This window comes from Dipodomys merriami, unplaced genomic scaffold (genome assembly GCF_024711535.1).
Source record: "Dipodomys merriami isolate MVZ:Mamm:240054 unplaced genomic scaffold, mDipMer1.0.p SCAF_7, whole genome shotgun sequence".
NCBI classification, from domain to species: Eukaryota; Metazoa; Chordata; class Mammalia; order Rodentia; family Heteromyidae; genus Dipodomys; species Dipodomys merriami.
In genome coordinates, this window is record NW_027206290.1 from 37768259 (window position 1) to 37840347 (window position 72089).

A 72089-nucleotide genomic window follows, 5' to 3' on the forward strand; every position below is an offset into this window, starting at 1 on the left:
TATAGCAGGCCTCAGTTTCCATAAGCTATCCTGCTTCATTTCCCCCAAAATGACTTTTGTTCCCTTAATCTTAAGGGAAGTACATGAAGGAATATCTCCTGTACTTGCTGTTAGCTGACCATATCTCCTCTTTCCTCGTCTACCCGGCTTCAATAGTACTTCTCAAAGTAAGTTTTAAGTTCTGAAATTCACTTACACTGAGTTTCTGCCTATTGACCATTTACAGTTTTAAATATTCATACTGGTATTGGTCTCACTAGTAGGCTTCTGCTCCTGGTGAGCTACAGTTCTTTCTAGTTTTTTGGCAGCAGGTTGTAATGTTGATTTTTAATTCAGCTTTTGTTGTTGTTGTGAGAATGAGAGTAAAGATATCTAAGCTTCATGCATGTTGTACTAGTAATACTCATAAATTGAACTTGTGCCTGGAGGCTTTCCTGAATTCACTATTAGTTTTTTTATTCTATTAGATTTTTAAATGTTATCTGTAAATAATTACAACTTTATAACTTTCCTTTCTTTCTTTCTCATTCCCTGATGTGTTCAGACTCAGTGTAGGTGTTTTCATTCTATCTTTTATTTTTTTATTTTTTTATTTTTTGGGTACGGTCATGGGACCTGAACTCTGGGCCTGGGCGCTGTCCCTCAGCTCTTCAGCTCAAGGCTAGCGCTCTACCACTTGAGCACAGCGCCACTTCTGGCTTTTTTCTTTTTGATTATGTGATGCTGAGGAATCGAACCCAGGGCCTCATGCATGCAAGGCAAGCACTCTACCACTGAGCCACCTTCCCAGCCCCCTCTCTATCTTTCTTTCCTTATTTTCTTCCCTTCTTTCTTTCTATTTTCTTTCTTTCTTCCTTTCTTTCTATCCTTCCTTCCTTCCTTCTTTCCTTCTTTCTTTTTTTTGTTGGTTATGGGGTGTGAACTAGAGGCCTGGTCACTGTCACTGAACTCTTTAGCTCTACCACTTTAAGCCACAGCTGCACTTTGGTTTTCTGGTTGTTAATTGGAGATAAGAGTCTGATGGACTTTTGTGCCTGGGCTGGCTTTGAGCCATGATCCTCAGATCTCAGGCCTCCTGAGTAGTTAGGATTACAGGCATGAGCCACCAGTGCCGAGTTATATCTCTTCTAATTATTGTATCTTCTATTCCTTTTTTTTTTCATCTCATAACATTTCATTCTTCAGTGATTGCTTAAGCTCTATTCAGTATGGGCCATGTATAGGATAATAAAGTATATGCTGACCCTCTTCTCATAACTAATCATAATTTTTATGATTAATAGAATCTTAAATAATTTACTTTCCTAAGAATTTAGAGTTCTCTCTGGTATCTGTTTGTATCTCTACTTGAAAACTATATACCTTTTATTTATGTTAAAATTATTCAAGTTTGAACTTTAAGTTTAAATGCTAGGTTAATAGTTGTTGAAGGTTTTATTTTGAATGAAGAATTGTAGGTTACAATGTGTTTTTAAGTATGATAGTTTTTTCTAACATTAAATCCTTTTTGGATTCCTGGATTGAATTTAACTTGGCTGATATAGTCTTACTTTTTATATATTTATTTGGATTTGGTTCGCTAACGTCTTATGGTTTCATATAGTTTCTTCCTTTCACCTATTCAAAAAGTTTTGAAATCTTGCCTTATTAGATGGATTTTCAAACCGGGTGCTGGTGACATATCTATAATAGTAGGTGAGATCTGAGGAGCTCAAATCAAAACCAACCTGGGTAGAAAAATCTGGGAGTCTCTATTTCCAATTAACCAGCAAAAAGCTGGACTCTCAAGTGGGAGAGTTCCAGCTTTGAGTAGAAAAATTAAGTGAGAGTACAAGGCTCTGAGTTCAAGCTTCACAACCAGCACACACACACACACACACACACACACACACACACACACACACACACACGCATGAACACCCATGTGTCTGCACACACAATGTGATTTTATTCTAGTATAAATCATACCATTGTAATAGTAATAACTTAGTTTATATTTTATTAGATAGTTTAGAAAGATGATACATAAATTTTTGAAACCTGTTTCTTTAGTGTATTGAATTTTGAACTCAGGGTCTCGTGCTTGTTAGGCAAGCTCTACCACTTTTCTGCTTCAGTTATTTTCAGACAGGGTCTCACTATTTTGACTTGGTTTGCCTTGGACCACAATCTTCCTGCCTATTTCTACTGTGTAGCTGGAACAATAGTCATAAATCACCATGCCTAGCTTAATGATTGAGAAGGGCATGTCACTAACATTTTTACTAGGTTGGCCTTGAACCTTGATTTTCCTGATCTCTGCCTCCCAAAAACTATCACAGGCATGAGCCACTACACAAGACCTCAAAAATTTTTGGTTTAAACCAGCGATAATAAGAGGTGGGGTTTATGATATAATGTCCTATCATGTGCATGATGTAGTATGGGTATTTTTTATATAATTGCATCATACCTGCCTTTTTCTTGAGTAAATAAAAGTACTTGTTGGTTTCTTTTTTATAATTTTTATTGAGATCAAATGATTACATAAATGTCACAAATTTCACAGTATTGTGAGAGAGTGAGACTTAAAGTCATAAGCATATTTTAAGCTTCACAAGGCAAATTGTCATTATCATGGTCTATAAAGTTTATGAATTTTATGAGCTTTGACAATACAACTCTTTCTTCCATGTCAGGTGATATGTACATTTCTTTCCTCTCTCATTTCCTCTCATTCCCTCCCTCCCATTGCTACCCTGAGTTTCTTAGTTCGTTTTCATCAATGTCCAGTGCAGCTGATGGGTCCTTCTGTTGTATGTTTTCCCCTGTTTCCCTCTGATGCTGTGTCTTCCTCCTAGTTTCTCTCAGATGTGCATTTGGTGGTTTAACAAATATTCATTAAATATATACTACATATTAAGGATCATTTTGCATACAAAGATCCCAGCAATGAAATCAATTCTTGCCCAAATAGAGATTCTTAGTAGTACTTGTAAGAGTTGTGGAAAAGAGACCACCACATGGTTCAGGCAGGAGAGAGTTTATTAGGGGAACGGCCTGCTCCAGGTGTAGCAGCCTGGCTGATGGTGGAGACATATAATATAGGGAAAGGTGAGGAAGAGGTGTGGCCACAGCAGATACAGAAGTGACATCAGAGCCTAGGGTGGTTTTGCTGACTCACAGCCAGATAATTGGTAGTCAGGTGATTAACAGTTACAGATGATTATCAGTTTCCGGCAGGTGATTTCCGGTAAGGCTTTATGCTGTCCTTTAAGAAGAGAATATGGTGGGAAGGGAGCTGTTCTCCTGGCAGACCTAACAATAATCTTGATCTAAGGATGGTCCATGCGTAGGTATAGAACTTTATTGTGATAGTCTACAGTTTCTACAAAAGAGGATTCTTTCCATTGTAAAAACAAATTTGATTTTCTTACCGTGTTAGGTCATTTTTTTAATTGAAAATTTACCTTTATATTCCTTTTTATTATAAATGTAAACATGAAGTATTCATTCATAATCTCTTGTGGGATATTACAATATTATTGTATAAACATAAATATTTTCAAATTAATTGTATATATTTTGGTTTGGTTAACATATCATATGAGTTTGTGGCATCCTCTGAAATGTTTCTTAAGAAGCCCATAAAACAAATATTCTCATTTTTCATATTGAAAATTAAAGAGTAGTAGACCTCTTGCCTACCATGGGTTAAATACCCAGAATTGTAAAAAGAAAAGAGCAAAATGAATAACAACAACAAACAACAAAATCAACAAAGTTAATAAATAGACTATCCAGAAAATATTTTGATTTACATTGAATAAGCTAATTGATATTAATTAGGAAATTTATAAATTTTGTCTAAAATAAGTATTTACTAAATACATATGGTATTGAATTTCATTTGTAATACATTCTTTCATTTAAATTACAGACAAAATCATAACCAACCCCCAAATAGCCAAACTGATTGCAGAAATACCCAGAGCAGGGATGCTGGAATCTTGTGGAACAAAGAATCTAATTGCTGGTGGAATGTTAGAAACTTCTGAGGTGAGATTAGCTTCATTGTTGGCTTGGATTGCAATGTAGAACTTGGTGTCATTTTCTACTTTAAAAAGTTCTGGGTTAAATACAAATGTTTCTTTAGAGCCAGCCTCCTTAGGTGTCAGACCAGAAGTATTTACTACTGCAGCATTGTCAAAATCATGCTGGAGATCCTGGAAAGATTTACTTATTCTTATAATGTAGTTGGCAGCTGGAAAACAGACAGACAGTTGTTGTGTTGTGAATGAAACCACAAGAACACCTCACCTGGGGGGCACCTATCAGAATGCTCACTATAGTTTAGTTAGAGAATACCAGAGGCAACTTTTGTCTGGTTACATCATTGCTCTTAGTTTAACAAGTACATGACGTTTTAAGATGCATTATGTGATCACAGAAAATTTTCATTCACTATCATTAAGCACTGAGCCTCCCTCCCTGCCAGAATTTAGTTGATACAGAGAAATATACAAAGCTGAATGAGTTTTTTAATTTAGAAAGGGAACACAGGAATGCTCAAGTATGCTTTCTTAAGTTGAAAAAAGTAATATGAGACAGGAGTAAGAGAGAAGATAAAGAAACAGAAGAGTAGGAGCAAAACACAAAAGCTGGAGAATATACTAAGCACAGGACCTAGGGTAGACCTTGACTGGTGATCTCATTCTGTTGGTTTTCTAAGTAATAGAACTTTTTATTTAAACTTTCTCATCTCCAGCTTTTCAAACCTGTAAAACATAGATTTAGTCATTCAGCTCTATCAAATATTTATTGAGTATCTACTACTCCTGTGGCAAGAATTATAAACATGAAGTGGTTAGCACAATTAAATAAGTGATGAATGAATACTTGAAATGTTAACTACAGCTATGACTTTGTTAAGAATGGAAAGAAAGATGCCTACATAAATGCTTTATCCCACGTTGCTTTTAGAATTCTACCAGAGTCACAGATATAAAAATAATCTTCTAAGCTGGGCGCCGGAGGCTCACGCATGTTATCCTAGCTACTCAGGAGGCTGAATTCTGAGGATTTCAGGGCAGGAAAGTCCATGAGCCTCTTATCTCCAATAAACCACTAGAAAACTGGAAGTGGCGCTGTGGCTCAAGCGGTAGAGCACTTGCCCTGAGCTGAAGAGCACAAGGATAGGGCCTAGGACCAGAGTTCAAGCCCCACGACCGACAAAAAAAAACTCCAAAAACTTCTAGCTGGGCTCCAGTGGCTCATGCCTGTAATCCTAGCTACCCAAGAGGCTGAGATCTGAATATCTTGGTTTGAAGCCAGTACAGGCAGGAAACTCTGTGAGGCTGTTACCTCCAATTAACCAGCAAAAAGCCAAAAGTCGAGCTGTGGCTCTAGTGGTAGTGTGCCAGCCTTGAACAAAAAGCTCAGTCACAGTACCCAGGCCCTAGATTCAAGCTCTAGTGCCAGCATACACACATAAAAATTTATCTTCTCATTAAGTATGGTGTCTTACAGGAACTTGGGAAATAAAGATCAGAATAATTTTTTGTTAAAGACTAGCCTACGCATAAACATTTCAACAAACATGGTAGAACGTGTCTGTAATCCAGACTGGAAGAATCGCAGTCCTCTGCCAGTCCAAGTAAGTGGTGCAAGATACTCAAGTGGTAGAATGCCTGCCAAGCATGCTTAAATAAATCCCTAATACAACAACAACAGCAATAGAAAAAAAAAATTTTCATGTATGAAAATTTGATGATAGATCTGATGCCACTTTTTTAAGATGAAGAATTTATTTTTATGTTTTGGGAAGTGATAAGAATATTTCAAGTATGTGGTAAGTTATTTTGGCATTTTTTTCTAAGACAAACTTAACATGTAGTTTCTCTATACATAGCCTTGTTGGTATATTTTACCATTCTGCACATAAACCTTGTGTTCCACTGAGGTAAGTCTCCTTGCCTCTCCCTCCCTCTCCCTCTTCTTTCTCACTAAGTTTAATTCAAATATTGTGAAGATTTGCCTTTTTAATTTTAATATTTGGCAGTACTTGGGTTTGAGTTCAGGGTCTTGTACTGTCGAGGCAAATGCTCTACCACTTGAGACATACCACCAGCCTTTGTTTGCTTGTAAGATATTTTTCAGATATTTTAAAAATCTTATTCTTTAAAGTCTAACCAAGACCCATTTCTCATGAAATCTTAGTCAAGCATTTCATCTGCCTTGATATTTTCTCCTATGAACGTTCACTGCATGGAATGGCTTTTCCCAAATTTTCTGGCTTAACTTTTCATTCTGATGAGATTGTATTATTCTTGAGAGTAAACTTTTTTATATTGCCATTGAGGGTAAACAGTATTGTACTGGTATGTGTTTGATACAAGTAGAGAACTATAAAATATTGGAATTTTATCTACTTATTTGGGGAATTCTAAATCTCATTTTTTTTTCTTGCCAAATATGCGTGCTTTTTTTTCTTGTTAATTGGAGATGGAGTCTTAACAGACTTCTGCCAAGCTGGCTTCAAACTGTGATCTTCCAGATTTCAGCTCCTGAGTTGCTCAGATTACAAGTATGAACCACTGGCAACTATCTAAATCTGTATATTTAACAGGTATGGAAACTATGACTGGAGAATCTAAGTGATTGACTCGAGATTATGGAGCTGCTCATCCTCATTTCCTCGTTAAGGTGATGGTCTTGGGGGCTTAAACTCATGGCCTGGACACTGTCCCAGAGCTTTTTTTGCTCAAGGCTAGCACTCTACTATGTGAGTCACAGCTCCACTCTGGCTTTGTTTTTTTTTTTTTTTTCCTCAGTCAATTGGAGATAAGAATCTCATGGAAGCCAGCGCTGGTGGCTCACGCCTGTAATCCTAGCTACTCAGGAGGCTGAGATCTGAGGATTGCGGTTCAAAGCCAGCCTGGGCAGGAGAGACCGTGAGACTCCTATCTCCAATAAACCACCAGAAAACCGGAAGTGGTGCTGTAGCTCAAGTGGTAGAGCACTAGCCTTGAGCTGAAATGCTGAGGGACAGCGCCCAGGCCCAGAGTTCAAGCCCCACGATGGACAAAAAAAAAAAAAAAGAAAAGAAAAGAAAGAATCTCATGGACATTCCCCTCCTGGGCATGCTTTGAATGGTGATTCTCAGATCTCAGTCTCCTGAGTAGCTAGGATTACAAGAGTGAACCACCAGTACCCAGTTTTAAGATATCTTTATGATGTTTAAGGGTAATGTTTGCCAACCACAATTACTCTTCCTGCCCTTCACAAGAAAGAGGAAGGAAGGTTTAAGCACTTATGGTTGTACATGGTGCTATTCTTCCTTCCTCTGTGCCCTCAAGTAACACAGCACTCCTTTTAGTTTCTGTAATCAACACAAAGGACATTTCATAAAAGCCAGTCTTCCACTGAAGACTCCATCTTTACTGATTTGAACTTAGAACTAAATATTTGATTAGATGATTTCCTTCCTGGCTTTTTTTCTGTGGCAATACTATTTTTTTTTGCTAGTCCTGGGACTTGAACTCAGGGCCTGGGCACTGTCCCTGAGCCTCTCTCTGCTCAAGGCTAGTGCTTTACCACTTGAGCCACAATGTCACTTCTGGCTTTTTCTGTTTATGTGGTACTGAGGACTTGAACCCAGGGATTCATGCATGCTAGGCAAGTACTCTTATCACTAAGCCACATCCCCAGCCCCAAATACTAATATTTTATTTGATTCTGCCTAGTATGGGTCATGAGAAAGTGAGTCATGATCATGAGAAAATGATGTATTTCAGAAGTGGTTATAGTGAGAGTTTTCAATATTGAAGCACAAATAATCTATATGTGGATGTTCTGTGTTTCTTTTGGCTTATGAAAGGTCTTTTGATTTTTTTAAAATAGTGCCAAAACAAATATGGCTTTGAAAATTCTATCTAGTAAGTGAGATGCCATTATCATTCCAGGTCTTAGCAGTATGACATGACTTGTCTAGTCATGTGTCTTTTATGCCCAATTGACTTAATAGGGATAATTTCTAGGAACCTCATACTGTTTGAAACTCAATGACAAATGAATAAAATTATATAAGTACAGAAATGCTTAGAAAAATAATTTCCCATGCCAGAGATAGAAAACTGTTATTCAGGCCTCCCCAATTAAGTTTAGGATGGTTTAAACTCAGAAAAGCAGTTTGTACCATGGAATATGACAAGAATGGGTTAGAATTCTGGGTTATAGATATAACTTGGCCCAATTTCTATCTCTTGGTCTTTCATTTATCACATCTGAAAACAAATGAATAATGGCCCAGGTAGACACTCCACAAATGTTATTTATAAATGAGACATTAGAAAATTCTTAGTAAATTTCTTTTACAAAATGTAAAATATCAAGCTTACCTTTGCCTTTATCAAGGGTACTGCCAGGGGCAGTCCATGAAAGGTGAACATGATCTCCTTTAACCTCAGCCTCCAAGTCTGTGATTTTACTGGGCGGGAACAAGGGAGCATTGTTACCAGCAGGAGGAGCTCCTGATACAGTGAATGACCCTCCTGAAGTTACTCGGCTGAAATCTTCCAGTTGAGCTTCTGCCAATTCTTCTTTAACTTCAGGTCTGGGTGGGTTCAGTACAATTGCACCTACCCCAAAAGAGTAATTATGTAACTTTTCATATTGTCATGTGGATACTTCATCTTGTAGAGGGGTAAGTTAAAACTTAATGGCAGACACAGAAAAGTGACAATTTGTAGTGAAACAACCCTCTTGTTTTAGCATAACTTTGAAATGAATGAGGAGATATTATGCTATGTTAAACCATCTTTGATCTTTATTAACTGCTTGACTAGAAATTCTTTGAGGGCCAAGATCCTTTTGAACTCAGGGTCCCATTCTTACTGACTAGGCACTGTATCACTTAAGCTATGCTTCAGAGCTTCGTTATGTTCTTTTCTGGATATGGTATCAAGGTTTCTACCCAGGCAAGCCTGGGCCTGCAAGCTTCCTATTGAGGCTCCCACAGATGTCCATCATGCCCTTCGTTTTGTTGTGATGGAGGTCTCAGGAATTTTTTGCCCCAGCTTGCCCAGAATTGGAATCCTGCCAATCTCCTCTTCCAGAGTAGCTGTATGACTATGTGAGACATGAGCCTGGTACAAGGATTATCTTTCATTCATCTTTGTAGCAAGCGTCTTCTATAGTGCTGGCCTCATACCAGATGCTCAGTCCAAAATTTTTCATTGTAATTGAAATGAATCAGCGTAGATGTTAACAAAACATGTGACAACCTATTTTATACTCAACCCAATGAATATAATTTGGAAACAGAGAAGTTGAATACATAATTATATACTTGACTCTTCCATAGTACATAAAATTTTCCATGTTTGCCACATGCAATGTACAAAAACATGTGACTCATTTCAATTTTAGTGCTACTTACCATTTACAACATAGCCCGGTATGTACAGAGACTTGTTCTGTCGTCTTAAACTCCGTCTAGCTGTGTAATTTCTTGCCTGAACATGAACTTTTAGACTGTATCTACCATTTCCATTGTATTCCATAAAGTATCTGGAGTAGATGCCATCATTTTTTATAGTATCAGCACCTTGACATTCAAATGTAATAATTAGTTATCCAGTAAATAAAAATGGTTGTTGTATCTATCCCTGAGCAGCAGTGATATCAACAGTTTGCGGGATAGCATAGCATAAGGTATGTGAACCCTAAAATCAAATTGTTGGCATTCAAACCTTGGCTTAGCCACAAGCTAATCCTTTCATACTGGAAACAGTCTAATTGATGATCAATTTATGTTAATTGTTATTATTTTATAAAAGAAACTTATCAAAAAGAAAACATAACTAGCTTGGGAAGTTATAGGTGAAACACTAAGAAAACTGGAGGAGGATTGTATTCATACATTCCATGGGAAAAGTAAAATTGTTTTTGAGATTAAAATGAAATAAATGTGTTTGATTTTGCTTTGTCAGACTGAGTAAAAGTTTAGAAACATTATAACTTTAAAATATGACTTATATGCATATATATGTTATGACTTCATGGAATCCTCTTGGAAGTGTTTTAAGTTCAATATAAGTTGAAGCAGATGCTAGTTACCTGCACCATTGTCCCAGAGTTCCAATGTTTTTTGATATCCATCTTGAGTCTCTATCATGGCTGTTACATTAACTCCCAGCACAGGCATAAACCCTTGACTGACCCGTGCATAAACAATTATTGGGCTAGGGTATTGTGCTGTATTTCGACTCATGTGAGCAACTGCAATTATTGGAAGTACAGAAGGATTTCTTGCTCTAGTGGTCATTGTCACCGATAGCAATTGAGGTTGGGCTTGCTTATTTAAAAGGCTGTAAGTCCAAGTACCTGTCTGAAAAAAAAAAAAAAAAAAACTTTTTAAGAGCCTGGATAATATTACTCTTTCCAGCTAGTGCCAGTGGCTCACACCTGTAATCCTCGCTACTCAGGAGGCTGAGATCTGAGGATCATGGTTTGAAGCCAGCCTGGGTAGGAAAGTCTGTAAGGTTTTTATCTCCAATTAAATCACAGAAAAATCCAGAAGTCATACAGTGGCTCATGTGATAGAACGATAGCCCTGAGCAAAAAGGGAGTCAAGGACAGTGCCCAGGCCCGTATTTCAAACTTTAGGACCAGCAAAAACAAAATAAAACAAAAACAAAAAAAAACCCTGTTTTCTTGGGATATAAACTTATTTAGAAATATAAAGAGTTCATATATGTATATATTTATACATAGGTACATATGTGTGTATGCCTAGCTGTGCTTATATATACATATACATATATATACACCTATGTGTGTGTTGAGATTTCATCTATATAAGTGTTTATTCTCAAGCTACACCCCCCCGTCCCAATATTGATTTTTAAAACTGATTTTTACAAACTAATAAATATGGATGTAAATTACTACATATTCAAATTATTTTTATTTTGACAGATTACCGTTTTTAATATTGACAATGTAGAAGACATTGTATTTTTAAGGTAGTAATTAATAAAAACATGGTGATAATAAAAAATAGTTACCTCTGCAATGCCTGGTATGTGAAGACGAGAAGATCGAATATTTAGCTTATATTCTTTGAATTCTGGGGTATTATATTGTTTTCCTTTTGGATCTTGGAGAATAATTTGTGGTTTCTGTATTGTCCAGGTAACAACAAAGAATGTGTCTCTTCCAATGGTGCTGTCTACAGACACTGTGCCATTGGCCCATGTCTTCCCTTTGACATTTAGAGTTTTGCTCTCCAACTGGTACATAAGTAAGAGGAAACATATAAAACCACTTGTTACTCATTTTGGCAACACTTGGGCTTGAACTCAGGGCTTTATACTTGTTAGGTAGGTACTCTACCACTACACCAAATTTCCATTACTACTGTCTGGCATTGGTTATTTTGAGATTGGCTTTTTACCTATGCCTGTGCCTGAACCATGATTCTCCTATATTATGCTTTTTGTTATAGTTGGGATGACAGTCATCTATCTCCAACATCCAGTTTATTCAATTGAGATTGAATCGTGGGAACTTTTTTTGCCCAGATTGCTCAGATTACAAATCTTCCTAGGGCTGGGAAGTTGGCTCAGTGGTAGAGCGCTTGCCTTGCATGCCTGAGACCCTGGGTTCGATTCCTCAGCACCGCATAAGCAAAAAGAAAAAATCCGGAAGTGGCGCTGTGGCTCAAGTGGTAGAGCACTAGCCTTGAGCTGAAGAGCTGAGGGACAGTGTTCAGGCCCAGAGTTCAGGCCCCACAACCGGACCAAAAAAAAAAAAATGAAAAAAAAAAACAAATCTTCCTAATCTCAGCCTGTCTAGTAGTTAGCATCACAGGTATGAACCACTACACTCAAACCTATTTGTTTTCTCATAGATAATATAACCTTAAAGCTTATTAGATATGTTATAAAAATGAAATTCAAAACAGTTCCTAATGAACCACCTGCTTATTTTCTAAATGGGTTAAAAACATACCAAGAACTAAGGAAAAAGCTAAGAAAAAAATACAAATTGATCTATTGCAGAAAATAGTGTAGAAGTTAAAGAAGAGAGAGATAGCTTGGCACTGGTGGCTCATGCCTCCTAGCAACTCAGGAGCCTGAGATCTGAGGATCATAGTTCAAAGCCAGCCTAGGCAGGAACGTCAGTGAGACTCTTATCTCCAATAAAACAGCAGAAAAATAGAAGTGGCTCTGTTGCTTGAGTGGTAGAGCGCTAGCTTAGAGCTGAAAAACTGAGGGTCAGCACCCAGGCCATAGTTCAAGCCCCACGACCAACAAAAAACAAAAAAAGAGAGAGATTAGAATAGAATTTAAAATTTATTTTAAAGATTTCAACCTAAAATAACAAAGAATTAAAGAAGTTTTTCAAGAGTATATATAAAGACTAGAAGCAAGATAAAAGTGGTTGTGTCATGGAAAAGCAATTTCAGAAAGGATGTTTTTCTGTACAACTGAAATACTTTTTAGCACAGAATTATTTATTAGACAAAAAGTTAATAACTAGCATAATAGGAAGTAATTGCAATTGTGAGAAAGTAAAGAGTTTTCTTAATATACTAACCTGAATAGCCTGCTCAGAAATGTTACCACTTCTTGATGAAATTCTGCTGAATGCATCAATAAGCCCATTTATGTCTTTATTGGCATAAAAACGAAGCCCTCCTAAAATGAAGTTTTCAGTGGGGAAATATATTTGTTTGCTGTTGTCAATGTCAATAAGCTTTAAAGTCTAACATTTCTCTTTAAACTGTACAAAAGATAGATTTGTAAGAACCTCATGGACTTTCTGGAATCTGTCTCTTAAATAAAATCCTATAATATCTAAACTTTGCTCAAAAATAAATAATGCAAATAAGAATAATGACAAAATTTACAGAATAAGTCATTTCATTTTTTAAAATTCATCCATTGTTAAATGTAAGTACATGTCACATTTTTAAAGCTGGTCTAATTACTAAATATCTTATAAAAATAAATTTAAAACAGTTCTTAATGAACTAGCTGCTTATTTTCTAGATGGGTCAAAAACATAACAAGAACTTAGAGAATGAATGCTAAGAAAAAATACAAATTGATTCAGTATAGAAAGTAAACAATATAGGAGTCAAGGAAGAGAGAGATTACTTACTTAGGTGTGAGAAGTTAGACTAGATTAGAGAGGGCAGGAATTAACACAAATGAGTTCCAGAAATATGACAATCAGTATCAGAAAGGCCAGCTGAAAGGGTGTTGAAGATGTCGAGGCAGAAGTTTGTAAGGGCTGGATAAGGATGCATAGAACTGGATACAAAGGGGAAAATGCATAAATATTCTCCACTCATATTTAGTGAGATTTGGAGGGAACAGTGAAGGCCGAATTAGCAATCAAGACTCCAATGACAGCCTTAAGCAAATCATTTGTAGTCAGGTCTACCATTTCCTTATCTAAAAAACAAGAATGTCTAAACCCTTACTCTGAGATTGAATAGTATTTTGGAATTGTGTAATAACTTTAGACTTGCAATTGAGTAACAATAAAAGAACTTTGTTTAGTGTATATTGACAGTGTTGTAAGGAATGAATGAAAACAGTAAGAAGCTTTATATGAAAAAGTGAAAGAAAGGGAAAATAATTTAATTTGAAGGAGAAAAGACAAAATTCATTTTATGATAGGCAATTTTTGAACAACTTTACAGCTCTGGGGAAAGCTTTCTAAGAATGTGTTGTTGTTTAATATAAAATGATGCTCCAAAGCTTTACCTGTTATATTTGACAGGGTTTCCAGTTCTTTGGCAGCGTCAGGCCCCAGAGCAATGGTGTGGATAATTGCACCACTTTGTTTGACCTCCTCAAAGCATTGGCTTATGCCATTATCTTCTCCATCTGTCAGTAATATAATTTCAGAACCAGAAGTAGTCTGGTTACTGGAGGTAATTACCTGATAGTTAAAAATTAGATTATTAGTTACACAATATCATTTCAGTTGTAACTAAGAACCAACTTGTTATTTTAGTCAGAATTTTTAGTATAATGCATTTAGAGTAAACAAAAGGAAACTTTTCATATTACCATATTGAATTTGCCAATTCAGGCTTGAATTGGCAAATGGAAATGAGTGTAGTAAAAATTTCAGAGAGCTGCTTACCACTTCTAACAATTTCAAGTATACATATTCCCTCTACTGAAGAAATAAAGAATAAAGCACAAAGAATAATTCCTGTCACATAGTAAGTATTTAGTGAGTATTAACTGTCATCCTAGGAGATACTTAGGAATATCTTTTTAATACATTTAACTTAGTCACAACTAAAGAATCTTAGGATTTACCAGGAAAAAATCCCTGACTTGACATTAGGAAGGAAGTTCATAATTTTATCATTATTATAAACATTTATTCTCATTTTTCCTGAGATCTTGTACCAAGAGTATTAGTTAAGTGCTTTGGTGTTAGATAACTAGAGAATAAATTACATTTCTGCCATTTACTAAATAGAATAGTCTTCAGTCTTTGTGAAGAGTTAAAATTAACATATACACACACCACCCCCACACACAGTTTCTCCATCTGTTAGTAATACGATGCTGGAGCTGGGAGTAGTTTGGTTACTGGAGATAGTTGCTTGGTAGTAAAAAGCTGAGTTTTTAATTACATAATGTCATTGTGATCATAGGGATTGAACTCAGGGCCTGGGTGCTGTCCCTAAAAGCTTTTTTTTTCCTTAAAAAAACTATTTTTTTTCTTTTCTTGGTACTGGGGATTGAACCTAGGACACTGCAGTTGCTAGGCAAATGCTTTGTCACTTAGCTACAACTCAGCCCCATAATCATTATATACAAACACATACACACAAATTATATATAGTTACTCTAAACCTCACTTTCCTTGCATGCAGAGTGGGCATAATAATATTACCCAATTTACAAAATAGTAGTAAGGATATAAAGCATTTAGCGTAGACAATAATGTGTATAGTCAAAACATGTTAGTTATTGTTATGCTTTTGTAAGTAAAATGCTTATACATTGAGGTGGTTTTAGTATGTAAATATTTAACATCTATTTATGACTTTGACTGTGGATTGAAATAATCTATTATTAATGACTTGTCTTGATCAGATCAGAATATTACTAAAGAGAAACTTATGAATTCATGACTTTTTTCAAAAGTACAATGAGAAAATGAAAAACAATAGTAAATGGCAAATATTTAATTTTTTTTTAACCTGGAATCCTGCTTTGAGTCCATTGCAAATTGAAGTTCCACCATCAGCATCTTGTGGCAGGTTTCCAGTGATGTTTTGGTAAGCGTTGCCATCACCTATTCTTGTTAGATTATTTTTAATTTCAGCAGTATGGTCAAAGACAACCATCCCAACCAGAGATCCTCTTTCAATGACTTGAATTAAGTATAGTTCTGCTGCTTGATTCAACCGAATAAGACGGTCTTCCTGTAAAAAAAAAAAAAAAAGGTGTAAATAATTCCCAAGTCACTTCAGATCTTGACAGATTAATGAAAGATAGTCATTGGCGATACATCACAACAATAATAAGTTGATATATTTTAAAATGTAGCTCCATTTTATTAAAAAATTAAAAATTCTAATCAGCCACTGGTGGCTCCTGAACACTAACTATTCAGGAAACTGAGATCTAGAAGACTGCAGTTCAAGTCCAGCATGGCAGAAAGCCCAAGACACTCCATCTTCAAAATAAAGCAAAAGCCAGGCAGAAGACAAGCCTCAAGCAAAAGAGTGCTAGCCAAAATAAAAATAAGCTAAGAGACCACGAGATCCTGATTTCAAACCTAATACTAACAAAATAAACAAATGAGAATGTTTTAAAAGCCATCATATTTGAAAGTCTTAAAAATCGATATGCTTGGTACATGACAGCTGTATATTCAAAAATATTACCTAAGGAAATAATTTTAGATGTAGATTTTAATTGTAGTTAAGTTGAAAACTTTTAAAAGGTCCAATGAGATCATTTGACTAAATTGTAGTATGCATCTATAAAAAGCCTTTAAATACTATGTCATAGAATGATTTTTACATATATAAAAGATAATCACATTGATTTACTTATTTTATTATTATTTGGGGGATTGGTCCTGGGACTTGAACTCAGGGCCTGGGCACTGTCCCTGAGAATTTTTTCATTTCCCTCCAGCCTAGCATTCTACCACTTGGACCATAGTTCCATTTCTGGGCTTTTTTTGGTGGTTAATTGGAGACAAGAGTCTCAGGGACTGTCATACCTAGGCTGGCTTCACACCACTGTCCTCAAATTTCATCCTCCTGAGTAGCTAGGATTAAAGCTGTGAGCCACCAGAGCCCAACTATAATCACACTTTGGAAAAAGAAAAATAAATACATTGGCAAAAATAAACTAGAATATCAGGTTGGATAGTGAAATTCGTTTTTATTTTTTCTCTTTGTTCTAATTCTTCTAGTTAGTAAAAGATTAAAAAGTAAAAATCATCCATAATTGTATAGCCTTAATATAACAGTCACTTTATATTATGTATTTAATGTTATATATATTTAGCAGGTTATCTTCTAGCACTTTTTTTTTTTTCTGGTCGTGGAGCTTGAACTCTGGGCCTGGGTGCTGTCCCTGTGCTCTTTAGCTCAAGGCGAGCACTCTACTGCTTGAGCCACAGGGCCACTTTCGGTTTTCTAGTGGCTTACTGGAGATAAGAGTCTCTTGGACTTTCCTGCCCGGGCTGGCTTTGAACCGTGATCCTCAGATCTCAGCCTCCTGAGTAGCTCGGATTACAGGCACGAGCCATGGACGCCTGGCTCTTCTACATAAAATTACTGTGCTAAAATTTATTAGAGCATAAATTATGTGTTAGTTAGCCTCTTAGGACTAGCCTTAATAATTTAAGAATGTTAGCAAAAGACTGACTTACTGCACTCATGCTTCCAGATTTATCCAGTACCAAGCAGACCACTCGTTGTTTGGACTTGAGCAATGAAAATGCAGGGTGAGGTGGCATTTTCATTCCTGTGATGGGAGATGCATTCTGAAAATCCTCAGACTCTTGGACTACATCCCAAATGCTTCTGTGATTGCACATTTTGTTATGTAGGTTTGGAGCTTCTGCATTGTGTGTTTTTTTGGTACAAAATTCAGTCACCTGCAAAATAATCAGAACATTAGACATTTCAATAATTTGGAAGCATTATCTTTTCCAACCAAATGTGTGCTGAGCTGCTATGTAAAGCAAGAACAATGTGAAATAGATATTTTAATTCTGATAAAGAATTAAATCAGATGTAATTGTTATCCCACAGTGATGCAACCTAAAAATGACAAGTTATGTTTCACTACCAACTATATATCTCTTAACACACCTGTTGTTATATTTTGAACTTTGTATATTTAAATAGAATGCTTCAGGTCAAACATTAGGTTTTTTTGTTTTTTGGTTTTTGGTTTTTTTTTTTTTGTCGGTCATGGGGCCCAAATTCTGGGCCTGGGCACTGTCCCTCAGCTATTCAGCTCAAGGCTAGCTCTCTACCACTACTACTCTCAGCACTACTTCCGGCTTTTTCTGCTTATGTGGTGCTGTGGAATCAAACCCAGGGCCTCATGCATACAAGGCAAGCACTCTACCACTGAGCCACCTTCCCAGTCCTCAAACATGTGGACAAGCATATGTATTTTTTATATCATTTTATAGTAGCTTGATGCACTGTAATGAGAATACATAGAAATAATAGAAAATCTAGAATGCCAGCTTTCTAAAGCTCCATTATAGATTGCTCTAGAAAAACAGTGTCTAAAACCTGGAAGAAGGCATGGAGGTAGTTAGACTAGACACCAAATCCAATAGGAGTCAATGGAGAAGGATTTTCTAAGAATTCATTATGTCACTTCACTGAGAAGGATACACTGTCACCATTGAAGAAAAGTAAGAAAGGATGACACAATTCCCAGGCATATCCTGACAGGGGCTGGAGAGAATGGGATCTAGTTAATGGTATGAGTAAATTTCCTTCTTCTCTACTGGTACACATATCATAATAGAAAATCTATTTTCTAATTCATTTTTTCCTAAACTTTTCTTTGTAAGACAGGAAAGAGAAGGTACTTACAGAATCAAGATTTTGCATGAACATTATGGAGTCCTTTGTAGTCTGGGATTTGTCTGGAATAAATGTACATTTTGCCTCATACAACCCTGTCTGTGAGTCACGCCGACAAGGCCTTGTTACACAGCTTCCTCCCTGGCAATCATTGAAAACCACATTCCTGCCAGTAATAGCAGTGGAACATCTGTGATGAAAGAGTTAGATTGCATTTAGAAATGAAGACTAAGTGAATGAAGAATAAAGACCAGCATCCTAAAATCTTTATTTCAGTGGCAACTGCTATAGCTCATATATCATAATGTTTACACCTATTTGGTTTTTATTTCAATAAGAGCAGTCTTTTTGATTCCTATCCACTAATATTCATTGCTTATCACTGTGATCAATAAATGCACTCTTTTTTTTGGGGGGGGAGGGTCCGGTTGTAGGGCCTGAACTCTGGGCCTGGGCGCTGTCCCTCAGCTCTTCAGCTCAAGGCTAGTGCTCTACCACTTGAGCCACAGCGCCACTTCCAGCTTTTTTCTTTTTGCTTATGTGGTGCTGAGGAATTGAACTCAGGGCCTCAGGCATGCAAGGCAAGCGCTCTACCACTGAGCCATCTTCCCAGCCCCAATAAATGCACTCTTTGTGACATATTTTAAAGAGAGTTACAGAAAAATTGTTTCTTAGTGGGCAGGAGAGAATCAATATTTTAAAAATATAATTGTATTGTCCTTATTAAGGTGTCATACAGAGGGGATATGGTTTCATAAGGTAAGGCAATGAGTTCATTTCTTTTGGGACAATGTCACTCTTTCCTTTGCTTTTCCCTAGTTTCCATTTCCATTCCCTGCCCACAAGTTGCATGATTCATTTTCCATATAGTGTCTACTAAATGAGAGTCAGTATTATGATTAAAGTGTTCTTAAATTTCCATTTTTGGTATATAAAATTATATGTACCGCTAAGCTAGACTGAAGGAAGAAATATAACTAAGGTATGCATGCTTGTCCATTCTAGTCATGTGGTCTTCATGATAAAGGTAACTGTCAAACCTTTGGAAAGGAAAGGAGGGGAGGTATAGTATGAGTTAAAGAATTCTAAAAAGTTTCTGTTTATAAGCAGAATTTCCTCCTTCCCATTCTGTTAAACTTCATGACACTAGTCTATTTTAACAAATTTGCTTGTATTTTATGGATTAAAAAAGATGGTGAGTAATATTGGCCAAGAGAGTTCTGGAGTTAGACTTAAAGTTGAACTTACACATGAAGATACTTAACTGATTTAAAGTTCCTAATGCAGCCAGAGGCTGGGCTCATGCCACTAATCCTAGCTACTCAGGAGGCTGAGATCTGAGGATCGGGGTTTGAAAGCAGGAAAGTCCATGAGACTCTTATCTCCAATAAACTACTCAGGAAAAACCCTGGAGTGGCACTGTGGCTTTGGTGGTAGAGTGCTAGCCTTGAGCACAGAGAGGCTCAGAGACAATGCCCAGGCCTTCAGTTCAAGCCCAGGACTGGCAAAAAAAAAAAAAAAAGAAAATGAAAAGTGCCTGACACACAAACAATAGGAGCTCCATGAATGTTGTTCTAGATACTTACTTTCACTAATTTACCTATTTTTATGACTAATTATGAGGAAAATAATTGTTAAATATTTATTGTTTGAAAGCTGGTTTAGATTTGCTTTTATGACAGGCCTAATGATTTATAAAAGCACAGTCCTGGTTTTAGTTCTTGTGATAGTGTTGTTATCCAATAATACCAAGTCTTACGCCTTCCTCTGACATATTTTAATCAAGGTCTTTCAAATAATATGTAATTAATAATAAAAACATTGCTACAAAAAAGCACAGTCTAAATTACATGGACAATTACTGCTCAGTGATGTAAGCATGAGGGAACCCTCACACGTTACCGTGGGAGCTGTTTCAAGAGCATCTAACCTTAAGTGGAAGGAGAGGAAAGACATTTAGAGACAAAAAATTAAAGGCTAACCAGGCATTATATAGGCAAGGGAGGAATTTCATGGGATGAGTGGGAAATTGAGTGTCTCATGCTAAGAGCTCAGTCTGTATGAAAGTCTTGCAGTTCTAGAGACCAGGCAGACAGTACGAAGAGCCTTCTTCCATCTAATACATTTTTCTCTTATTTCCTTGCTGTATTGATTTCTGTTCTTCAGTACATTTTAATGTTCTATGTGGTTGATATTGTTTTTATGTAGTGGCTTAAACATCTCTGTTTAATGTTTATGAACAGATGGTCTGTATCCACTCCCCAAACTGGAATCGTATTTCTTAAAACTTCAACTTACCTGAATGAGAAATGCTTTTTTTTCTTTCACTGAAAGGTAAAATATATTTACCAAAAACTCGAACAGTTTCAATGATTTAAGGGAAGCAAGTTCAGTGAAAATGTAATGGATTGCATTGAACAAAAGAGTGGGTAGTTTTGACTCTATCTGATATCTTAGGGCTTAGTTTTTTTTTCCTTTCTCTTCTTCTAATAATATGTTAGTAGAATTTATATGTGTGAATATTGAAATGATTCCCAGTTCCTGATTGGTCTTCATTCCAAGGTGGAACCCTGGAATTAATTGGTAAACACCAATGGCACAGATTGCATATGTCAATTAACTGTAAGAAGATCCAACCACTTTAAATAGTCTTTGTTTGCATATATAGAAATTTGAAGAACAGTAAGTGAAAAGATTTGTTTTGAATACAGTAATACCTTGTTGCTTCAATAGTATTCTTTCTGGAAATGTAGAATGGCCGGTTCACATTATACTCATCAAATACTCCCCACCGGAGATGGGCCCACTCATGTACAAATACTCTGCCTACAAGAGAATAAGTCATTTATAAACTTGTAACTATAATTTTTTTTTTTTTTTGTCGGTCGTGGACCTTGAACTCTGGGCCTTAGCGCTGTCCCTCAGCTCTTCAGCTCCAGGCTAGCTCCCTACCACTTGAGCTACAGCGCCACTTCTGGTTTTCTGGTGGTTTATTGGAGATAAGAGTTTCACGGAGTTTCCTGCCCGGGCTGGCTTTGAACCGCAATCCTCAGATCTCAGCATCCTGAGTAGCTAGGATTACAGGCGTGAGCCACTGGTGCCTGCTTAATATTTTAATGCAATTTCTTTTGGTTTTAAAATCTTCTACCCATCTCCCAGTCTTACTGAGTCAAGAAATTCTAGAAATTGACATTTTTCACTAGGTCAAAAGAGTTGAAATTATTTAGTTGCCTATGACTCACATTATTAATTGACTCACATTATTAAACCCATGCACACAAGTAAATAGGTGAACGTAACTAGCATACTTTTTTGTTTTTAATGTAAATATTCTTTTTTTATTGTAAGAATACTGTACAGAGGAGTTACAATTACATGGGCAAGATAACGAGTACATTTCTTATCAAGCATTGTTGCCTCCTCGTTGTTTCCCCAACTAGCATACTTTTAAAGGCATTACATAATATTTGTTTTTAATTAAAATCCTTAAAAATACAGTTAATCACAGTGTTTTATATTTTATATATTTACATATTATATATTTAATGTGCTATTGGAAATAGGAATATAAAATAGCTATTCCTACCTCGGGGCCCATAGACAGCTAAGTTGTCAGTCAACAGGAAATTTGGAGTAAAATGTATATATTGTCCTTTCTCTCCACATTGTCCATATTGTAGTGTATAGGGATCATCTCCATATTTCAGATAAGGATCAGCAACTATAACATCTGCCTAAATTAAGGCAAGAGAACAACAACAACAAAAACAACCCTCAAAAACCAAACCAAAACAAAACAAAACAAAAGCAAAAGAACCAAGAAGCAAAAACAAATTCTAAAACAGAAACAAAGGATTGTAAAAGCAAGAACTTTTTCATCTACATTTAGAAAAGATAGATTACTAATTTAATTCCTAAATGAGTGAGTAGCAATTAGCAAAAATAATATCTATTAATTTAAGGAAAGCTTAGGGAATACTTAGATAACATACCTACCTGCTCATATGATTCTTGTTTGGGCAGTAAATACTCAGATTTTGACTTCCAGGTCATTGGAATTAAAATGCTTACTTTCCTGAAATAAACTCTTTGCTTGGTGGCATGAAACAGGTAGGTTGAAGCTTCCGTTACCATTTTCTGATAAAATTAAAAATACTTTGTGGTAACAACTTTACAATGAATATAGAATGAAAGTATACAAACTAGAAAAGGCAAATTGAAGCTTATTTTCTCCAAATATTTTTCAAAGATTCACTGCAAAATAGTTTGAATACTGCTGCATCTCTCCAATCTGTAAGCTTATTTTCATATGTCCGAAAGCCAAATCCTTTTTACTTACACAAATTTGCACTCAGAATTATTGGTTGGAGATGGAAATAAAGATGTTGGGGAAGATCGAAATGTGGGTAAGATCCAAATATGAGTAAGATTGGGAGCTTGTGGGAAAATTGCTTACTTATCCAAATTAAAGTTCTTATTGGGCTACTTAAATAAATTGGGAGTTAACTGAACTCAGAGCCTCACACTCACTTGCCTTTTTTGGCTATTACTCTACCACATAAGCCATGTTTCTAGCCTGTCTTTTTGTTGGTTATTTTGGAGTTGGAGTGTTGAAGACTTTTCTGCTCAGGCTAGATCTCAGCTTCTTGCGTAGCTAAGGACAACAGCTGTGAGCCACTGGCTCCTGGTTCAGGTTTAGTTATGTTTTGTGTTTATTAAAAAAAACATTTGGTAGGTTTCCAGACATCTCATTATACAGGATGTGTTTATGGAAATACATAATTTTATCAAGTAGTCATAAAATATATGTATATGTATGTATGTATGTATGTATGTATGTATGTATGTATGTATGTATGTATGTCTAATTGGCTTCAGGCCCCAGTTTGCCACTTACTCTATGACTGCACAATTTAACTTCTTTCATTTCTATGATGAGGATAAAATTCATTGCTGAGAGGATAAAATTCACCACTGAGAAGATCAAAAATAGTATTAAATATTATAAATTTTTTATTGTACTGACTAATATAAATGACATTAGGAAGAGAAATGAACTTTAAAATATGTAAGGTTTTCTTTCAGATGAAATAGATAAAAAAATTTAAGTTTTCTGTAGAAAAATATGAAGTCTGGGGTGTAAATGTGGATTATTATTTAAACTTTCTGAGAGTAGCTTTCTTTCTATTAGCTTAACTAGTTGGAAAAAGTGTTACAAATTTGGCCTTTTAATTATTCAATAAAGGAATGATTAATGCATAATTAAATCATAAAACTAAGCAGATTGAATCCTAGCAGTTTAGACCAGTTTTACATAAATGATGACTTTGGGAAGTTATAACAGTTTGAGTATTTGTATGTGCTGAGATGGAAATAGTTATCAAAATAAAAATATAGGAGTAATAAAAATTTTCTCTTACCTGGATGTTCTGAATTAGTTTTTCATCTTCTGTTACATTGGGGTTAATTGCAATGACAATGCCTTCATATCCCTTGTCATGTAACTTTACCATTGAGCTTTTCACCTCTGGCAAGAGATGCAGAGCTAGACATAGAATGCCACTCAGACTGAACATCATTTCTGCCCAGGCTACAATTATACAGAAATGCAAGGAGGGTATTTATATGTCTGCCTATTAGTTTAGGAATTTGAATCAAGACCAAAATATTTGCATAAATTTGATATAGTAAAATACACTAAGCTTTCTTAGTGAACTCCCTTATCTTATTCATTCTAATGATGTAGCTGTGAAATAGCAGTGGGGATTATGCTAAACATCCTTAGCATTCTTTGTGTGGATAGTCAAGCTCAAAGTAGCGTGGCTGTCATTGTCCCCACCAAAGTTAACCTCAGGATCTCCTTACTGAAAAGCAATTCAGTAAGAGGTGAGAATGAAGAAAAAAAGCACCAGGAAAGGGAAGAAGAAAACGTCTTGGAAAAATAAAAACCTGAAAGGGACTGTAGAGGGAGTGGTAATGATTAAGGGTTTATATTCTTTCTTTAGATGGGAGTGCTATAAAGACAATGGTTCAAAACATCTGTGGGTCAGTGGGAAAATTTTTACCTTCTGTGATAAGTGCTTGTTTATTTCAGTTCTCAAATACCATTGAATGTTTTAAATCCTTGCATTGAATGTTTTAAGTTCTTGCATAACTTGGGAACTTAATATGTTTCAGTTAAGATTTCTTTCTTCCTTTTACTTTTGTATTTTTTGGATTGAACACAAATGGACCTTAGCTTGAACTTGTTGTACAACGGTATTGTGAGCTGGCTCTAAAGTTAGAAAAATATAAATTCTATTCTTTCTTGCTTTGGTCATTTAATGCTCAGTAATTCTTTTTTGGTAAGAGTTGTGTGGCTCATTCTTTAGGCCTGTCTTTCTGAGCTATTAGAATAATTTGTACTAATAGAAGCTCTAAATGAGATACTCTATGAATAGGATCTACAAAATTTTCATACAAGACTACTGACACCAGATAAGCTCTTAATATGTTATTACTGAGCATTATATATTATTGATACAAACTTATTATAGATTTTGATAGCTAAAATTTCAGTTTTCATTGTTTTATTTTTTCAACATTTCTTTGTTTTTTGTTGTTTTTTGCTTATGTGGTGCTGAGCAATCAAACCCAGGGCCTCATGCATGCAAGGTAAGTGCTCTACCACTGAGCCACCTTCCCAGCCCTCATTGTTTTATTTTTTAAATATGATGTGTCAGTGTTTTACTGCAAGTCCCTGAGCATGCCAAAAACTAGAGGTAGAACTGTCTGCCAGAATGAAACTATAGGCTTTTTGGAATGCTCTTTCATTATCTCTTGTAAAAATCTAAGTCATCCACATTAAAAGTAATGTCTTTTTTTCCTTTGAACTTATTTGTGCCACCATGTTTACCTAACATCCGCATTGCTCTTATAATTTACTATTTTTGTTAACCAGTACTGGGGGTTTTGAACTCAGAGAATTGTGCTGCTAGGTAAACTACTGCTTGAGCTACACCCCCAGTCCTTTTTACTTAGCTATTTTTCAGAGAGGGTCTTACAATTTCATCCCAGCTAAGCTTGGACGGCAGCCTCCTGTTTGTAGCTATGTGTATGGGTGTGAGCTACTGCATCCAGTCTTGCTTTTGTTATTATTGATATGCATAGTAGATCTTCTTACAAGTTTGTGACCTTCCTTGGAGGGAAGGTATATTTTTCTTAATTCACTTGTTCTCAGCCTTAGTTTCTTTAACCTTAAAATGAGGAAATAATAACGAAGGAATTTTGGGCAGATTAAATACATTAACATGGTGAAAGTACATACAAGTGCTGGTACATATTGGACTCACAATAAATATTTATTTAGTATGGGGAGAACAAAAACTGTGTATTTCCTTAGAAATCTAATTCACAGTTCAACCAGGAAACCTGTATTTGAAAGGGGTGAGATGGGATCAATGGGATGGGAGTAGATGAATGAAGAGAGGATGGGGGGGAGAATGCAGTCATAAATATATCCTCCCAACCTGTGAAAAGTGAGGGAAGATGGTGTGTTGAGAGGGATAGGAGAGAACATTGAAAGGGGTGACACTGATAAACATGCATTGTATTTATAAACTGCTTTTTTGGATGGCAACTCCTTTGTACAATATATCAGAATTATTGTTTAGTGCTTTTCCTTGTTTCTTTTAATTTATATGAAAAAATATGAATTTTCTAGGTGCTAGGTCCAGTGCTCTACTCGAGCAAGTACAGAAATGAGTAAATATAACATTACTAACAAAGAACTTAAAGATTATTTGTGTAGATTAGAAATGTAAAAAAAAAAAACAACAAGATAGAGCAAGAGCAGTTCTGTAGGAGAATTATATGCTCAGTACTAAAATCGGGGAATAATTTCTGGTGAAATGATTCAGAAAGACTTTGGGAGAAGGCCATTCTTTAGGAGATTGAGGAATGGAGAACTTATCCTTTCAGAAAAGGAAAACTTTGGTATGGAAACTGAGGACATTCAGCTTCAGAGCTTATATATTTTTTAAGCTTTTTTTTCCCTCCCCCAAACCATTTTTTTTCAGCAATGCTGAAGATCAAACCCAGAGCCTTATGCATGCTAGACAAATGTTCTCCACTGAGCCATACCCCAGTCCTCCATCTGTCTTCAAACATATGCCACATATAGTACTTTTGAAAAAGATGATCAAGAGTATTCAGCTTGAAAAGTATTTTGAAAGTAGATTCTTTTATAAACAATAGTCATCAGTAGAAGAGTCAAGAGAATGTGAATCATTGGAATAGGATTTGAATTCATGGCTTTGCACTTGCCTAGCAAGGGGTTTACCACTTGAACCATATTTCTAGCCTATTATCATTGATTTTTTATTAGTTAAAAGAATTTCTATTTTGTTTCAAGATAGAAACAAGGCTGAATAATGGCATTTTCTTTGGCTGATGTGCTTCAAAATCTTAGAGTTACATATAAGTCTTTCCAAATTTAGTTACACATATTTGATTATTTTGTGGACAGAAACTCTTTACTGTAAGTCATTTTAAATTGAATCAAATTGAAATGGACAACTGTAAAAATCATATTGTCAAAACATTCTAGAGTTCAAAGTCAGCCCTGGCAGGAAAGTCCGTGAGACTCTTATCTCCAATAAACTACTCACAAAACGGGAAGTGTGGCTCAAGAGGTAGAGTGCTTGCCTTGAGTTGAAGAGCTGAGGGACAGCACCCAGGCCTAGAGTTAGTTCAAGCCCCATAACCCACCAAAAAAAAAAAAAAGCCATTCTAGAAATGTAGTCTCCAACTAAGTTCCCTTAAATGTATGTATGTTCTTTTCTTTTCGTTTCATCTTTTCTTTTCTTTTCTTTTCTTTTTGTTTCCCTTCCTTCTGAAGGACTAAGCTAACTCCATTCTAAAAACAATCCATCATCTCCTGTAAAACTGACCTCAGGTTAAACTTAAGGGACAAAACAATTATTGGAAAAATCAGTTCTTGGAAGGTTCTCAGAAAGCCCCCAATTGAACCTGCAATTATACTCATTATACCCCTAGCAACCGCCAGTTAGATAAGGGTTGAGAAACACAACCCCAATTACTGGAAAATGGACGGAATGGTCAGCTGGTAGAAGCATCTGCAGGGTCAGGGGACCCGAAATTTGCCTGCGAAATGCTGACCAATTATGTAGATGCTCTAGAACCTTAACCCCCTCCTATTTGCTGCAAACCCTATAAGAACCCTGCTGAACATGTGGTCGGGGCTCACAAATCTGACTCGCTGTGCTGGTGATGATTGAGAGTCCAGGCTCGAGCTTGCAAATAAACAACTCTTTTGCTGTTTGCATTGGTCGTGGTCTCTGGGGGTCGCTCGGGATTCTTGAGTTTGAGTCTAACATCTGGGGGCTCATCCGGGATCCCCTCCATAAGCCCACCCAGACACCAGATCACGGAGTCGTGAAAAACCCGGCTGGTAAGTTGAGGCATTGCCATTCTGTATTTTTGGTTGCCTGCAGGTTCTGTATCTGTAATTTCGGTCTCCCGCGGGGTCTGTATTCTGGTTGGCAATTAGTCTTGGTGGACGTGCTATAAGGCTGCCAATGGGGTCTGTGGGAGATGTCCCCAGTCCCCATCTGGGTAAATTGCTGTTTAGTGCAGCTGGCACTTTCTGGTTGGCAATTTACAATGCGCAGCCTTTATCTTTGTCTTAAGTTGTGTCTTTGTATTGAGTGTTCTGTTTGTCATTTGGGGTTTATCTTAGCCTTAAGCCTTGGCTCAGGGGTGTCTGAGTATGGGGGAGAATCAGCCAGTCTGAGGGGATGGCTGCTAGGGACTTATTTCCCTTGCCCCAAATGACTGGGACTTCTCTTCCACCTTGGAGGCCCCTGGGTCAACAAATGTTGGTGAGATGTTACCCCATTCACTGAGACCTGATTGTTCTCTGTTTTATGTTTTCTGATGTAGGGAAGTTCTGGGTGAGAGTGGCAGGCTCACTCAACAGACTCTGGATTCAGCTTACTGAGTGAGAATGGCACAGAGTTCTGATAGGGATAAACTGGGGGCCCATTAGTATCCAACTCAGCCTTTGGTTGTTGTCTTGTCTAGTTCTGTTTTAGATTTGGTACCAGTTTTAAGTGTGGATCCTTGGTTTTTGTGTTTATTTTTCTTTTTGTTATTTATTTGAACATCTCTGGGGGAATAAAAGTTCCACCCTCCCTCTGGGCTCGGTCACAGACCTGCTATGCCCCCATCCCTGTGAGTTGTGGAAGGTTGCTAGACTACTTTGGTTCCCTTCAAGCCTCAGGCTGCATTTTCTACTTGTGGAGGCTGCCAGAGGGGAGGGTGTAGAAGGCTGTGTGCCTGTTTTTGACTTTTCAGCTAGTCCTGACAATGTAACAATTTGTAAAGTACTCTTATCTAAAATTGGATAAAAAATCAGGTCAGTTTAGTTTCAGGTGCCCCCCCCTCCCCCCAGCCTTCCTCCAACAGAAGGGATTCAAAAGACCGATTGGTGAAATGCCTTGCTAAACAAGCAAGCCCTGGGAAAAATTGTCTTAAATTTTTGTTTGAAAACTTTAAAAAATGTACATACAACTGATTTTGATTTTTGTGTGCTTTAAGAAACTGTGTGAGTGTGTTTTGTATGTGTTTGTGAACATGTTCAGTGTAAAAATTGTCAGCATGCTGTAACAATTGGATGAGTTTAAGTTTAAAATTCAAAAGGTTATGAGATTTGGACATTACCAATTTTTAAAAAAATTTTTACATTGCTTTAAATGTTTTTTTTTTTTTAAGGATTCTTTAACTTAAAAATTAGAAAATCTGGTATTATAAAATGCATAAGGCCGTTTACACTGTAAGAAAGTTATCTGGCTGAACAAAAATGCATTGGCTGTTTGGGATTTAGTTCCCTTGCCTAAAATTTGGGGATAAATATTAGAAATTTAAATGTAAAGGTTAGTTAACACTGTCAAAGATGTTACCTGTTCTATATGTCTAAAACTATTTCATTCAATCACCAAGAGGGAAAAAAGGGGAAAAACTTAGAAGCCAACAGAAGACCTATCTTTAGGGGTGAGGGGTGAACTGGCAGAAGTGCAGTTCATCTGGTCATGCATGGTGGGACAGGCCCTGGGGTAAGTCCACAGATGATGGAACAGGCCCTGGGAGGAGTCCACGCATGGTGAAAGAGGGCAAGCTGGCACAAATGCAGTTCATCTAACCCTAAAGAGTCAGACTGGGTGCATGCCCATTCAACAGGAGGGGCCGAGTGGCCCATCTTTATTCTGTCCCTTTTCCCTGCAGTTAGACACTGGAAACATGATGGTAACCATAAGTGATGTGATGATCTGATTAGCATTGCTAAAACTGCCTTTTGGATGTGTTAAAATTAAAATTAAGAAGGCCTTAAAAAGAGGGTTAAAAAATTTTTTTCTGCATAATGTGTTTTGCTCTCAATGATATTTTGCAATTTTATATGTTTTTTAAGGCATAAAGGTGTTAAGTCTAGCCTTTTGGTACAGTGATGGTGATTGCAATTCTTGCATTAAGGAAAAGTTTTAATGTGTATCTGTTTTAAAACAAGCAGCCGAAAGGAAATGAGTGACACCTAGCCTTGCGAGTTCAAGGGATTTTTCAAAATGCAACTAAAAACTAAAGTATAGAATATTAAAACAGAGATTAATAGGAAGCTTAAACATTAGGAATGGATTTCTGTGTATAACATTTAAAAGTAAAATTGTTCTAAACATTTGCCTCAAAGTGTAAAAAGGAAAAATTAAGATTAACAAAATAATTGCTTAATTCCTATTTCAGTTTGCTCTAATAGTTTTTTTTTTTTTGTAACAGTTCCTAGCAAGCCCACAAAAAGGGTTGAGGATTCTTATAAGTTTGTCAGATGTAACTTTCACTCTTAATAAGTTCCAGGTAAGAGCATGCTTAAAAGCTACTTCTATGTTGACCACCCTGTTGCTTTTAAATGGAGTAAAGTGTCCTTTTATGAGACTCATTGGTCTGAAAACTGGTTAAAAGCCATCCCGGGCAGAAAAAGGTCTCTGTGAGACTGTCACTTCTACTCAGCCAGTGGAAGGCTGAAAGAACAAACAGAGCTGCTTTAGGACTCACGGTGGCAGAGTGTTAGCCTTGCTCTATAGAACTGAGGGACAGCATTCAGACCCCGAGTTCAAGTCCAGCAACCAACTAAGGGAAATGCCAATGAGGCATTTATACCAGTGTGGAGAAGACACTCGTGGCACGAAAGCAAATGGAGGTGCATCCAGAGGCAGTAAGCCCCTGCTTGGATGGCAGAAATAATGTCAGATCCTAGAGTTCTTTGTGTGTGGGCCTTCAAATATTGGTCAGAGCCAGAGGTCAGGAGAAGATAGTTTGTAAGCATGCCTAATGTTCATGACTATCTACCTTGTAAGGGACAGGAACCTGCCAGTCCTCTGTGATAGTAGTAAAAAGCTAAAGTTATAAAATGTGGGGGATAGTTTAAATCTCAACCCCTGTCTGTGTCAAAAGTCCTAACTGACAGTAACTGAGCTGACACTAGCTACATGAAATTCATCTGCTCAGGAAAAAAGGGTTTATAAACCCGAGAGTGTGTTTCTATTGACATGTCTGAAGGCCTGCACAGGTAACTTAGGCATTGTTAGAGTCACTAGAGATCACATTCCTAAGCCATCCAGAAAGATGCTTTTGCAAACCAGAGTGCTAAACAAGCTACACTGCTGTAGATGGAGAAAAATTCTGTGCATTTGTCAAAAGTTAAAATATTGTTCTTAATGACATCTAACCCAGGTAACCTCTTTGTAAAATAGGCTAAGGTTATAGGTTCCTGGCTAGGTAGGATCAACACCCCTGAGTCAGCTTGAAGAAGTTATAGAAGATAAAACTTCACCCATCATCCCCTTTTAAGAACAAGGGACCAGAGTCACTTGTTTTTTAAAAATGTGGCAAAATAGACAGAAGGAAAAGGCATGGGAAATAGTAGCACAGGTCTGAGCCCTCTATATCTGCCTAAAAAATCAGCCTTCTTAAAAGAACTATCTAGTTTAAAAAGTTGTCATTTTGGTAAATTGTCCTGTGCTAGTGTCTAAATAGTCTTAAAAACTAGTGGGGACACAGCCTGCCAAGCCTATGCAATGTGTCCTTAATCAGTCTGTGTAGGAATTTGCAGCACAGCATGAGGTGTGACAGTCCCTTGGAGCCACTGAGAAACCCTGCTGCTGCTGCATACCCTAATGGGCAAAGTTCAACAATAGCCTGACAGTCACCTGGAGGAAATCTACATCCTCACCAAGACCACCTTAACTGTGGTAAAAGTAGACTGAACTCCTGCCTGGTTCCATCACCTGAGACTGCATCCCAGTTGAAAGCTGCTAAAACTAAGATCTTGTGGGACTTTCTATTGGTGATATCCAGTAACCCTCTCTACTCCCACAGTGGATATTGGGGGCAAGGATATCACTGGCTTGCCTTAGGCACTTCAGGGCATAGTGACTGGAAATCCACTCTATAGTCACAGCCTAGTTTGGCTCTGGTATACTAATAACCTGCTTCCAACTGAGTATGTATTGTTAATTCAGGTAGTAAAAGGAATAGGACCCAGCCTTGCTCTTAGCCTTAAAATCTAGCAAGCTTCTCCACCCGAGTGGTGCCTTGAGGCCGTTGGGAGATAACTTGGTTCCGCAAGCCAAAGGAAAAATGGACAGTTTTACATGAGACTCTTTTTTTTTTTTTTTTTTTTTTTTGTCGGTTGTGGGACTTGAACTCTGAAAATGGGCAGTTTTAAACTGTAGCCACAAAGAAGCTCAAAGATTTCTAAAGAAGAGGAAAGTAGTAAAGAAAGCCTTGGGAAAGGAATTGGGAAAAATTGGTATCCCCTGGATAAGAAAGGATTTAAAAAGTAAGGATTGTCTTAAACTGTTTGTAAAGAAGACAAACCTCAGAAAGTTTAAGTATGTAGCAAGTGGTATGGGAATGGCTTAAAATTGGAGCTTACAAGTACAGCTGGAATAAAATTAAGTTAGCTGTGATATATGGAGTCAGGACTGGTGGAAGAAAACGTAAGGGCTTTTGGTACTGTTAATTTGGTTACTCACAATCTAACCTTGTATACTTAACAGACTGGTGTCCTTTGTAAAAGAGAGGATCAGCACAGTCCATCTATTAGTTCTGAGATCCCAATACCATACTGTAAATATAGAAGACTGTGCCAATTAGGGAACATGAATGGGCCCCAATGCTCTAGAAGAGGAGGGAATGAAAGACTACGCTAGCTAACTCCATTCTAAAAGCAATCCATCATCTCCTGTAAAACTGACCTCAGGTTAAACTTAAGGGACAAAACAGTTATTGGAAAAATCAGTTCTTGGAAGGTTCTTGGAAAACCCGCAATTGAAACTGCAATTATACCCATTACACACCTAGCAACCGCCAGTTAGATAAGGGTTGAGAAACACAATCCCAGTTACTGGAAAATGGATGGGATGGTCAGCTGATAGAAGCAGCTGCAGGATCAGGGGACCCGAAATTTGCTCGCGAAATGCTGACCAATTATGTAGACGCTCTAGAACCTTAAACCCCCTCCTATTTGCTAGAAACCCTATAAGAACCCTGATAAACATGTGGTTGGGGCTCACAACTCTGACTCGCTGTGTTGATGATGATTGTGAGTCCAGGCTCTAGCTTGCAAATAAATGACTCTTTTGCTGTTTGCATTGGTTGTGGTCTCTGGGAGTCACTCGGGGTCTTGAGTTTGAGTCTAACACTTCCTTCCTTCTTTCCTTCCACTTGTGGAGCTTTAACTCAGGGTGCTATACTTGAACTCTTTTGTTCAAGGCTAGAGCTCCACCACTTTGAGCCACAGCTCCACTTGCATTTTTTGAGTGGTTAATTGGAGTTTTCTGCTCAGGCTGCCTTCCAATAGCCACCCAAAGATCTCAGCCTCCCAAGTAGCAAGGATTACAGGCACAAGCCACTAGTACTGGGATCTAAGTGGTTCTTATTGAAATCATTACTTCATTTCTCCCTGGATCATCTTCCTGAAAGATGTTACTAGATGAAAAGATATAATATTAGAAGCGTGCAAGTATTGTAGCAACAGCCCATTGGTTTGTATAGTTAAATTGTCTACTGAAAAGCAAAATAAAACCATGTGATCTAAACAAGGAAATGTTCAGAGCTTACTTGTGGATATGGTTCATTAATTCAGAGATTTATGAGCTAACACACCCACTGATACAATCATCCTTAAATGTCATCGTTAATTCCTGTAGAGATTATGCTGGAACTATTTATTACATAAACTTGCAACTAACAAAAATAGTGAAATGTCATGGCATCTTCATTTCCTTGTTGGCCCTCTCTTAGAATTCTCTTTATTACTTCTCCCTTTTCTTTCTTTTGTTTCTTTGTCTTTTCTATTTTGCTACTGGGGATCCAACCTAGGACACTGTACTTGCTAGGCAAGCCATTGCCACTGAGATATATCACAGCCATGGTTTGTCTTCTGGTATTTCTTCATACCATATAAATCTTTCACCTATGATTTCTTTCTTACTGCTGCTTTTTATCTCATAACCTTTGGAAGGTCACACTATTTGCTGTCAATAAACAATATTTGAAAATATTGTCTTCAATTTCTTATCTATTTACTTCCTCATTCACAAATTGTAATAAACATTAGTACTGTGTCAAATGTTCTGATTATGTTACAGTTCTACCTTTCTTCAAGGTACTGATAAATGACCTTTTAAGTTAGAAATTATCCAAATTGATTTTTCTGTTGCCTTTTATACATACTTAAACATTATTTCAATTTTTCAATTCACATAATGCTATACTCAACCATTTATTCTCGCTGTACTTGGATTTCAACTAAGGACTTCATGTTTGCTAGGCAAGCAATCTACAACTTGAGCCAGACCTCTAGCCTCCCTTGCTTTGAGGGTTTATTTTTTTTGTTTTTATTTTATTGTCAAGGTGATGTAGAGAGGGTTTACAGTTATATAGGTAGTAAGTACATTTCTTGTCTAACTTGTTACCCCTCCATCATATTTCTCCCTCTTTCCCTCCCTCCCAATCACCCCATCCATGCGTTTGGATTTATAAGGTCCCTTGCTTTTGGCCTAGGTGGGCCTTCTGTCATGGATTTTTTTAAATTTCAGATAAATTTACTCTGTTTACCTTACACATTTTTCTGCCTTTTATTTCTTTAGTGGGTATAGGAAACAAATTCATCCTTCTAGTTGGTATCAATGAAAAGAATAGGGGCTGGGAAGGTGGATCAGTGGTAGAGCGCTTGCCTTGCATGCATGAGGCCCTGGGTTTGATTACTCAGCAACACATAAGCAGAAAAAAAAGCTGGAAGTGGCCCTGTGGCTCAAGTGGTAGAGTGCTAGCCTGGAACTGAGGGGTGAGGGACAGCGCCCAGGCCCAGAGTTCAGGACCCACAACCGGACCTCCCCCCCACAAAAAAAAATATTTCACCAAGTTTGACAGAATGATTTTAGCAAGGTTAGCTCGAGGAAATACCAAAATATAAAAAATGAGATTGGGCAATACCTGGTTAGTTCAAGTCATATTACTCCTAAGGGTAAAAGCAGAGACTTCCCTGTAGCCTACACTTTTTAAAACAATTCTCTTTTTATTTTTATGACTGAGACTGGGACTCAGACTCAGTACCTGATGCTTTTGCTCTTTGATTGATGCTCTACCAACTAAGTCATGCCTCTAACCCCATGATTACACTCCTGATGATTTTGGGTTTTAGGAGAAACTGTTCTGTTGGGATTTTTACTTGCTTTGCTTATCATGTGACTTTTTGTTAGATCTGGTCTACTCGGGCTTAATTCAGGATTAAAGTCCAAAAACAATGTTTTTTCTTGTTTTATCACTTTAGCACCTGATAAATTGGAGGATAAATAAAGAGGAGACATGAGATCATAGTTTGTTATTTCAGTGCAAAATAAGATACGGTTCAGGTCCTTTTCTTCAGAGTGACTCAGGTGTTTCTGACTAAAGATGCCATATTTCCTGCTTGCACCTTGTGCTTTGACTATCAGGTTGTTACTGGTCCCATTTTGTGGTCATCTGGTCAGTTGTGAGACTTGATTCATTACAGCTGATACTTGGGAAGGCAAATATTGAGCCTGGTGACAGGCATTGGGGCTATCATGATACATAGGAGATTTCTTCTTATTGGTAAGAATCCTACTCTCTAGAGATAAACAAAGACAAATGGCAAGGATGTGAGGAGTTTCGTGTGCACCAGGAGTAAGAAGTAGTTGTTAGATGAGGTTAGAATAATGTAACTTAGAGGAGGCAAGAGATGGTGGTAGTGGTGTCGGGGTGTCACCTATTCTAAAACGTGAGAATAAGCATGCATTATCCAGACAACTTTAAACTGTGTAAATGGAGGCATAATGGAGGAGAGGCCTCATGGAGAATGAGAAAAGCCTCCCAGGCTCAAGCTCCTGTTATATATTCAGAGTTCTAGGGGCAGGCACGAAGGGTGGAGCCACAGATGGCATCAGGAATTGATAGACCTGAAACTGGAGGACTGAGCTGGAAGAAAGACTTTAAGGGGGTTATCAGTTACTTAGACATGGTCAGAGTACAAAGGAGAGTCACTGATTTTTAGAGAGGAAAAGGACTGAACTAGATTGAATTTTAGAAAAGACTTGAACTATAAAGTGAATAGTGGTCACAAGCAGACCTGGATTTCTAGCACTGATTTTTTTTGGCACACATGTTGTGAAATAGTACCCATCTAGGATCCTAGGAACTGAGTTAGACTGGATATTTGACTCTACTTGTACTCAGGAGCCTCCAGGCAGGACAGAACTCAAACAGGAGTTCATAATTGAATTTTTTGGGGAATTGTTTTGTGGAGAATCCAGGTTAGAAATGATAGGTGTGAACCAGGGAGACAGACACACTGGGGGCGTTTTAAGATATTAAGAATCATCTGGACTTGGTAACTGATGGGGTTTAGAGAACAAACTAACAAGAATAGGAAAATCTCTGTCATTTTATGAACGTGTTAGAATATTCAGCATTCAGTGCTTTTGTCTTTCTCTTATTTTCTCTCATTAAGGTCCAATTCGTTGCTTCAAATAACTTATTCTGTAGGGAAGCTTGTAGAGGGACTTCTGTTAAATAGTAAACAAGTGCATTTGGGAGTCAGGAAACTATATGAAAAGTGATGCCAAGAAGGGACAGCCTTTCTGTCTGAGTGTGGAGGTGGAGCGGAGGTGAGCAGTAGGATAAGGATTGTAAGAGAGCATGTTGTTCTTAGAAGACAGAGGAGGGAGACTGAAGGTTAGAATCTCAAATGAAAGAAAAGAGTATGTTGTTCTTAGTAAGAGCATCGACACATAAAACAGTAGGTGATATGGGGAAATCATGTGTCTCTGACTGATTTCAATTGTGGAATAGAGGGAATGATGCCATAGAAAAGAGGAGGTAGAGGTGAAATCCTGGTAATGTGCTCATTTATCTCACAAATATTTGTGTCTTTACTCTGCTGTGGCACCTGACAAATAAGGGATCAATTAAACTGGCCACATCTCTTCCACTGAGATATGTTGAGGTAGGTCAATCTTAGTAAGTCAAGTTGAGCTATATTGTGTAGTTTTTACCAAATTACTTTGAAGTTATTGTGGGACTTGGCTTGGGGAGGATACACTGAAGACAGAAAAACCAACTATGGCTAAATTTTCCAGCAGTATGCATTAGTGACAGCCTGAGGCACTATTATTGAAGAGAGTAGAGTTGTGTCTCCACATAGGATGCCTTTCTTCCTTAGTAGGATGGCTTACTTACTATTTTCTAGGTTTCCTGCCAGAAGCAATAGAACTAAGCTTCCTTTCCCAAATCTAGTATTTTTGGACCTAGTAGATGGACTGTTAGACCCTATGGCTTAATTTGAATGCTCATGCCTGCACTTCACTTTGGAGGTGTTATTGCTAGTTTTTCCTTCAGTATTTATTGTCAGGACTAGCACTGCCACCTATGTTGATGTGCAAAGCACTGTGCTTAGAAGAGCTCTGAAGATGGTTTAATTCTTTGTCATTTGTCTTGAAACCCTGATTAATATTTAAACAAAAGCCTCTTGTTTTCATTGTGCACTGGAAAATATAAATTGGATAGCCTGTCCTGACTACAAGTATAGCAGTCATTTAGTTTTCTTATTCTTCCTAATTCATGACCATGTACTTAATGTCCACAGACATTAGGGAATGAAATCAAGGCCTGCCAAGTTTATAGCTCTGAGCTCCTACATCAACAAATTGGAGAGATCTGAAACTAGCAATTTAATGACACATCTAAACCTCCTTGAAAAAGAGCAGCAAGATAAACCCCAATCCAGTAGACGGAAAGAAATAATCAAAATTAAATCAGAATTAAATGAATTAGAATCCAAAAAAACTATAGAAAGAATAAAAAAAACAAAGAGTTGGTTCTTTGAAAAACTTAACAAAATTGACAAACCCTTAGCAAATCTTATCAGAAAAAGAAGAGAACACACCCAAATTAATAAACTCAGAGATGAGAATGGAAACATCACCACGGAAACAACCAAGATTCAGAACATTATAAGGGAATACTTCTCAAAACTTTATGCTAATAATTTTGAGAACTTGACAGAAATGGACCTTTTCCTAGCAAATATTGACATGCCAAAACTAAACCAGATGAGTTAAACCAGCTTAACAGGCCCATATCAAGCATTGAAATAGAAACAGCAATAAGAGACCTCCCAGCTAAGAAAAGTCCAGGACCAGATGGTTTTACAGCAGAATTTCACAAGGCCTTCAAAGCAGAGCTCACACCAATACTCCTCCAACTCTTCAATGAAATTGAAAGAGAAAGCTCACTACCGAACACATTCTATGAAGCCATCATAACCCTCATCCCAAAACCAGGCAGGGACTCATCAAAGAAAGAGAACTATAGACCCATTTCTTTGATGAACATTGATGCAAAACTTCTCAACAAAATTTTGGCCAATCGACTTCAACAATTCATCCAAAAAATCATACACCATGATCAAACAGGATTCATTTCAGGGATGCAAAGCTGGTTCAATATATGCAAATCAATTAATATTATTCATCACATCAACAGGAGCAAGAATAAGAATCACATGGTTATCTCAATAGATGCAGAAAACGCATTCGACAAGATCCAACACCCCTTCATGATGAAGGTTTTGGAAAAATGAGGAATCCATGGAACATTCCTCAATACAATAAAGGCTGCATATGACAAACCTACAGCCAGCATTATACTCAATGGTGAAAAATTAAAGCCATTTCCTCTTAACTCAGGAACAAGACAAGGATGCCCACTCTCTCCACTTCTCTTCAATCTGGTATTAGAATGCCTAGCTACAGCAATAAGACAAGATGCAGACATAAAGGGGATCCAAATAGGGAAAGAAGAAATAAAACTCTCCCTCTTTGCAGATGATATGATCTTGTATTTAAAGAATCCCATAGACTCCACTCCCAAATTACTCAAGCTGATTCAAAACTTTGGCAAAGTAGCAGGTTATAAAATTAACCCCCCAAAATCAATGGCTTTTCTGTATGCCAACAATGAGAAAAGTGTGGCTGAAATTAGGAAAGCAACTCCATTTGTAATAGCCCCACAAAAAATAAAATACCTAGGAATTAACTAAAGAAGTGAAGGACCTCTATGATGAAAACTTTAAAATCTTAAAAAAGGAAATCAACACAGAAGTTAAAAAATGGCAAAACCTCCCATGCTCCTGGATTGGAAAGATTAACATCGTGAAAATGGCAATACTTCCCAAGGCTATCTACAAATTCAACGCAATACCTATCAAAATTCCAACCTCATTCTTCAAGTAAATAGAAGAGGCAATCCAAAAATTCATATGGAACAATGAAAGACCCCGAATAGCAAAAACGCTCCTCAATGGAAAGAACACTGCTGGAAGAATATCAATACCAAGCTTCAAACTCTACTATAAAGCCATAGTAATCAAAACAGCTTGGTATTGGCATAAGAACAGACCTCAGGACCAATGGAATAGAATTGAAAACCCAGAAATGAACCTACAGACCTATAGCCATCTAATCTTCGATAAGGGAGCTAAAACAATAGAATGGAAGAAAGACAACCTCTTCAGTAAATGGTGCTGGCAAAATTGGTTAACTACATGTAGAAAACTTAAGCTAGATCCTTATATATCACCCTGCACCAGAATCAACTCCAAATGGATCAAAGACCTTGAACTCAAAGCAGACACTCTGAAAACATTACAGGATGGAATAGGAGAAACCCTAGGTCTCCTTGGCTCAGGCCGAAATTTTCTGAATAGAGACCCGGAAACACAACAAATCAAAGAAAGGTTGGACAAATGGGATTGCATAAAGTTGCAGAGCTTCTGCAGGGCAAATGACATAGCTAGCAAGATCAATAGAAAGCCCACGGATTGGGAGAAGATCTTTACTAGCCATACAACGGACAAGGGTCTCATATCTAAAATATACTTGGAACTCAAAAAATTAAACCCCCCCCAACAACAAATCCTCAAAGAAACCACTGCCCAATAAATAAGTGGGCGAAAGACTTAAAGAGAAACTTCTCTGAAGAAGAAAGAAGGATGGCCAATAGACACATGAAGAAATGTTCAACATCCCTAGCCATAAAAGAAATGCAAATCAAAACAACATTGAGATATCACCTCACTCCAGTTAGAACGGCAAAAATCAAGAACTCTAACAACAACAGATGCTGGAGGGGATGTGGACAGAAAGGAACCTTACTTCATTGTTGGTGGGAATGTAAACTTGTTCAACCACTTTGGAAAGCAGTATGGAGGTTCCTCAAAAGACTTCACATAGAACTCTCCTATGACCCAGCAGTCCCACTTTTGGGCATTTACCCAAATGTTTACAAACAAGACCACACTAAAGCTACCAGCACAACTATGTTTATTGCAGCATTATTTACCATAGCTAAGATATGGAACCAACCCAGATGCCCCTCAGTAGATGAATGGATCAAGAAAATGTGGTATATATACACAATGGAATTCTATGCCTCCATCAGAAAGAATGACATTGCCCCATTTGTTAGGAAATGGAAAAACTTGGAAAAAATTATATTAAGTGAAGTAAGCCAGGCCCAAAGAAACATAGGTCCCATGGTTTCCCTTATTTGTAATATCTAGTATATGTATGAGTCAAGCGGAAAAGGTCAGATAATGTGCTGTCAGGAAAATGAACCCTTAGATGTGTATTTTAATGTTTTTTTCTTTCATGCATGTGTTTCTAAGGCATTTGTAAGATTATTTCTTTGTTGCTTTGTATATCCCTCCCCCACAGTATAACCCCTGCTTTCACTATATTTGATGTCAGTATAACTTGTGGAGGAGATGGGGAAAAACCAGTTGTTTAAGGATACAGGTGGACCTGTTGCAACAATGAGAAGTACAAGTTGCCATGTCCAAAACTAGCTTTACAACGTCTGGGGGGGGGGGTGGGGGGGGAAGGAGAAGGATTGGGATTGGGGGGGAGGGGGGAGGCTGGGAAGGGATGTGAAGGGTAAACAAAGGAGGAGGCTGCAATGCTTGGTAAGAAATGTACGCATTATCCTGCCCATGTAATTGTAACTCCTCTGTACAGTATGTTTACAAATAAAATTAAATTAAATTAAAAAAAAAATCAAGGCCTGCTCTAGGAATAAATAGCCTGCTCATGGTACTGACCTGAAAACTGGAACATCTGGAAGGGATGTAACCAGATTGATAGGCTTTGTGTATTGTTATGAGGTAAATAGATAGGAAAGACCCAGGGAAAACACCTCTGTTGACAACAAAGAACTTTAGAACTTCATTCTCCTCTCACCAGATAACAGACCAGGTGTTCAACCCTCACTCTTTCTCTATTATTTCTGTGTATCCATCATTCTAAGCTGGCATTCTAGAACTGGCTGAACAAGTACAGGTCTGCTAGAAGAACTAGCAATGCCAATTGATCTTCTGTTTCAACAACACAGTCCTAGTACCCTAAGGCATAGATCCTTTTTTGTCAGCAGGTCATGAGACAAAGTCATATCTTCTTAGTCACCAGAAAGCTAATACTTACTTCCTCTTCTCTTGTTCTGATATTCTTTTCAATTTAAACTATAAAATCCAGGTCAAAGAGTCTAGTCTGTGTTGAAAGACTTAAAAAGGATCCACAAGGATCATTTCTGTGTCTTTGATTTTGGCTTACTTCCAAATCAGCAAATAAGTCCTGTTAAGACTACTTGACATATGGATGTAAGTGATCATATGTGTTGTTTTTCTTCAGTTCTCTGGTTTGCTAAGTTGTGATCCTAACAATCTTTCTGTAAAGCGTAGGGAAACAACCAATATGAAGTAAAGGAAAGCCATATACTTGTAAACTTGGACTGAGAAGAAGCTGTGAATTTAGCCTCTCAAGTAAATATGCTCTTCTCAACCTACATCTCCTTGTCAATTGGTCTTATTAATATGGTTGTGTCCCAAGTCTAGAGCTCTGAGTAATGAATTAAAATATGTGGCGTTTTTTTTTCTGTAAAAGGCAATAGACAGTACCATCAATAGATTTTTCAGAAGATGAAAGTAAAAGCACATGGGTAGTTATGGCTTCCTATGGGAAAAGAAATAGATACATATTTCTATTAAACTGAAGTCAGGAGTCCCTAAAGTTTGAAGGTGGCATTTCATTTTTTAAATTGTTATCTTTGATGTCCACCAATTTCAGTAAATGTGACATTAGGTATAATGATATCTAATTTGAAATATTAGATACGTATAGAAGACTATCAATTTATACTTGTAGCAATGTCATCCCTCAAATATTGTTTGTTTGATTTTATACTTTATACTTTATTTTGACCGCTTAGACAGTTTTAACTTCTTGATGAAGCTTGAAATGGCAAAATGTTTCAAAATGGTTTTTATTTATACTTTTGCTTTTATTTTTTTGGTTAATTGTGAGCTTAAGAACTTGTGCTCCCACCAATTTTTTTCTTTTTTCTTTGTATGTAATCTGAGCTGTGGTTCTTGTGCATACATAAAATGCCAAGGTAAGCCTATCTTGATTCTTCCATTGGAATGCCTAATTTCACTAACTGTTTACATTTGACAGTGCTGGGAGCCAGTGGCTCAGGCCTATAATCCTAGCTACTCAGGACTGAGATCCGAGGATCATGGTTCACAGCCAGCCCGGGAAGGAGAGTCTGAGAGACTCATCTCCAATAAACCACTGGAAAACCGGAATTGGCACTGTGACTCAAGTGGTAGAGCACTCACATTGAGCTGAAGAGCGCAGGGACAGTGCCCAAGCCCAGAGTTCAAGCCCCACAACCGACAAAAAAAAAAAAGATATTTACAGTGTCATTTTTCATCTTGTATACTAATACTTAGATGATAACTTATCCTGGCATACAGCAGAGATTACAAAGGTACTGTGAGTTTTTGGCATCATGACCAGGTCACAGAATTATAAAGAGGACTAAACCCAGGAACCAGATTTAAAAATATATATTTACAATATTAAGCTTCAAAAGGTAGAACTTTTTATGTCCCAGTTACAAATAACATTATCTCACTTGATCTTTTTAAGTACTAACATATCAGCATGCAGATATTCACAGGTAACTTGCAATGAGCTTGAAGTGGCACCAAAAGTGTTAGAATACAAGCCTGTCTGACCTTAGACCCTAGAAGTCCATACCATATAGCAAAATCAGAAGGGGACCAGAAAACAAAGGTGGGGGCCATTTCTAAGAATGCTGGAATCAGATGAGAGCCCAGTGAGAGAGTGTTAACTTTTGAAGTCTGGAACAAGGCAAGATATTCACTCTTATCTTGCCTATTCAACACAAGGAAAGAACTGTTAGTTAAAAATATCACTATTAGTTAACAATATCTAATGTTTATAAACCTTACAGATATCAACAAAAAGCTTGTGGGAATGCCAGGCACTGGAGGCTAACACCTGTAATCCTAGCTACTCAGGAGGCTGAGACCTGAGGATCTCGGTTCAAAGGCAGCCTGAGGAGGATAGTCTTTGAGACTCTTATCTCCAGTAAACCACTAGAAAAAGAAATCAGAAATGGCCCCGTGGCTTAAGCAGTAGAGGGACAGCACCCAAGGCCAGAGCTCAAGCCCCCCAAACAACTAAGAAAAAAAAATAGATCAATGAAGGTGGCAAATTTGAGGATGCAAAATCCACCAAAATCCATGTAATAAAGATATATTTCCATTTGATAACAAGGCACTTTGAAAAAATAAGAATTCAATGTTAGTTACAAAAATAAAACACTTTGAAAATTTAACAGCATTTAATATTTTACATAGCATTTCATGCTTTTGTCCCAGCTGGTCTGGATCATAGGCCTCTTTTTTTAAATTTTATTTTATTGTAAAGAGGCTGTACAGAGGGGTTACAGTTGCATGAGTAAGGCAATGAGTACATTTCTTGTTGAGCATTGTTCCCCCTTCCCTTGTTGTTCTACCACTATTCCTTCCTTCCCCCACCTCTTTCCTCTCACCCCTACCCAAAATTGTAAAGTTCATTTCCAAGATACTGTCTTGTGGGTATCATCATGCCTTCTTTGTAACTGGAATGACCCAGCTTATTATATGTAATGAAGTCTGACTTTATGCTGAGGCTGGCCTTGAATCAGAGGCATGAGTCACCACATATAGCTCATTTCAGAATGAAATGTATATCAAAATGAGGATCAAAAAATGATACATCATTTTTTGAATGGAAAACTAATATTCCCAGTTATTCACATGAACAACTATTTTTAGTTAGTTAGAAATCTCTCTAGACCTTTTAAGATTATTTTTATAAGTTCATGACCAGATAGGAGGAATAAGAAATAGAGGAGAAGTCCTTTTTGTATTGTTTCTGCTTTTTAAAAGTGTTGTTGAAGGTCTTCTTGAACACTTTCTTTTGGGGAGGAAAGCAGTGGCACCTACAATAAGACACACAAGTACCACCAGTGCCATCACTGACAGCACCAGAGTGGTAACATTAACTGCAGACTTGGCATTACCAGCACTGGATCTGCATTAGGGACAAACAAAGCTACTTGTGCAATGTTGGATAATTTTGATGTCAAACTGCTCTTGTCTACATTTTGAATGGCAATGAATATGTGAGCAGCATTTTCCTCTGAGATATTTCCTGGCTTAAATGCAAACATCTCCTCAGAGTTGGCTTCACTTGGAAACAGGTTAGAAGTGTGAACTTGAAGAGCATTGTCAAAATTGTGTCTCAGGTCAAGTATATTTCCACTTATTCTTATGATCTACTGTTGAACTAAGGAAAAAACAGTTTTCAATGTTTTAGTAACTAGAATACCATATTCAATTTCTTTCTACATATTCTAAAAATATTGTTTAGGCAAAATATATGTTTATATCAGCCTGAAAGTTTTTATAAAAGATGAATTTTGAGGGCTGGGATGGTGGCTCAGTGATAGAGCATTTGCCTTGCATGCATGAGGCCCTGGGTTCGATTCCTCAGCACTATACAAGCAAAAAGGAAAAAGCCAGAAGTGGGGCTTATGGCTCAAGTGGTAGAGCTCTAGCCTTGAGCTGAAGACATGAGCGACAGCGCCCTAGCCCAGAGTTCAGGCCCCACGACTAGATCAAAAAAAAAAAAAAAAGATGAATTTTGACTGCTAAAGTCAATGAATATATTTCTCATTGTTGTCATTTGCTCTGTTTTTTAAATCATTACCGTCTTTTATTATATAAAGTTTTCTGACATATGGTATCAACAGTATAATCCTGAAAAGACTGTAGATTAATCATATATTATCAAAATTAAAATTCTTTATTGTTCAAAGTCCTCATAAGGAGAAAATGTTATCGCAAACCAGGAAAAATATTTACAAATCACACTTCTGATGATAGACTTAAATCCACAAAATTTCATATTTTTATGACTCATTAGAAAATAAGAAAAATAATGATCAAAATATTTAAGTAACAATTTCAAGAACACTGCTAAATAAACATATCAATGAATTGAAAGTCAAAATGCTAGAAGGATTTATATTTTTAATTATGAATAAGATTTTTTATTGTGAAAATACCACACAGAGGGGTTACAATTAAATGAGCAAGGTAATGAGTACATTTCTTATCAAGAATTGTTGCCTCCTCCTTTGTTTCCCATTACCATCCCTACACTCCCATTCCTCTCTTCCTCTACCAAAGCTCTAAAGTTTGTTTTTCAACATTGCATCTTGTATATTTCATTGTTGCAATGGGTCCAACTGTGTACCTATTTAAACAATTTGTTTTTTCCCTTTCCTTCCCCAAATTATACCAACATCAAATACAGTAAAAACAGGGGTTATACTGTGAGGGAGGGACATACAAATCAACAACAACAAAAAAAATCACCTTATAAATATGTTAGAAACAATAGCAAGAATGAAAAACCACTTGAGTCCTTATCTTGGGGTTCGTTTCACTTGACAGCAACTTGTCTGACCTTTTCTGCTTGTCTTAGACATATACTTGTTATTGCAGTTTGGGCATTTTCCTCAATGATCACAAACAAGGCCATTCTAAAGCCACCAGCACAACTATGTTTATTGCAGCATTATTTACCATAGCTAAAATATGGAACCAACCCAGATCCCCCACAGTAGATGAATACATCAAGAAAATATGGTATATATCCACAATGGAATTCTATGCCTCCATCAGAAAGAATGACATTGCCCATTTGTTAAGAAATGGAAAGACTTGGAAAAAACTATATTAAGTGAAGTAAGCCAGGCCCAAAGAAACATAGGTCCATGATTTCCCTTATGTTTTGCTCTTTTTAAACACAGGATATCACTGTGATTCACAGGTGGCCTAGAAATCACTGTGTAACTCAAGCCAGCTTGGAACCCATGATTCTTCTGCCCCACCCTCCCAAGTACTAGTATTAAAAGTGTGCTACACTGTGTTCCATTGAATTCTGGCTTTTAAACTCTGCCAAATGTATGACTTCATATATAATAAGAAAATGTTAAAATATGCCATATTTGACTTATTCAAAAGTATGAGATTATGAAGTTCATCTGTCAAAATACATTCTTTCCTAACATATCCATGAAACCTTGCTTTTCCGATGAGTACCTTTGTATGATACTTTGTGTGACACTTTGTTCTTGCCTGTTCCATTAACAAAATCATTTCCTGGTGCTGTCCATGTTAGGCTGATTTTATCTTCTTCAAATGTGGCATAAAGGTCTATGATTTGACTTGGAGGAAACATATCAGCCAAGGGACCCTAGGCCTTGTGACATCACAAATGCACCTCCACATGCTGTTCTGCTGAAATTCTCCAAGACTCTCTGACCATCCTCATCGATGTCAGGTCTGGGTGGAATTGCTTGAACCTTTCTTGCATTGAAAATTCACTAGTTCAAAATAGGCAAAACTGTGGTAATATTTCTAGAACCCAATACAGCCTTTATATCATTTTCTTTATCACTATAATAGAGTCACAATTTTCCTAAGCCTTATCACATAATCATAGCTTTCTGTTGGTGGGAGACTGCTTTACCAGAATGGTGTAGGATAAAACTGACAAATTGAATTGGAATACTGTACTGAATGAGAATAATGTCATTTTGTTGTTGGTTTTTGTCAATCATGGACCTTGAACTCTGGTCTTGGGCACTGTCCCTTAACTCTTCAGCTCACGACCAGTGCTCTACCATTTGAGTCACAGCGCCATTTCCATTTTTCTATTGGTTTATTGGAGAGAAGAGTCTCACAGACTTCCCTGCCCAGGCTGGCCTTGAACCATGATCATCAGATCTCAGCCTCCTGAGTAGTGAGGATTACAGGCTTGAGCCACCAATACCCAGCTAATGTCACTTAATTTAACATGAGCCTTTAAAAAAGGTATTGTTTACTTCTAACATTGTTTCTTAGAGAAGGATATAGTTGGGAAAATTACTGCAGATTCCCTTCCAACCACTTGGTCTAGGCCTGTTTCCTCCTGCAAATGGTGTTGAAATAAAAGCTTTACAGACTCTCCTGCCAATGCTGACTTTGGACCTGGATCCTCAGATTTCAGAATCCTGAGTAGCTGGGATCACCTCTGGAATACTTCTCATTATTTTCCAATTGCTAATGAAAAGTCACAAGTTAAAAGGACCAAAGGAAAGGCAACAAAGTTTGCATCCTTAATGCTTATTGTCATCATTTTTTTGTTTTGAGTTAATAAAAAGGCTCTACATAAATGTTCAGTCTTATAGCCATGTATTCTGAATGGTCAATCCTGCCACTTTGTACTTCACCTCATAACATAGTAGATTTTCTTCTTTTGTCCTGCCCCAAAACTGGCTGTATTACTGCTAATATAGTTAAGGTGTTCCAAACTAACATAATACTAACTGAAATGTTTTGGTTCTTACTAGAAGCCAAGTAGTTTTCCAAAGTTGAGATTAACCTAAAGGAAATGATCTGCAAACTTCACTGTAAAAATAGAAAAAGCAATACTTTTGTTTTTTGTTGTTAGTCCTTGGGCTTAAACTCTGGGCCTGGGTGCTGTCCCTCAGCTCTTCAGCTCAAGGCTAGCATTCTACTACCTGAGCCACGGTGCCCCTTTTGGTTTTCTGAATGGTTTATTGGAGACAAGGACTTTCCTGCCCAGGCTGGCTTTGAACTACGATCCTCATATCTCAGTGTCCTGAATAGCTAGGATTATAGGCGTGAGCTATTCATACCTATAATTTTTTAAAATTGTAAAATATTTTTAAATTGTAAAATACTTGAAGCTTTTGTTATATGAAATTGCAAATACTATTCAAGCTATGACTGGATTCTATATATTATGAATCACCATTCACTACCCAGCAGCTCTATTTGCTGGACACCAAAAGCTTTGCCTGACAGAGTGCATTCCTCCATGAGCCCACACTTTTGAGCTAGATCTACCATTCCTTGTATAGGCTGTAACATAACTGGAGTAGACACCATCATTCTTGAATCAACACATTCTTGTAGAAATAAATGTTATTCTTGTTGTTTTGATACATTAAAAGACAAATTCATATTTTTTCTAAGATAAGCATTTGCTTCTGTAAGCATGACTCAGTATTTCACATTTATGTCTGGAAAATATTTTGCATTATATGCTGCCAGGACAATATGTTATTGAATTGATGTTTGTTGTGTTCTTTTCATACCAAAATATCTGTTTAACAAATATGTACATATTGATATTTGTTTTTGCTTAATAAACATTTTACACCTCACGTTTCTATCTTACCATTTTAAAAACAGATTTAAATAACCATTTTTTAAAAAATTATTTCTCTGCCCAATGAATTGCTGTCTGCCTACTTTACTTTATATTATGTAATCTCTCTGTTTAGGTCAAAGGGTCTCTACTAAAAACAAATGAAGTTTCTTGGGGTAGCATTTAACTGACTTTATTGTAAAAAAAAATGACAGGTTGTCTCATCTTCAAGAACCTCTTTTCTACCTTTATCTTGCTCTTGCTTTCATGATCACTTAAATATCTCCTCTGACAGAAAACCCCATCCCACCTACTATTAGAATAGAGATGCTCAGAATAAAATAAAACTGTATTAGAATTAGAGTACATGGTGGCTATAATCCTCACGACATTGAGATCTGGAGGATTGAGCCAGGGCACAAAAGTTCTCAAAATGCCATTTCCAATTAAGCAACACAAAGTTGGGCTAAATGTAAGCCTGAAGTGATAGGGATACAGCTGCACAAGCAAATAAGCAAGCAGAATGAGAATGAACCTCTGAGTTCAAGCCTCTGTACTGGCAAAGCAAAAAAACAAACAAACAGCATACTTCTCAGCATCACCAGCACTAGAATCACTTGTTAAAGTACAAAACACATTGTCCTAAAGGGTTAACAGTCTAAATCAGATACTATTAAAACAAGGGCCTATACCAATAGGTTTGTAACACTATAAATCTGAAGATGTTGACCTGTACAAATTTCCCAGATTACCTAGAGAAAGGACTCAGTGTCTTGTGTCTTTGTACACTAAAATGGGAGTATGCCTTCTCTAAGTCATTGCTAATACTATCACCTTCTTAGGAAAAGGTATTCCAAAGTAGTTTATTCCCTAATTAGCTAAATATTTATTTGGTAAAATGCTAAGAAATGAAACAATTGCAGATAAGGTTAGGGGTTTTTTTTTTGGGTCTGGTCGTGGGGCCTGAACTCTGGGCTTGGGCGCTGTCCCTCAGTTCTTCAGCTCAAGGCTAGCACTCTACCACCTGAGCCACAGCGCCACTTCCGGCTTTTTTCTTTTTGCTTATGTGGTGCTGAGGAATCGAACCCAGTGTACCTCAGACATTAAGGCCACACACTTAAAAAACTGGATAAGGGACACCTCACACCCCCAGTGGAGACTTTAGAGACAGCATTCAAGGTGTACAATGGGAGAGAATGAAAGAGCCCAAAAGGCTAAATAGCAAATAGTAGCCAAGGCAAGTACAGAGACTACACTTGGAAGAGATGGTTATAGGCACATGTCTCCCATGTCTGCTTAAAACATTGGAAAAATATTGGGAAAATATCTACTTAATGAGGTTGACACTCTGGTAAATTCCTCATGGGCCACGGCCTAAATCCGTGGGGCACCAGCCTGCAAAAGCCAGTCTACTCAGAGAAAGCAGACAGGAAAATACTGAGAGATTTCAACTGTCTGACCCATCTGTGTAGAAATTGCAGACACTTCAGCAGGAGGCCTTCAATCAGTCCATTCCAGAGCACAGACCACAGAGAACAGCCATAGCCCTCCATTGACCAATTTGTAACTTCACCTCTTTAGCGACAATGCCCCCCACTTCCGTTGACTGATCTTGTGGATCATAACCTGACAAATCCCTTTCTGGATTGCTTTTAGCTCCTCCTCTATACTTTATGGGGAATTACTCTCCTATGAGGAACCTATTAACCTCACCCACCTGTTAGACCTTGTACCAGATTTACATTTACAAGGAGTCTTTGTGGATTACATGCCCCCTGAAATTTACCTCTTTACTCACTTTTCACTCGTTTCACATATTTTTTTGGAGGGATAGTTTCTAGGAATCTCATGTAGTTTGAAACTCAATGATTAATGAATAAAATTATAAAAGTACAGAATGCTTAGAAAAATTATTTTCCTTGCCAGGACAGAAAGCAGTTATTCAGGCCTCCCCAATTAAGTTTAGGATGGTTCAAACTCAGAAAAGCAGTTTGGTACAAACTGCTTTTTAATGTCAAGCTTACCTTTGCCTTTATCAAGGGTACTGCCAGGGGCAGTCCATGAAAGGTAAACACGACCTTCATGAACCTCAGCCTCCAAGCCTGTGATTTTACTGGGACCGAACAAGGGAGTATTATCATCAGCAAGAGGAGCTCCTGATACAGTGAATGCCCCTCCTGAAGTTAGTCTGCTGACCTCTTCCAGTTGAGCTTCTGCCAAGTCTTCTTTAACTTCAGGTCTGGGTGGGTTCAGTACAATTGCACCTACCCAAAAGAGTAATTTTGTAACTTTTCATATTGTCATGTGGATACTTCATCTTGTAGAGAGGTAAGTAAAAACTTAATGGCAGACAAAGAAAAGTGACAATTTTTAGTGAAACAACCCTCTTGTTTTAGTATAACTTTGAAATGAATGAGGAGATACTATGCTATGTTAAAACCATCTTTGATCTTTATTAACTGCTTGACTAGAAATTCTTTGAGGGCAAAGATCCTTTTGAACTCAGGGTCCCATTCTTACTGGCGAAGCACTGTATCTCTTAAGCTATCCATCAGAGCTTCTGGGCTTCTTATGTTCTTTTCTGGATGGGTATCAAGGTTTCTACCCAGGCAAGCCTGGGCCTGCAAGCTTCCTATTGAGGCTCCCACAGATGCCCATCATGCCCTTCGTTTTGTTGTGATAGAGTTCTCAGGAATTTTTTGCCCCAGCTTGCCTGGATTTGAAGTCCTGCCAATCTCTTCTTCCAGAGTAGCTGGTATGACTAGTGTGAGACATGAGCCTGGTACAAGGATTATCTTTCATTCATCTTTGTAGCAAGCATCTTCTATAGTGCTGGCCTCATACCAGATTCTCAGTCCAAAATTTTCATTGTAATTGAAATGAACCAGGGTAGATGTTAACAAAACATGTGACATCTACAAATTCAATGCTATACCTACCAAAATACCAACTTCATTCTTCAAGGAATATATATTCTCTAGTTTAAATTACCGACAAAATCATAATTTTCTTTCTAAAACATTCTCTAGTTTAAATTACTGACAAAATCATAATTTCCTTTCTAATACATTCTCTAGGTTAAATTACAGACAAAATCATAGCCGACACCCAAATAGCCAAACTGGTTGCAGAAATATTGATGCCCAGAGCAGGGATTCTGGAATCTGTGGAACAGTGAACCTAATTGCTAGTTTAACTTCTGAGATGAGATGAGATTCATTGTTGCCTTTGATTGCAATGAAGATCTTGGTGCCATTCTCTACTTTAAAACGTTCTGCTTTAAATCCAAATGTTTCTTTAGAGCCAGCCTCCTTAGATGTCAGATCAGCAGCACAGTCAAAATCATGTTGGAACTCCTGGGAAGACTTACTTCTTCTTATGGTGTAGTTGGCAGCTGGAACACAGACAGCAGGATGGCTCACTGCAGGCACGTTGCCTGGTGGGCACTGATCAGATGCTCACTGTAGTTTAGAGAACGCCAGATACACCATTTGTCTGGTTATACCATTGGCCTTAGTTTAACAAGTACACCAGGTTTTTTAAATGTATTATATGATCACAGAAAATTTTCATTCACTGTCATGAAGCACTGAGCCTCCCTCCCTGCCAGAATTTAGTTTATGCAGAGAGATATGCAGAGCTTAATGAGCCTTTTGATTTGGAACAGGGAGCACAGGAATGCTCAAGTGTGCTTTCTTATGAAGCTGAAAGAAAGTAATATGACAGGGGAAGAAGTGAGATGATCAAGGAACAGAGGAGTGGGAAGAGACCCAAAAGCTGGAGTTTGTACTAAGCTCAGGACCTAGGGCAGACCTTGACTGGTGATTTCCATGACTGGTTTTCTAAGTAATAGAATGTTTTACCTCAACTTTCTCATCTGAAGCTTATCAAACCTTGAAAACATAGATTTAGTCATTCAGCTCTATCAAATATTTATTGAGTATCTCCTATTCCACTGGTGAGAATTATAAACAATGATACATGAAGTAGTTAGCACAATTAAATACATAAAGAATGAATGTTTGAAATGTTAGCTACAAATATGAATAGTTAAGAAAGGAAGAAGGATGTCTACATAAATGCTTCATCCTGACTGCTTTTAAAATTCTACCAGAGATATGGAAATATAAATATGTTCTAGATGGAACCAGGGGCTCATGGTTGTTTCCTAGCTACCCATGAGGCTAAGAGCTGAGCATATTGGTTTGAAGCTCAGGCAGGAAAGTCTATGAGACTTATCTCTAACTAACCAGCAGAAGCTAGTAGAAGTTGAGCTGTGGCTCTAGGGATAGGGTACAAGCCTTGAACAAAAAATCTCAAACACAGTGCTGAGTCTCTGGATTCAAGGCCCGGGGCTGGCATCCACAGGAAAAAAAATATCTTGTAGCTAGGTATGGTGGCTTCCATCTGTAATCCCAGATACTTGGGAAGGGAAGATCAGAAGAATCTTTGCTCAAGACAGGCTGGGGCATAAAGACTCCCATCTTAACAAACATGCTAGGCCATACCTGCAATCCATACTATGCAAAAGGTACAGGTAGCAGAATTACAGTCTTCTGCAGGTCCAAGCAAGAACCTTAAGACTTTCTAAAAATTAACCAAATCCAAAAGGGCAGACTCAAGTGGTAGAGTGCTTACCTCGCATGCTTAAGACAATCCTTATCTGTAATATAACAACAGAAATGAAAACTAAACAAAAAAGCTTTTCATGTTTAGAAATTGGATGTTAGGACATCGAATGCCTTTTTTGAGATGAAGACTTTATTTTTTATGTTTTGTGAAAGGATGACACTATTTTAAGAATGAGGTAAGTAACTTTTGGACTGTTTTTTATTTTTATTTTTATTTTTTTGCCGGTTTTTGTTTCTTTAACTCTGGACCTGAGCCTCTTTTTGCTGAAGGCACTGCCACTTGAGCCACAGCCCCACCTCCAGCTTTTATGAGTTTACTGGAGATAAGAATCTTAGGAATTGCTGACTGTGCTGGCTTCAGATCAGTTACTATCTTCAGATCTCTGCCTCTTGAGTAGCTAGGATTATAGCAGTCATCCTTCAGCACCTGGCCTGGCTAAGTTAAGATTAACATGTAGTTTCTCTATGCATAGCTTTGTTGGCATACTCTACCATTCTGCACATCAACCTTGTGTTTCACTGAGGTAAGTCTTCTTCTCCCTTTCCCTCCTCCACCCTTTCCCCTCCCTTTCCTCCCTCCCATAGTTTAACCCAAATATTATGAAGGTTTTCTTCTTTAATTTTAATGTTTGACAGGCCTTGGGTTTGAGTTCTTGGTCTTACACGTGCTAGACAAGCACTCTACCACTTGAGACACATGGCCAGCCTGTGTTTGCTGTTAGCTTCATGTTTAGACAGGACCTCACTTTTGCCTTGCACCAGTCTTGGAGCATCACCACAATCCTCCTGCCTTTGCTTCCTGAACAGCTGAGGTGGCAGGCTCACCTCCCCATGTGTAGCTCCTTTGGTGTGTTATGATCGGGAATTTTAACTTTTTCTCTGAGCTGTAGTCTTCCTGCAGGCTTCCTACCTCTTCATTAGCTGGAAGTATAGGCAAGAGCCACTATGACAAGCTACTTTTCCTTTCTTGACCTTGATGATGTCATTGGATTTCAACTCCTTCAATGGATTCTTTTTCTCTATCTCTATATGGAATTTTTGTTGTTGTTGTTGTTGGCTTTGGGGACTGAACTCTGCTCCTGAGCGCTGTCCCTGAGCTCCTCAGCTCAAGGCTAGCACTCTGCCACTTGAGCCACAGTGCCACGTCCAGCTTTTTCTGCTTATGTAGTACTGAGGAATTGAACCCAGGGCTTCATGCATGCACTCTATACTGAGCCACCTTCCTAGCTCTCTATGTGTAAATCTTATTCTTCAAGGCCCAGACAAAACTTCTTTCTCATGAAGTCTTGCTCAAGTAATTTATCAGCCTTGAAATTTTCTTCCATGAACTTCTACTGCATGGAATGGTATTTTCCAATTTTTCTGGCTTAAATTTTCATTCTGATGAGATTCTATTGCTCTTGAGAATAGACTATTTTTTAGACTGCCCTGCTCTTCAGGTATTTTATGATGTTTAAGGATAATGCTTGCCAGCCACAATTATCCTTCCTGCCGTTAAGAAGAAAGTACAGGGTGATAATCCCCCAGTGCCTACAAGTAGCACATCACTCCTTTTACTTTCTGTAATCAGCACAAAGGACATTTCATAAGAGACCAGTCTACTACTGTATGCTCCACCTTTACCAAAGTATTTTTGAGCTAAATATTTGATTATATGATTTCATTTTTGGTGTTTTTAGTGGCAATACTCATATTTGATTTGATTATGCTATCTACTGAAAAGTTATGAGAAAATGATGTATTTCCAAAGTGGTCATAGTGATTGTTTTCAACATTGAAGCAAAAGTATGGGTGGATGCTCTATTCTTTTCTTGGCTTATAAGTCTTTTTTATTTTTAAATAAATCAAACATTCCAAGATAAAAAATAAAACAAGCATGCCCAAACAAATATGGTTCTGTGTGTGTGTGTGTGTGTGTGTGTGTGTGTGTGTGAGAGAGAGAGAGAGAGAGAGAGAGAGAGAGAGAGAGAGAGAGAGAGAGAGAGAGAGAGAGAGAGAGTCATTGGGCTTGAACTCTAGGCATGAGCACTGTCCTTCAGCTCTTCATATCAAGGCTAGTGCTTTACCACCTGAGCTACAGCGCCACTCTGGTCTTCTGGTGGTTTATTGGAGATAAGAGTTTCACAGACTTTCCTCCCTGGGCTGGCTTTGAACTTAGATCCTCACATCTTAGCCTCCTGAGTAGCTAGGATGACAAGCCTGAGCCACCAGTGCCTGGCTACAAATATGGCTTTGAAAATTCTATTTAGTAAGTGAGATGCCATTAGCATTCCATGTTTTAGTACTGTGAAATGGCTTGTCTGGTCATGTGTCTTTTATGGTCATTGACTTATTAGGGATAGTTTCTAGGAATCTCATGTAGTTTGAAACTCAATGATTAATGAATAAAATTATAAAAGTACAGAATGCTTAGAAAAATGATTTTCCTTGCCAGGGACAGAAAGCAGTTATTCAGGCCTCCCCAGTATAGTTTAAGTTGGTTCAAACTCAGAAAAGCAGTTTGGTACAAAAGGACATGATAAGAATGGGTTAGAATTCTGAGTTATAGATATAACTTGGCCTAATTTCTATCTCTTAGTCCTTCAGGTTTCACATCTGAAATCAAATGAATAATGGCCCAGGTAGACACCCACAAATACTATTTATAAATGAGATATTAGAAAATGAAAGCTAATAGACCTTCTTTCAGAAAATGAAAAAGCTTAATGCGAAGCCTACCTTTGCCTTTATCAAGGGTACTGCCAAGGGCAGTCTATGAAAGGTGAACAGGACCTCCTTGAACCTCAGCCTCCAAGCCTGTGATTTTACTAGGACCGAACAAGGGAGAATTGTCACCAGCAAGAGGAGCTCCTGATACAGTGAATGACCCTCCTGAATTTAGTCTGTTGACATCTTCCAGTTGAGCTTCTGCAAAGTCTTCTTTAATTTCAGGTCTGGGTGGGTTCAGTACAATTGCACCTACCTCAAAGAGTAATTTTGTAACTTTTCATATAGTCATGTGAATACTTCATCTTGTAGAGGGGTAAGTTAAAACTTAATGTCAGACACAGAAAAGTGACAATATATAGTGAATCAACCCTCTTGTTTTAGTATAACTTTGAAATGAATGAGGAGATACTATGCTATGTTAAAACCATCTTTGATCTTTATTAACTGCTTGACTAGAAATTCTTTGAGGACAAAGATCCTTTTGAACTCAGGGTCCCATTCTTACTGACTAGGCACTGTATCTCTTAAGCTATCCATCAGAGCTTCTGGGCTTCGTTACGTTCTTTTCTGGCTATGTTACCAAGGTTTCTCCCCAGGCAAGCCTGGCTCTGCAAGCTTCCTGTTGAGGCTCCCACAGATGTCCATCAGGAATTTTTTGCCCCAGCTTGCCCAGAATTGCAATCCTGCCAATCTCTTCTTCCAGAGTAGCTACTATGACTCGTGTGATTCATGAGCCTAGTACAAGCATTATCTTTCATTCATCTTTGTAGCAAGCATCTTCTATAGTGCTGGCCTCATACCAGATGCTCAGTCCAAAATTTTTCATTTTAATTGAAATGATCCATGGTAGATGTTAACAAAACATGTGACAACCTATTTTATACTCAACCCAATAGTATGAATATAATTTGGAAACAGAGAAGTTGAATACATAATTATATGCTTGACTCTTCCATAGAACATAAAATTTTCCATGTTTGCCACATGCAATGTACGAAAACATGTGACATTTCAATTTTAATGCTACTTACCATTTACAACATAGACAGGTATGTACAGAGACTTGTTCTGTCATCTTAAACTACGTCTAGCTCTGAGATTTCTTGCCTGGACAAGAACTTTTAAACTCTATCTACCACTTCCATTGTATTCCTTAAAATATCTGGAGTAGATACCATCATTTTTGACAGTATCAGCACGTTTAGGTCCAAATGTAATAGTTATCCAGTAACTACAAATGGCTACTGTTTCTTTCCTGGAACAGTAAATGATACCAGCAGTTTGGGAGATAGCACAGCACATATGAACACTAGAATTAGACTGCATTCCAACCTTGGCTTAGCCACATGCTAATCTTTTGATATTGAAAACAGTCTAACTGTGATTTTATGTACTCAACTGATATTAGCTGCTATTATTTTATAAAAAAAAGTATCAAAATGAAAATATGTCTAGTTGGGGAAATTATAGTTGAAACACTAACACTTAGAATACTGGAGGAGGTTTGTATTCATCTATTCCATGAGAAAAATAATATTTTTCTAGAGGTTGAAAGATAAAAGTGTTTTATTTTACTTTGTCAGTGAAACAGTTATAAACATTATAACTTTGAAATATGTAATACAAGCATATATATCTTATGACTCCATCATAGGATCCTCTAGGAGATGTTTTAAGTGCAATGTAATTTGAAGCAGATGCCAGTTACCTGCACCATTGTCCAAGAGTCCATCTGCAATCTCTACAATGATTATTACATCGACATCAATATCCAACGTACATATATCCTCTTCCCAGACTGTGGCATGAAAAATTCCTAGGTTTATGTGTTGTGCTGTATTTTGACTCCTGTAAGCAGCTGCCATTGCTGGAAGTATGGAAGGATTTCTTGCTCCAGTGGTCATTGTGACTGATAGTATTTGAGGTTGGGCTTCATTATTTAAAAATCTATAAGTCCAAGTACCTGTCTCGAAAAAAAAGAACAAACAAAACTACCTTCAAAGCCTTGTTAATATTGCTCTTTCCACCCAGTCGCAGTCGTTCAGACCTGTAATCCTAGCTCCTGGGGAGACTGAGATGTGAGGATTGCAGTTTGAAGCCAGCCAGGGCAGGAAAATCTATAATAAATTTTAATTTCTGATTAAATCAGAAAGAAAGGGAGGATTGATACCATGGATCCAGTAGAACAGTGCCAGTCTTGGGCAAAAAGGAGCTCAGGGACAGCGCCTAAGAATGAGGAACAAAACAAACAAACTCTCTCTCTCTTTGGGATATAAACTGATTTAAAAATACGAAGAGCTTATATATATATGTATATACATACACATTACAAATATATGTATATGCATATATATGCAAGTATACATACACATGTATATATATATGTGTGTTGTTATATGCATATAGTTTCTATGTATATATATGAGTGTGTGTAATTTTGAGGATGGAAATTGTTTTCATCTATACTAGATAATTGTCTTTTTCCAGACTACATCTCAGCTCTAGTAGCAATTTGAAAGCTGATTTTACAAACTAGTAAATAACATATTCCATTCATTTTTACGGCAGATGACCTGTTTTAATTTTAATATTGACAATATACAAGACAAAATCATATTTATAAAGTAGTATTTAATAAAAACAAAGTGAAAATGAAAGAATAGAATTACCTCTGCATGCCGGTATTCGAAGATGGGAAATTCGACTAATTTGCTTATGCTCTTTGAAAGCGGAGGTATCATATTCTTTTCCTTTGGGATCTTGGAGAATAATTAGTGATTTTTGCATTGTCCAGGTAACAACAAACAATGTGTCATTTCCAGTGGTGCTGTCCACAGACACTGTGCCATTGGCCCATGTCTTGCCTGTGACATTCAAGGCTTTGCTTTCCAACTGTTACATCAGTAAAAGGAAACACGTAAAACCAATTTGTTATTTATTTTGACAATACATGAGCTTGAACTGAGGGACACAAACTTGTTAGGCAGGTGCCCTGATCCTGAACTACACCACCAGTATTTGTTTGCTTGTTTGTTTTTGTTGGTATTGGGGGGCTTGAACTCAGGGCCTGGGTGCTGTCCCTGAGCTCTTCTCAAGGCTGATGCTCTACCACTTTGAGACACAGTGCCACTTGTGGTTTTCTAGTGGTTAATTGTTGATAAGACTCTCATGGAGCTGGGGGCCGGTGACTCACGCCTGTAATCCTAGCTACTCAGGAGGCTGAGATCTGAGGATGGTGGTTCAAAGCCATCCTGGGCAAGAAAGACCGTGAGACTCTTATCTCCAATAAACCACTTGAAAACCAGAAGTGGCACGGTAGCTCAAGTGGTAGAGTGCTCGCCTTGAGCTGAAGAAGTGAGGGACAGCACCCAGGTCCAGAGATCAAGCCCCACAACTGACAAAAAAAAAAAAAAAAAAAAAGTCTCATGTAATTTCCTGGTCTGGCTTGCTTTGGACTCTGCTCCTCATATCTCAGCCTCCTGAAGATGACAGGCCTAATACATATGTCTAATTGGCTTCAATTCCAAGTTTGGCACTTACTATATGTTTGTACAAACTATTTTGTTTCTTTCATTTCTAGGATAAAAGTAAAATTCCTTGCTCTTTGCTATATGCTAAAATTAAAATAGTTTTTATTGTACTGACAAACTCTGGGGCTTAAATGTAGATTATTATTTAAAGTCCCTGAAATAGCATTCTTTCTATTAGCTTAACTTTTGAAAATTATTATGAGTTTGGCCTTTTAATTATTCAATAAAGGAATGATTACTAATACTAAAACATAATTAAATCATAAAATGAAACAGATTGAATACTGGCAGTTTGGATCAGTTTTACACAAATTATGAATACTGTCCAAAAGACTTTGGAAATGGTCTGAATATTTATGTGTGGAAATAGTTCTCAAAATAAAAATACATGAGTAATAAAAGTTTTCTCTTACCTGAATGTTGTGAATGAGTTTTTCATCTTCTGTTACATAGGGGTTAATTGAAATGACAATGCCTTCATATGCATTGTCAGGTAACTTTACCATTGCGCTTTTTACCTCTGACAAGAGATGCAGAGCTAGGCATAGAATGCCCCTCAGACTGAACATCATTTCTGCCCAGGCTACAATTAGATGGAAATGCAAAGAGGGTATGTATGTATCTGCCTATTAGTTTAGGAATTTGAATCAAGACCAAACTATTTGCATAAATTTGATATGGTAAAATACACTAAAATGTCTAGGTGAACTTCCTTATTCATTCTAAAGATGTAGTTATGAAGTAGCAGTAGGGATTTTGCTAAACATCCTTAGCATACTCTGTGTGGATAGTCAAGCTCATAGTAGTGAGTGATTCTCCTTGTTACTATCAAATGTGACCTCAGGATCTCCTTACAGAAAAGCTCTTCAGGGAGAGGTAGTGAATTAAGGGCTTGATTTTTATTTATTTTTATTTTATTGTGAAAGTGATGTATAGAGGGGTTACAGCTGAGGTTCAGTGGGAAAAGTTTTAGCTTCTGTGATTAGTACTTGTTTTTTTTCAGCTTTCAAATAATATTGAATGCTTAAGTTTATTAATAACTTGGGAACTTAATATGCTTCAGAGAAGTTTTCTTTCATTCTTTTAATTTTGTTTTGATTGAACACAAATGGTTCTTAGCTTGAACTTGTACAATGGCATTGTGAGCTGGTTCAAAAGTTAGAAAAATACAAACCCTACTCTTTCTTGCTTTGGTCACTTAATATTCATGGGATTTTTTTTTGGTAAAAGTTATGTAGTTCATTTTTTAGGCTTTTTCTTTAGTTGTGCTATTAGAATAATTTGTATTTATAGAAGCTCTAAATCTATGGGTTAGATCTACAAGGTTTTCATACAAGGTCTAAATATTATACGTTAGTGGTAAGCATTATATGTATACAATCAATACAAGCTTGTTATTCACTTTGATAATTAAAATTTCTGTTTTAATTCTTTTATTTTGTCATCATGTAAATACAAACTCCCAATGTTTTATTGTAAGGCCCGTGTATGCCTAAGACTAGAGGTAGAACTGTGTGGCACACTGAAACCATAGGCTTTTTGGAATGCTCTCCCATTTTTTCTTGCTGTGCCCTTGCAGCTCCAGCCTAAGAGCAGCCTCATCTGTAAAAATGTACTAAGCCATCCACATGAAAAGTACTTTGAACTTGTTTGTGCCTAACATCTGCATTGCTCTTATAATTTACTATTTTATTACTAGTACTTGGGGTATTGAACTCAGAGCCTTGTGCTGCTAGGTAAACTACTACTTGAGTCATATTCCCAGTCCTTTTTGCTTTAACTAAATTTCATAGAGGGTCTTACAATTTCATTCCAGCCAGGCTTGGACTGCAGTCCTGTGTCACTATCATTATGGGTGTGCGCCCCCATATCCAGTCTTGCTTTTGTTATTATTGATATGCATAGTAGCTTGTTTCCTTTCTTGGAGGGAGAATTTTTTTTCTGAGGTTAATCTTTCTCAATCTTAGATTCTTTAACTATAAAATGAAATAATAACTAGAAGGATTGTTGGGTAGATTAAATACAAGAACATGGGGAAAATACTTGTAAATGCTGGTGCATATTAGACTCACAATGAATGCTTATTGAGGATGGAGAAAACTCAAACTGTGTAATTCCTTAGAAAGTCTAACTCACAGTTCAAGCAGGAAACCTATATTTGAAAGGGGTAAGATGGGCTCAATGGAAGGCTGGGTAGATGAATGAAGAAAGGATGGGGGAGAATACAGTCACAAGTGTCAAAACAAATCCTCCAAACTTGTGCAAAGTGAGGGAAGGTGGCCTGTTGAGAAGGAAGGGTGAGAACATTGAAAGGAGGCTGACACTGATCAGTATGCATTGTGTCCATAAACTACTTTGCTGAATGGAAACTCTATACAATTATTAAAAGATAATGAAAATTCATATTAAAATGGATGTTCAGTGCTTTTCCCTTGTTTTTTTTTATGAAAAAATATGAATGCATTTAGGTGCCCCATCCAATGCTCTACTCTTGAGCAAGTACAGGATGATTACATATAACATTACTGATGGAGAAATTTAAATCACTTCTATAGATTAGAATTGTTGGAAAAAAAAAAACCCAACAACACAAGATAGGGCTAAAACAATTCAATAGGAAAGTTATAATCTCATCACTAGAGAGCCAAAAATTGGGTAATGGTTTATGGTGAAGGAATTCAGGAAGGCTTTGGGAGAATGCCATTCTTTAGAAGACTGAGGAATGGAGAGCTTATACTTTCCAAAAAGGAAACCTTTGGTATTGAAACTCAGGACATTCTGACAGGGGTAAGGTGGAATCTCAGTGTGGTTTTGATTTGCATTTCTTTTATGGCCATGGATGTTGCTTCTCTAATTTGTGGAAGGGAAAGGGAATCATAGAAACAGCAGGACAAAGGAAGAACTAATGCAACAATGTAGTCACTAGGCACTATGTTGGAGATGAACTTTACAACTGGGAGGGTAGGATGGTTAGTGAGAAGTTATAAGCAGGGGAAAATAAGGGAGGAGTAACTGTTTTTAAAAATGTACTCATTACCTTCCTTACGTAACTGTAACCCCTGTTCATCACCTTTACAATAAATTCAAATTTAAATTTAAATTCAGAAAAACCCAGAGAACATTCCGTTTCAGAGCTTACATTTTTTAAATCATACTCTATTTCCACCCTTTCCCTTTTTTCTTTTTAACAATGCCAGGAATCAATCCCAGGGCCTCATGCATGCTAGATAAGTACTTTCCCTGTGCCATCTCCCAGCCCTCAGGCTGTTTTCAAGCATATGTCACATATAGTACTTTTGAAAAGGATGATCAGATAATATAGGCTTGAAAAATATTTGGAAATTAGCTTCTTTGATAAACAGTAGTCATCAATAGAAGAGTCTAGAGAGAGTGAATTGTTGAGATTTAGGATAGGAACACATGACCTTGCACTTACTAAACAAGTGATTTAACACTTGAGCCAGGCTTCTAGAATACTACATTAATTTTGTATCAGACAAAAGAATCTCTGTCTTGTTTCCAGATAAGTCATTTAAAATTGGATCTTAAATTGAAATGGACAACAACTGTAAAAATCATATTGTCAAAATGTTCTAGAATGTAGGCTTCAACTAAGTTCCCTTACATGTATGTGTATCCTTTTCTTTTCTCTTCTCTTCTTTTCTTTTCTCTTTTTTTTCTTTTCAGTTTTCTTTCCTTCCTCCTTTCCTTCCTTCCTTCCTTCCTTCCTTCCTTCCTTCCTTCCTTCCTCTCTTCCTTCCTTCCACTTGTGGAGCTTTAACTCAGGGTACTAAACCTGAGCTTTTTTGCTCAAGGCTGGAGCTCCACTACTTTGAGCCAAAGCTCCACTTCCAGTTTTTGAGCCGTTAATTGGAGATAAGAATCTCACAGGCAGTTTTCTGCTCAGGCTGCCTTCCAACAGCCACCCAAAGATCTCATCCTCCCAAGTACCAAGGATTACAGGCACAAGGCACTAGTACTTGGATTTAAGTGGTTCTTATTGAAATCATGACTTCATTTCTCCCTGGATCATCTTCCCAAAAGATTTTACTAGCTGAAAAGATATAATATTAGAAGCATGCAAGTATTGTAGCCACAGCCCATTGGTTTATATAGTTAAATTTTCTTCTGTAAAGCAAAGTAAAACTAAATAAGGAAATATTCAGAGCCTACCTGTGGATATAATTCACTAATTCAGAGATTTAAGAGCTAATACACCTACTGATACAATCACCCTTAAATGTCATAGTTAATTCCTGTAGAGAATATACTGGAACTATCTATTACATAATCTTGCAACTAACAAAAACAGTGAACTGTCATAGCATCTTCATTTCCTTGTTGACACTCTCTTAGAATTCGCTTTATTACTTCTCTCTTTTCTTTCTTTTGTTTCTTTGTCTTTTCTGTTTTGCTACTGGGGTTCCAACCTAGGACACTGCACTTGTTAGGTAAGCCCTTGGCATTGAGATACATTGCAGCCCTGGTTTGTCTTCTCGTGTCTCTTCATACCATATAAATCTTTCACCTATGATTTCTTTCTTACTGCTGCTTTTTATCTCATAACCTTTGGAAGGTCACTGTATTTGCTGCAAGTAAACAAGCCCCAAATTTCAAAATATTGTCAGCCACAAATTTGAAAATATTGTCTTCAGTTTTCTTATCTATTTACTTACATATTCTCAAACTGTAATAAACATTAGCCCTGTGTCAAATGCTCTGATGATGTTACAGTTCTTTCTTCCACGTACTGATAAATGACCTTGTATGTTAGTAATTATCTTAATTGATTTTTTTGATGCTCTTTATATATCCTTAAACATTATTTCAATTCACATAATGCTATACTCAATCTTTTATTCATGCTATACTCGGGTTTCAACTAAGGACTTCGTGTTTGCTACAATTTTAGCCAGACTTCTAGCCTTCTTTGGTTTGGGGGTTTATTTCATTTAGTTTTTATTTTATTGACAAGGTGATGTAGAGAGGGGTTACAGTTATATAGGTAGTGAGTACATTTCTTGTCTAACTTGTTACCCTCTCCTGTATTTTTCTCCCTTTTGGCCTCCCTCCCAATCCCCCCACTGCATGCTATTGGTTTTATAAGGTCCCTTGCTTTTGGCCAAGGTGGGCCTTGTTTCATGGCTGTTTATTTCACTTCTGATAAATTTACTCTGTTTCCTTTATGCATTTTTCTGCCTTTTAATTCTTTAGTGGGTATAGGACACAAATTCATCCTTCTAGTAGGTATCAATAAAAAGAATATTTCACCCAGTTTGACAGAATGGGTTTAGTAAGGCTAGATCAAGGACATACCAAAATAAAAAAATGAGATTGGGCAATAGCTGGTTAGTTCAAGTCATATTTCTCCTAAAGGTTAAAGCAGAGACTTCCCTGTAGCTTACACTTTTTAAAACAATTCTCCTTTTATTTTTATCACTGAGACTGGGACTCAACCTCAGGACCTGATGCTTTTGCTCTTTGATTGATGCTCTACCAACGAAGTCATGCCTCTAACCCCATGATTACACACCGTTGATTTTGGGTTTTAGGAGAAACTGTTCTGTTGGGATTTTTACTTGCTTTGCTTATCATGTGACTTTTTGTTAGATCTGGTCTACTGGGGCTGAATTCAGGATTCTAGTCCAAAAACAATGTTTTTTTTTTTTTCCTATCACTTTAGCAGCTGTTAAACTCGAGGATTAATGAAGTGGAGAATTGAGATCAAACTTCTTAATTTCAGTGCAAAGTAGGATACAGTTCAGGTCCATGTCTTCAGAGTGACGCAGGTGTTTCTGACTAAAGATAACGTATTTCCTCCTTGTTGCTTGTGCTTTGACTATCAGGTTGTTACTGGTCCCATTTTGTGGTCATCTGGTCAGTTGTGGGACTGATTCATTACAGCTGATACTTGGGGAAGGCATATTATTTATTGAGCATGGTGACAGGCATTGGGACTATCATGATACATAGGAGATTGCTTCTGATTGCTAAGAATCCTAACCTATAGAGATAAACAAAGACAAATAAATGGCAAGGATGTGAGGAGTTTAGTGTGCACCAGGAGTAAGAAGTAATTGTTAGATGAGGTTAGATTAATATAACTTAGTGGAAGCAAGAGATGGTGGTAGTGGTGTTGGGTGTCACCTATTCTAAAACTTGAGAATAAGCATGCATTATCCAGACAACTGTAGGCTGTGGAAATGGAGGCATACTGGAGGAGAGGCCTCATGGAGAATGAGAAGAGCCTCCCAGGCTCAAGCTCCTGTTATATATTCAGAGCACTAGGGGCAGGCAGGAAGGGTGGAGCCACACATGGCATCAGGAATTGAGAGACCTGAAACTGGAGGACTGAGCTGGAAGAAAGACTTTAAGGGGGTTATCAGTTACTCAGACATGGTCAGAGTACCAAGGAGAGTCACTGATTTTTAGAGAGGAAAAGGACAGAACTAGATAGAATTTTAGAAAAGACTTGGACTATTAGGTGAATACTAGTAAGAAGCAGACCTGGATTTCTAGCACTGATTTTTTTTGGCACACACGTGAAATAGTACCCATCAAGGATCCTAGGAACTGAGGTAGACTGGATATTAGACTCTACTCCTTGTACTCAGGAGCCTCCAGGCAGGACAGAACTCAAACAGGAGTTCATAGTTGAACTTTTTGGGGAATTGTTTGTGGAGAATCCAGGTTAGAAATGATAGGTGTGAACCAGGGAGACAGACACACTGTGGGTGTTTTAAGATATTAAGAATCGTCTGGACTTGGTAACTGATGAAGTTTAGAGAATAAAGTAACAAAAATAGGAAAGTCTTTGTCATTTCATGAATGTGTTAGAATATTCAGCATTCAGTGCTTTTGTTTTTCTCTTTTACTTTCTCTCCTCAAGGTCCACTTCTTGGTTTCAAATAACTTATTTTGCAGGGAAGCTTGGAGAGGGACTTCTGTTAAATAGTAAACAAGTGCATTTGGGAGTCAGGAAACTATATGAAAAGTGATGCCAAGAGGGGACATCCTTTCGGTCTGAGTGTGGAGGGGGAGCGGAGGTGAGCAGTAGGATTAGGATTTTAAGAGAGCATATTGTTCTTAGAAGACAGAGGAGGGAGACTGAAGGTTAGAATCTCAAATGAAAGAAAAGAGTATGTTGTTCTTAGTAAGAGCATCGACACATAAAACAGTAGGTGATATGGGGAAATCATGTGTCTCTGACTGATTTCAATTGTGGTATAGAGGGAATGATGCCATAGAAAAGAGGAGGTAGAGGTGAAATCCTGATAATGTGCTCATTTATCTCACAAATATTTGTGTGTTTACTCTGCTGTACTACCTGACAAATAAGGGATCAATTAAACTGGCCACATCTCTTCCACTGAGATATGTTGAGGTAGTTCAATCTAAGTCAAGTTGAGCTACATTGTGTGGTTTTTACCAAATTACTTCGAAGTTATTGTGGGACTTGGCTTGGGGAGGATACACTGAAGACAGAAAAACCAACTATGGCTAAATTTTCCAGCAGTATGCATTAGTGACAGCCTGAGGCACTATTATTGAACAGAGTAGAGTTGTGTCTCCATACAGGATGCCTTTCTTCCTTAGTAGGATGGCTTACTTACTATTTTCTAGATTTCCTGCCAGAAGCAATAGAACTAAGCTTCCTTTCCCAAATCTAGTATTTTTGGACCTAGTAGATGGACTGTTAGATTCCATGGCTTAATTTGAAAGCTCATGCCTGCACTTTACTTTGGAGGTGTTATTGCTAGTTTTTCCTTCAGTATTTATTGTCAGGGCTAGCACTGCCATCTATGTTGATATGCAGAGCACTGTGCTTAGAAGAGCTCTGAAGATGGTTTAATTCTTTGTCATTTCTGTCTTGAAACCCTGATTACTTTTCAAACTAAAGCCTCTCATTTTCATTGTGCACTGAAAAATATAATTTGGATAGTCTGTCCTGACTACAAGTACACCACGCATTTAGTTTTCTTATTCTTCCTAATTCATGACCATATACTTAATGTCCACAGACATTAAGGAATTAAATCAAGCCCTGATCAAGGAGAAAATAGCCTGCTCCTGGTACTGACCTGAACACTGGAACATCTGGAAGGGATGTAACCAGATAGATAGGCTTTGCCTATTGTTATGAGGTAAATAGGTAGGAAGGACCCAGGGAAAACACCTCTGTTGACAACAAACAACTTCAGGCCTTCATTCTTTTCTCACCAGATAACAGGCCAGGTGTTCACCCCTCACTCTTTCCCTATATTTTCTTTGTATCCACCATTCTAAGCCATTAGAACTGACTGAACAAGTACAGGTCTTCCAGAAGAACTAGCGATGCCAATAGATCTTCTGTTTCAACAGCACAGTCCTAGTACCCTAAGGCCTAGCTCCTTTTTGTCAGCATGTCATGAGACAAAGTCATATATTCTTAGTCACCAGAAAGCTAATACTTACTTCCTCTTCCCTTGTTCTTACTGATATTCTTTTCAATTTAAACTATAAAATCCAGGTCAAAGAGTCTAGTCTGTGTTGAAAGACTTAAAAAGGATCCACAAGGATCATTTCTGTGTCTTTGATTTTGGCTTACTTCCAAATCAGCAAATAAGTCCTGTTAAGACTACTTGACATATGGATGTAAGTGATCATATGTGTTGTTTTTCTTCAGTTCTCTGGTTTGCTAAGTTGTGATCCTAACAATCTTTCTGTAAAGTGTAGGGAAACAACCAATATGAAGTAAAGGAAAGCCATATACTTGTTAAACTTATACTCAGAAGAAGCTGCGAATTTAGCTTCTCAATAAATATGCTCTTCTCAACCTACATCTCCTTGTCAATTGGTCTTATTAATATGGTTGTGCCCCAAGTCTAGAGCTCTGAATAATGAATTAAAATGTGTAGAGTTTTTTTTTTCTGTAAAAGGCCATAGACAATAACATCAGTAATTTTTCCTAAGATGAAAGTAAAAGCACATGGGTAGTTATGGCTTCCTAAGGGAAAAGAAATAGATATATATTTCTGTTAAACTGAAGTCAGGAGTCCCTAAGTTTTGAAGGTGGCATTTTATTTTTTAAATTGTTATCTTTCATGTCCATGAATTTCAGTAAATGTGACATTAGTTAATATGATATCTAATTGGAAATATTAGATAGGTATATAAGACTATCAATTTATACTTGTAGCAATGTCATCCTTCAAATATTGTTTGTTTGATTTTATACTTTATACTTTATGCAAAATGTTTCAAGGTGGTTTTTATTTATATGGTTGCTTTTATTTTTTGGTGAATTGTGAGCTTAAGGACTTGTGCTCCCACCATTTATTTTTTTTCTTTTTTCTTTGTATGTAATCTGACCTGTGGTGGCTTGTGCATGCATAAAATGCCAAGGTAAGCCTATCTTGATTCTTCCGTTGGAATGCCTAATATCACTAGCTGTTTACATTTGAGTGTGAAGATATTTACAGTGCTGGGAGCCAGTGGCTCACACCTGTAATCCTAGCTATTCAGGAGACTGAGATCTGAGGATCACGGTTCAAAGCCTGGCCGGGCAGGAAAGTCTGTGAGACTCTTTTCTCCAATAAACCCCTAGAAAACTGGAAGTGGCACTGTGGGTCAAGTGGTAGAGTGCTCACCTCTAACTGAAGAGTGCAGGGACAGCGCCCAAGCCCAGAGCTCAAGACCCATGACTACAAAAAAAATTACAATGTCATTTTTCATCTTGTATACAAATACTCATATGATAACTCATCCTGGCATAGAGCAGAGGTCACAAAGGTACTGTGAGTTCAGTCCTCATGACCAGGACACAGCATTATAAAGAGGAGTAAACCCATGAACCAGATTAAAAAATATATATTTACAATATTAAGCTTCAACAGGTCAAACTCATTCTGTCCCAGTTACAAATATCATTATCTCATTTGATCTTTTTAAGCGCTTAATATATCTGCATGCAGATATTAACAGATAACTTGCAATGAGCTTTAAGTAGCAGCAAAAGTGTAAGAATACAAGCCTGTCTGACCTTAGAACCTAGAAGTCCACTCCATATAGCAATATCAGAAGGGGACCAGAAAACACAGTTGGGGGACATTTCTAAGAATGCTGGAATCCGATGAAAGCCAAGTGAGAGGGTGTTAACTTTTGAAGTCTGGAACAAGGCAAGATATTCACTCATCATGCCTATTCAACACAAGGAAAGGACTATTAGTTAGCAAGATCACTACTAGTTAACAATATCTAATGTATATAAACCTTACAGATGTCCACAAAAAAGCTAGTGAGAATTACCAGGTGCTGGTGGCTCACGCCTGTAATCCTAGCTACTCAGGAGGCTGAGACCTGAGGATCACAGTTCAAAGCCAGCCTTGGCAGGAAAGTCTTTGAGACTCTTATCTCCAATAAACCACTAGAAAAATAAATCAGAAGTGGCCCTGTGGCTCAAGCAGTAAAGGGACAGCACCCAAGCCCAGAGCTCAAGCCCCACAACTAACCAAAAAAAAAAAAAATCTATGAGAATTGATAAATAAAGATGGCAAATTTGAGGATGCAAAATCAACCCATGTACTAAATATATTTCCATTTGATAACAAGGTGCTTTGAAAAAATACGAATTCAATGTTAGTTACAAAAATAAAACACTTTAGAATAAATTTAACAGCATTTAATATTTTACATAGCATTTCATGCTTTTGTCCCAGCTGGTCTTGATCATAGGCCTCTTTTTTTTTTATAGTATTGTGGAATAATGATGCTCATTTAAAGTCACAAGTTCATTCTAACTTTCCTGGAGGAAATTGTCTATCACAGTCTGTAATATATAACTGTGCTCACATGTTATATACCATATATGTGATCAGCAGCATGGGGATATTTGGTAGTGGTTCAACCAGATGAGTGGGAGTTCTTTGTTTCTTAAGTCCTGTTAGTTTTGTCATATCACCTAACATTTTGGATTTAGCATCCACTTATCAGGGAGACCATGTACTGTTTGTCTCTTCGTTCTTGGCTTACCTCGCTCAACATGATTCCTTCTAGCTCCATCCATTTCCCTGCAAATGCCATTATTTTGTCATTTCTAATGGCTGCATAATATTCCATTGTGTATAGATACCACAATTTTTGGATCCATTCATCTGTGGTGGGGCATCTAGGTTGTTTCCATATCCTAGCTATTGCGAACAGTGCTGCAATAAACATGGAGGTGCATGTGTCCTTGTATATTGGTTCCTGTTGTTCAGGGTAGATGCATAGGCCTCTTTTTTAAAATTTTATTTTATTGTAAAGAGGCTGTACAGAGGGGTTACAGTTGCATGAGTAAGGCAATGAGTACATTTCTTGTTGAGCACTCTTCCCCCTTCCCTTCTTGTTCTACCACTATTCCTTCCTTCCTCTACCTCTTTCCTCTCACCCACACCCAAAATTGTAAAGTTCATTTCAAAAATGCTGTCTTGTGGGTATCATCATGCCTTCTTGTAACTAGAATGACCCAGCTTATTATATGTAATGAAATCTGACTTTATGCTGAGGCTGGCCTTGAAAAGTGATCTTTCTCATTTCCATCTCTAGAGTCACTGTGGAATTAGAGGCATGAGTCACCATATGTAGCTCATTTCAGAATGAAATGTGTATCAAAATGTGTATCAAAAAATAATACACACCTAGGATTCAATATAAAAAACTTTATCTCTATGTTAAGAAAATGAATGAATAAAATGGAAAACTGTAATATCCCCAGTTATTCATATGAACAACTATTTTTATTTAGTTAGAAATCTTTCTAGACCTTTTAGGATTATTTTTATGAGTTCAAGATCAGATAGGAGGAATAAGAAATAGAGGAAAATCCTTTCTTGTGCTGTTTCTACTTTTTAAAAATGTTGTTGAAGGTCTTCTTGAACACTTTCTTTCTGGGAGGAAAGCAGTGGCACCTACAATAAGACACACAAGTAACACTGATGCCATCACTGACAACACCAGAGTGGTAACATTAACTGCAGACTTGGCATTACCAGCACCGGATCTACATCAGGGACAAACAAAGTCACTTGTGCAATGCTGGATAATTTTGATGTCAAACTGCTTTTGTCTATACTTTGAATGGCAATGTATATGTGAGCAGCATTTTCCTCTGAGATATTTCCTTGTTTAAATGCAAAAAGTCTCCTCAGAGTTGGCTTCACTTGGAAACAGGTTAGAAGTGTGAACTTGAAGAGCATTATCAAAATTGTGTCTCAGATCAAGCATATTTCCACTTATTCTTATGATCTACTGTTGAACTAAGGAAAAAACAGTTTTCAATGTTTTAGTAACTAGAATATCATATTCAATTTCCTTCTATGTATTCTTTTTCCTTTTTTAATTTTATTTTATTGTAAAGATACTGTACAGAAGAGTTACAGTTACATGAGTAAGGCAATGAGTACGTTTCTTGTGAAGCAAGCATTGTTACCCCTTACCTCGCTGTTCTCCCACTATCCCATCCTTCCCCCACCTTCCTCATTCATCCCCCCTCCTTGGTTATTCTTTTTTTATTGTAAAGATACTATACAGAGGGTTACAGTTACATCAGTAAGGTAATGAGTACACTTCCTATTGAGCATTGTTACTCCCTCGATTGTTTTCCCCCTACTATCCCTTCCCTTCCTACCTTCCCCGAGGTTCTTTTTTTATTTTTAATTGTGATTAAATGATTACATAATTTCCCAAATTTCACAGTATTGTGGAATAATGATGCTTATTTAAAGTCACAAGCTTATTCTAACTTTCCTGGAGCAAATTGTCGGTCACAGTCTATAACATATAACAGTGTACAGGTATACACCATACATGTGATCAGCAGCATGGGCATATTTAGTAGTGGTTC

At 37.3% G+C, this 72089-nt stretch overlaps 1 protein-coding gene across 2 annotated transcripts; it reads right to left on the reverse strand.

Moving 5' to 3' along the window:
* Positions 1-3006: 3006 nt before the first annotated feature.
* Positions 3007-46316, reverse strand: LOC138816546 (calcium-activated chloride channel regulator 1-like). Of its 2 annotated transcripts, none has more exons than XM_070006356.1 (14): positions 46242-46316; positions 22091-22231; positions 21681-21828; positions 20812-20920; positions 18104-18284; positions 16915-17142; positions 15224-15448; positions 13761-13938; positions 12583-12683; positions 11049-11273; positions 10099-10369; positions 9419-9586; positions 8379-8618; positions 3007-4243 (listed from the first exon to the last, which is right to left on the reverse strand). In XM_070006356.1, exons 1-14 carry the CDS (start codon positions 46296-46298, stop codon positions 3909-3911), a joined length of 2607 nt encoding a protein of 868 aa, XP_069862457.1. In that variant the 5' UTR covers positions 46299-46316; the 3' UTR covers positions 3007-3908. The 2 variants fall into 2 exon arrangements, with proteins under 2 accessions (XP_069862457.1, XP_069862456.1); XM_070006355.1 differs by lacking the exon at positions 46242-46316 and adding an exon at positions 23515-23673.
* Positions 46317-72089: the final 25773 nt, after the last annotated feature.

Excerpts from the sequence above, each read along its gene's own strand:
- LOC138816546 (XM_070006355.1), bottom strand. The coding sequence starts at position 23,673 with ATGATGTTCAGTCTGAGTGGCATTCTATGTCTAGCTCTGCATCTCTTG. Across the intron at positions 22,232-23,514 it reads AACTAATTCAGAACATCCAG|AAAATGGTAACGGAAGCTTC; the intron begins GTAAGAGAAAAT and ends TAATTTTATCAG. Across the intron at positions 18,285-20,811 it reads AATACTATTGAAGCAACAAG|ATGTTCCACTGCTATTACTG; the intron begins GTATTACTGTAT and ends CTTTCATCACAG.